The sequence below is a fragment of the Ictidomys tridecemlineatus genome, chromosome 11 (genome assembly GCF_052094955.1).
Source record: "Ictidomys tridecemlineatus isolate mIctTri1 chromosome 11, mIctTri1.hap1, whole genome shotgun sequence".
Classification (NCBI taxonomy): Eukaryota; Metazoa; Chordata; class Mammalia; order Rodentia; family Sciuridae; genus Ictidomys; species Ictidomys tridecemlineatus.
Window position 1 is genome coordinate 82,499,357 of NC_135487.1, and position 72,089 is coordinate 82,571,445.

Sequence of the window (72,089 nt, forward strand, 5' to 3'; positions counted from 1 at the left end):
TTGGAAGCACTCTTCTAAGCCTTAGAAGTTAGGAAAATGTGTGGGTGTTTTTCAAAAATGTACTAGATCAACAGGAAGTTGCCATAGTTATTAGGAATATAGAAATCACTTCAACTCATGTAATTGATTCTTTATAATATTTACAAGAGTTTCCTTTAAGGTATATCTGAACCCACTTGCTGCTTCTAGGATCATAATAAAATGTAGAAAAGTGTAAAGTTACTTGTGATACAGAGAAGAAGGAGAGGAGGATCTGCATTAATTTTGGTTGTTGACCTACAGTTAATGTTAATGATTAATAAAATCAAATGCACATTGAACCAAAGCTGTCTTGTGTGCCTGTGTGTTTTTCATTCTACTGCAATTTATTATACCATGTTTAGTTATGTTTTTGACAAAGTGGAAACAGCTAGGCAGGCATGGAGTAACACAAACCTCTATTTTATTGCCCTCATAGTTTAGGCAGAATTTAAAAAGGAGAGACTCTAGACTCCTTGGCTATACATAATTTATTAATTATCAATACAACAAAGAAAAGAGCATGTGAATTTAAGCTATTCCTGGTAATTCACTACTCCAGAACTTCCCATCTAGCATGCTGAGGCACTGGTTGTGGCACAGATGACTGGAAATACAGACATCTTTAGCTTTCAGGACAACTGGGTGGGTCAGGCACTCATTGAAGCAGCTGGATTTGGCATAAACAGCAAAATCCAAGAACAGTGTCTTTAACAAATATAATTTTCTAAGTGTATTCAGGATGTGAAAAATACATCAGGAAAACACTTCATTGATCATCTTCCATTGTTTTCTATTTTTTGATACTGATTGGTAAATGTCAAAGGTGATAAGCAGACCTTTTTAATTATAAAAGACTATCTAAAACTAGCTAGTAAGCAATATCCTTCTCTGCAGTTCAATGAAAACAGTAAAAAATAAAAATTAAAAAATAATTAAGTAAATTATATTACAATTTGGACAGTAACAAACACTTCACTTACCACGACCATTGCTATGGTAAAATTAGGCCTGAGCTTGTAGTCACACCAAGGAATTGAAGCTCCATAACTGTCTTTGTATATGCCACGTTTGTGAACTAGATTTGGATGCTTCTCATTAGAATCAGAAGGATCTTCTGAAACATGAAACAGTTTTTCAAAGTTGTCTTGTATTTTTCTGTTCCATTCTTCATATGAGACTGTTACATCTTTCCCTGGAAAATTATGAAAAGACATGGCAGTTTCAGACATTTAAAGCAATTCAAACCTCTAATAAGAGCCAAAAAGTCGTATTTAGTACACTTATTACTTTTTATCTACTAGGAAGAAATAAATTGTCTACTTTTTGAAAATGTAGCTAGCCTAAATTGAGAGTGATATAAAACATTTACTGGATTTCAAAAACTTAGTACCTCCCCAAATATAAAATAGCTCAGGAATAATTTTATATTGACTACATATTGAATAATATTTCACAAACATTATCTTAAATGAAACATAATTAATTTCATCTGTTTCTTTTTACTTTTATCAAATGAATTAGAAAATTTTAAATTGTTTATGTGGCTCAAATAATATTTCAGTTGGACAGAAATTTCTCAAAAAAGATGTAAAGATTTCAAAATTGTTCATGAAAATAGAACCTGTTCACAGTCACACTAAGATAAAAGAAAAGCACAATAAGGCAGTAACTATGTTGTTTTTCTTACCTCCGTTTAAACTACTATCAAAAATATTGTTAGTAACTAACGTTGCTACAATTTCCATAGAGTAGATTAATGATTTTTCTTTCTTCTTGAAATTTATGGTTTTCTAATATTAGCTAACTGCATCAAATGATGAGTACATAGTTAAAAATATAGACAGTATTGGAAGTTTGTTTTTTTTTTTGTAAATAAAAGGAACAACTTACCATGTCTTTTAACTCTAACTTCATGATAAGGAAAAATATTTTTTGGGGATAATTCCAGCAACCAACGAACGGCAGATTTACACAAGCCCACAATTTCCACAGCAGACCCATCTCTAAAATTAAAAGTAAATTTTATTCTCTAATTAGGATTCATTTAGGCTCTATTTTAAGAAGGTATTCAATAAACAATTCTGATGAATAGTATAACCATTTCATTATAAAAGCAACTATCTACTAAGAAATCCTGACTTTATAAGAAATATATATTTTTTTTTGCTGGGGATTGAAACAAGGCCTCACCCAAGTTAGGGAAGTATTCTACCAGGGAGCTACACCCCTCCATCCAGTAGCAACTATTTAAAAATTACTTTTTGGATATTTCTGACTGAAGATAAAATTTGAAGAAAAGAGGTTCTCAGCTTAATACAGTAAACGAAGCTATTTGTTGGTAGCTTCTGAAATAAAAAAAGAAAAACTCTTAAAAGACAAATTCTGGGGTAAAAGTTTAAAGAACTAGGAAGAAAAAAGATTCCCTTTTTATGAAGTGAAAATAAATGACAGAATAACTGATGGTTGCTCATATTTTAAAAATATGCACAATGAAATATTAACCATTGGGATAATAGACCATAAGATGTGATTTTGAAGTACTTGCAGAGGCTAAAACCTTGATAGTTTCTAAAAAAAAATAACAGACAGCTTTGCTATATAACGTATATCAAAAGGAACATATCTGCATAAGAAGGAGAAAGAAAGGATGAGTCAGAAAATAGAAGAGAGGAAGAGAGGCAAATTTTTATTGATTTAATATGAAGAATACATCAATAATAGAGTAAAAGATTATACAAGTATGTGTTTTTAAAAACTAAAATGGTAAATTAAAAGGGCATAATTAGGGACTGGGGTTGTGTCTCAAGTGGTAGACCGCTCACCTAGCATGCCTTAGGCACTGGGTTCGATCCTCAGCACCACATAAATATAAAATAAAGGTACTATGTTCACCTACAACTAAAAGATATATATTTGAAAATAAATTTTTTTAAAAAGGCATAATTACAAAAGCATTTTAAAATAAACACTACCTTGGAGTGGCTGGGATTCCTCTGTTTCTAGCTCTGTCACTTTCTCCCATTTTATCCATTCCTGTGCCACAATTTAAGCAATTTCCTCCATAAGTAAATCCTGTTTCGTCATCAACCCCTGCAGTTATATTAAAACTTAAAAAACTCAAAACATGTATTCAACAAATGTTCTATAACTGACACATATTATATATAGCAAATGAGCATTAATATTTTATTTAAATATTTATATAATTTATAGGAATATAATAAACCAGGACAACTATTCTGAAGATCAACTTGGTAATACCTTAAAAATTAGAGATTTGAAATTGCACAGTAATTACATTTCTTTCTAAATATACTCTAGGGAAATCCTTAAATGTTATTTATACATGGGGAAACACCCTACATCATATAAAATTAAAGAAGTAGATTTATGTGAACAAAAATAAATACCCAAGACATATGATTGAGTAAACAAGTCATAAAAGGAGATGTATAATAAAAATCTTTTCTGTAAAAGCTTAAAACATAGATAATACTAATATATAAAGCTATGCATGTTTATCTGGTGTATATGGCTATGTCTAATATATTTGTGTATAATTTTAAATACATCAAATATTTATACAGTGTATATGTTATAGTACACTGAATATATACAACACATTAGATATATATATAATTTGCATATACTTGAATACACACAAAAGTCTAAAGCATTAAAAATATACATGGAAATAGTGAACCCTGATTATAGGATAGTCATTAATTCTACAGTGGAAAGAAAGAAAAAAGAGAGATGAATCTTTGGAAATACCTAATAGGTTTTATTTCTTTTGAAACAAAACCAGAAAGATCTGAAGAAAATATAACCAAATGTTAATATCTGCTTAATTTGAGTACTAAGTTTGAGGTAAAATTTATACCCCTAACTGTAAGTTGAAATGTTTTGTATTCATGAAAAACTAAATTAATTCAAAGATATCACAAAATATGTTCTTTAAATATATAATCTATTTCTATTGATTTACTGAAGGATAAAAGAAAGATTAAAGAACTATAAGTGATTTTTAGCAGATTACTTTGGTTAGCAGGGTTAGTATTTGGATGTTACTGCTAGAAATAATAAATTAATGATTTTAAATTAATATATAAAATGTAATTTTGAACATTTTGCCAATGAGTTTGGTGAGTTACTTAGAAAACTCAAAGGTTCATTACCTTATGCTAAAAATGATGCCATTATATTAATATTAACATATTAATATTATATTTTAAATGTAGTATTATATTTTAAAATAATAAGTTATAAAACCATAATCATATTTTAAAATAAAATTACATATATTTCCTTCTAATAATTTTTTTTATTGGTTGTTCACAACATTACAAAGCTCTTGACATATCATATTTCATACATTAGATTGAAATGGGTTATGAACTCCCAATTTTACCCCAAATGCAGATTGCAGAATCACATCGGTTACACATCCACAATTTTACATAATTCCCTATTAGTAATTGTTGTATTCTGCTACCTTTCCTATCCCCTACTATCCCCCCTCCCCTTCCCTCCCATCTTCTCTCTCTACACCATCTACTGTAATTCATTTCTCTCCTTGTTTATTTTCCCATTCCCCTCACAACCTCTTATATGTAATTTTGTATAGCAATGAGGGTCTCCCTTCATTTCCATGCAATTTCCCTTTTCTCTTCCTTTCCCTCCCATCTCATGTCTCTGTTTAATGTTAATCTTTTCTTCTTGCTCTTCCTCCCTGCTCTGTTCATAGTTGCTCTCATTATATCAAAGAAGACATTTGGTATTTGTTTTATAGGGATTGGCTAGCTTCACTAAGCATAATCTGCTTTAGTGCCATCCATTTCCCTGCAAATTCCATGATTTTATCATTTTTTAGTGCTGTGTAATATTCCATGGTGTAAAGATGCCACATTTTTTTTTATCCATTCATCTATTGAAGGGCATCTGGGTTGGTTCCACAGTATAGCTATTGTGAATTGTGCTGCTATGAACATCGATGTGGCAGTATGCCTGTAGCATGCTCTTTTAAGGTCTTCAGGGAATAGTCCGAGAAGGGCAATAGCAGGATCAAATGGTGGTTCCATTCCCAGATTTCCCAGAAATCTCCATACTGCTTTCCAAATTGGCCGCACCAATTTGCAGTCCCACCAGCAATGTACAAGTGTACCCTTTTCTCCACATCCTCACCAGCACTTGTTGTTGTTTGACTTCATAGTGGCTGCCATTCTTACTGGAGTGAGATGGTATCTTAGGGTGGTTTTGATTTGCATTTCTCTGACTACTAGAGATGGTGAGCATTTTTTCATGTACTTGTTGATTGATTGTATATCCTCCTCTGAGAAGTGTCTGTTCAGGTCCTTGGCCCATTTGTTGATTGGGTTATTTGTTATCTTATTGTCTAATTTTTTGAGTTCTTTGTATACTCTGGATATTAGGGCTCTATCTGAAGTGTGAGGAGTAAAAATTTGTTCCCAGGATGTAGGCTCCCTATTTACCTCTCTTATTGTTTCTCTTGCTGAGAAAAAGCTTTTTAGTTTAAGTAAGTCCCATTTGTTGATTCTTGTTATTAACTCTTGTGCTATGGGTGTCCTATTAAGGAATTTGGAGCCCGACCCCACAATATGTAGATCGGAGCCAACTTTTTCTTCTATCAGACGCAGAGTCTCTGATTTGATATCAAGCTCCTTGATCCATTTTGAGTTAACTTTTGTGCATGGCGAGAGAAAGGGATTCAGTTTCATTTTGTTGCATATGGATTTCCAGTTTTCCCAACACCATTTGTTGAAGATGCTATCCTTCCTTCATTGCATGCTTTTAGCCCCTTTATCACATATAAGAAAGTTGTAATTTTGTGAATTGGTTTTTGTGTCCTCTATTCTGTACCATTGGTCCACTTGCCTGTTTTGGTACCAGTACCATGCTGTTTTTTTCACTATTGCTCTTTAATATAGTTTGAAATCTGGTATCACTATACCTCCTGATTCACACTTCCTGCTTAGAATTGCTTTTGCTATTCTGGGTCTTTTATTTTTTCATATGAATTTCATGATTGCTTTATCTATTTCTCCAAGAAATGCCGTTGGGTTTTGCTTGGCATTGCATTAAACCTATAGAGAACGTTTGGTAAGATCGCCATTTTGATAATATTAGTTCTGCCCTTCCATAACAGGGTATTTTTCCATCTTCTGAGATCTTCTTCTACTTCTCTCATTAGGGTTCTGTAGTTTTCATTGTATAAATCTTTTACCTCTTTTGTTAGATTGATTCCCAAGTATTTTTTTTTTTTGAGGATATTATGAATGGAGTGTTTTTCCTCATTTCCGTTTCAGAAGTTTTGTCCCTGATATACAGAAATGCCTTTAATTTATGCGTGTTGATTTTATATCCTGCCACTTTGCTGAATTCATTTATTAGTTCTAGTAGTTTCTTTGTAGACACTATTGGGTCTTCTAGGTATACAATCATGTCTTCCGCAAATAGTGACAATTTAAGTTCTTCTTTTCCTACTTTATGCCTTTAATTTCTTTTGTCTGTCTAATTTCTCTGGCTAGTATTTCAAGGACTAAATTAAATAGAATTGGTGAGAGAGGGCGTCCCTGTCTTGTTCCAGATTTTAGAGGGAATGCCTTCAACTTTTCTCCATTCAGAATGATGCTCGCCTGAGGCTTAGCATAGAAAGCTTTTACAATGTCAAGGTAAGTTCCTGTTTTCCCTAGTTTTTCTAATGTTTTGAACATAAAGGGATGCTGTACTTTGTCGAATGCTTTCTCTGCATCTATCGAGATGATTATATGGTTCTTATCTTTAAGTCTATTGATGTGGTGAATAACATTTATTGATTTCCGTATATTGAACCATCCTTGCATCCCAGGAATGAATCCTACTTGATCATGGTGCACAATTTTTTTGATGTGTTTTTGTATCCGATTCGCCAGAATTTTATTGAGGATTTTTGCATCTAGGTTGATTAGAGATATTGGTCTGTAGTTTTCTTTCTTTGAGGTGTGTTTGTCTGGTTTCAGAATCAGGGTGATGTTGGCCTCATAGAATAAATTAAAACTCTGCTGTATACACATCCGGTCCTGGGCTTTTCTTGGTTGGTAGTCTTTTGATTGCTTCTTCAATTTCATCCATTGATATTGGTCTGTTAAAATTGTGTGTATCCTCCTGACTTAGTCTGGGCAAATCATATGACTTAAGAAATTTATCAATGTCTTCACTCTCTTCTATTTTATTGGAATATAGGTTTTCAAAATAATTTCTAATTGTCTTCTGTATTTCTGTAGCATCTGTTTTGATATTGCCTTTTTCATCCCGTATGTTAGTAATTTGAGTTCTCTCTCTTCTTCTCTTCGTTAGCATGGCTAAAGGTCTGTCGACCTTATTTATTTTTTCAAAGAACCAACATTTAGTTTTGTTAATTTTTTCAATAGTTTCTTTTGTTTCAATTTCATTGATTTCTGCTCTGATTTTAATTATTTCTTGCCTTCTGCCACATTTGCTGTTGTTTTGCTCTTCCTTTTCTAGGGCTTTGAGATGAAATGTGAGCTCATTTATTTGTTGGTTTTTTGGTTTTTTGAGGAATGACCTCCAGGCGATGAATTTCTCTCTTAAAACTGCTTTCATTGTGTCCCATAGATTCTGATATGTTGTGTGTGTATTTTCATTTATCTCTAATAATCTTTTTATTTCCTCCTTTATGCCTTCTGTAACCCATTGATCATTCAGTAACATATTGTTCATTTTCCATGTGATGTAGGATTTTTCCTTCCTTCTTTTATCATTGATTTCCAGTTTCATTCCATTATGATCAGATAAAATGCATGGTATTATCTTCACCCCTTTATATTTACTGAGGGTTGCCCTATGGCATAATATATGGTCTATTTTTGAGAAGGAACCATGTGCTGCTGAGAAAAAAGTATATCCATTTGATGATGGTTGATATATTCTATATATGTAAGTTATGTCTAGGTTATTGATTGTGGTATTGAGTTCTATAGTTTCTTTATTCAACTTTTGTTTGGAGGATCTGTCCAATGGTGAGAGAGGTGTGTTGAAGTCACCCATAATTATTGTGTTGTGGTTTATTTGATTCTTGAACTTGAGGAGAATTTGTTTTATGAATGTCGCAGCACCATTATTTGGTGCATAAATATTGATTATTGTTATGTCTTGTTGGTGAATGGTTCCTTTTAACAGTATATAATGTCCTTCCTTATCCCTTTTGATTAACTTAGTCTTGAAGTCGATTTTATTCGATATGAGGATGGCCACCCCTGCTTGCTTTCGAGGACCGTGTGCGTGGTATATTTTTTCTATCCTTTCACCTTCAGCCTGTGTATGTCTTTTACAATCAGATGTGTCTCCTGGAGGGAGCATATTGTTGGATTTGTTTTTTTAATCCATGATACCAGCCTATGTCGTTTTATTGGTGAGTTTAAGCCATTAACATTTAGAGTTACTATTGATATATGGTTTGTACTTCCAGCCATGTTTGATTATTTATTCTTTTTTTAAAAAATTTAGTTTGTTTCTCCATGATTATCTTTCCCCTCGCCCTCTGTCTTTACTAAGGGACTTCCCACTGATGGTTTTGGTTATTGTTTTTCATTTCTTCCTCGTGTAGTGTTTTGCTCAAAATGCTTCGCAATGCTGGTTTTCTGGCTGCAAATTTTTTTAACTTTTGTTTATCATGAAAGATTTTTATTTTGTTGTCATACCTGAAGCTTAATTTTGCTGGATACAGAATTCTTGGTTGGCATCCATTGTCTTTCAGTGTTTGAAATACATTGTTCCATGACCTTCTTGCTTTCAGCATCTCTGATGAAAAATCCGTTGTTAACCTTATTGGTTTACCCCTGAATGTAATCTGCCTCCTTTCTCTTGTAGCTTTTAATAATTTCTCTTTGTTTTATATATTGGATATCTTCATAACAATGTGTCTTGGCATTGGTCTACTGTGATTTTGTGTGCTCGGTGTCCTTTATGCTTCTTCAATTTGTATATCTGTTTCCTTTTTTTATTTCTGGAAAGTTTTCTGTAATTATTTCATTTAGAAGGTTACTCATTAACTTGGTTTTAATCTCTGTACCTTCTTCTATCCTGATGACTCATAAGTTTGTTTTTTTTATGTTATCCCATAACTCTTGGATGTTTTTCTCGTGACTTTTTACCAGCCTTTCTGAGTTGGCTAGACTCTTTTTAAGATGATATATTTTGTCTTTATTATCTGACTTTCTGGCTTCTACTTGCTCCACTCTGTTAGTGATATTCTCAATTGAGTTTTTAATTTGGTTTATTGTTTCCTTCATTTCTAGAATCATTGTTTGATAATTTTTTATAATCTCTATCTCCTGATAAAGATGCTTAACTTCTTCTTTTATCTGTTTATGTAATTCATTCTCAATGTCTTCTTTCGCTGCTTGAATTTGCTGTTTGTATCCTCTTTAAGGTTCCATTCTATCTGTCTAAGATGTTCCTTGAGTTCTTTATATGATTATTTTTCTGATGACTCTAGGTCCTTCTGAATATTTAGGCTGTCCTGCATTGTTTGTACTCCTTTTCTTCCTTGATTTTTCAAGCTGCTCATGTTACTTCTTGTTCTATTTGGCTGCTGAGTTACTGTTTACTCCTATATATTTATTTGATACTGTAGCCGCAGGTTTCAGTAAAGTTATCTCCTCTGCCGCAGTCTGGTGATGTCAGTTCTCTGCCATGGTGCTATCTCTTTCAAATGGCGACAGTTCGTTTCCCTTTGCCGGGTGACCAATGCAACGGGTGGGTCCTTACTGTCTCTCCCAAGCCCCATTTCAAACCTGTGGCAAGTACCTTTGAAGGCTCGGTTGGCATTTACCTCCATAGGATCAGAAGTGCTGACCAGTTGTTTCAGCCAGATGGATTAGTGCTGAGTCACAGCTGTTTGTCTGTCTGCCATTCACAGGCATTCAAACATCCTGACACCACCAGTAAGAATGTTTCCTGCTCACTATTGATTAGTGAAAGAAACATTTGCAAGAAAAGTGGAGCAGGAGGTGCTGCAGTCTGGCTGGGCACAAATCTCTAATAATTTTTATAGAGTAATATTTTTATAAATGGCTTATATTCAAATATTTTTATTTACTAGATTTCACATTTGTATACTATATTGTCATAGGTATAATTTTGTAATTTTTTTATTCTGGTCAATGTAAATATTTTCTGTTAATTATAAAGTCTGTTTCTTCCTTTTATTTAATTATAAATGATGGTATGATCAATATCATCATATAATATGACTTTTCTGTATGTTTTAGATAATTTCATAAGCTAGATACCTAGGAGAAGATTAAATTCATAAAAAATATATAAATATTTTATCTCTTTTTTATTCATATATGACAGTGGAATGCATTACAATTCTTATTACATATATACAAAACAATTGTTCATATCTCTGTATACACAGTATATTCACATCCATTCATGTCTGCAAACATGTACTTTGTATAAAAATGATCATCACATTCCACCATCACTAATAACCCATGCCCCCTCCCTTCCTTTCCAACCTCTCTGCCCTATCTAGAGTGGGATAGGGAATGGGAGTATGAGAGAAATATTTTATATCTCAATAAATACATTTGTAAACTTTCTTTCTTTCTTTCATTTCTTTTTTTTTTTTTTGAGAAAGGGTTTCACTAATTTGTTTTGAGCCTCACTAATTTGCTGCTGCTGGCTTTCAACTGGCAATCCTCTTGCCTCAGCCTCTGGAACCATGGGATTACAGGCATGCATTACCATGTCTGACTGTAAATTGTTTTAAAAAAGAATGCCATCACAAATTGGTGTGAATATACATTGTATACAACCAAAGATATGAAAAATTGTGCTCTATATGTGTAATAAGAATTGTAATGCATTCCACTGTCACATATAAATAAAAAAAATAAAAAAGGAATGCCATCAGTAGCATATAAATACTTCTCAAAACTAAACATTTTCATTTTGTTTGAATGGATCCCTCCCCAGAAATTTATAATTGTAATCCTGGCCTCCAGTGTATCTGAATGTGACTTTATTTGGAAATTGAACTTCACAAATGTCATTAAATTAAAATGGTCATTAGGGTGGACCCTAATCTAATCTGACTGGTATTTTTATAAGAGGAAATTTGGGCACAGACATACCCAAAAAGAAGATGATATGAACTACAGGAAGAATGCCATGTGAACATAAAGATCCCATTCTAAATAAAGAGAGAGGCTTGGAACAGATTTTCCCTTACAGCCCTTAGGAGAAGCCAACCTTGCTAACACCCTGATTTTGAACTACTTGCTTCCAAACTGTGAGACTACATTTTTGTCACTTATGTCACTCAGTTTGTGGTACTGTGCATGGCCATTCCTGCAAACTAATATCCACTTTAGTGATGTTGCTACTAGAAGACTTATAGCACTTTTTATTCATAAAGATAGTAAAAGATAATTTGAGAGCTTTTCTTTGTGACATGCAGTGGGGTAGGATTTTGAAACAAAAAAAAACTATAGATAAAGTCAGGTGGGTGTCAAGCTGAGGAAAGACGTGAAATATCAAAAACTGACAATAGACAATATCTAGAATATACAAAGAACCTTATAAATCAACAAGGGAAATGAAGAACTATCAATAGAAAGAAAAATAAAGGCAAATGAATACTTTATAGAAAAGAAAACTTTCCAAAAAGGACAAATAAACATCAATAAATATTCAAATTCATCAGTAATAGAACTACAATTAGAATTAGATGCTGCTTTACATCCATGATATTAGTGGATAATGTGTTAATAGGCCTGAGGGCACATCATAAGCCACTTTGATGGTCAGTAGGAACATAGATTGAAATTCCTTCCAGTAATTATGGAAATAAATTTGTTAGTATTTAAAGAACATAAGAATATGGCATATGTAGCAGATATGCAATCTCTGCCAGGAAAATGATCATATATATCTATAAAGATACCTCTAGGTTCATCAAAATCTTGTCTGTGATAGCTGAGAGCTGAAGGCAATCTAGGCATCTATCCATGAATATATAAAATGTATAGATGCACATTATGTAGAATTCTATGAGTCAGATTAAAAGACTGGCTATAAACAATGGAATGAACAGATTTAAGAAACCATGTTAAAAAAGATTAAAAATGGATTTATCATATTATAACATTTCTAGTGTGTGTGTATGGGTGTGTGTGTGTGTGTGTGTGTGTGTGTGTGTGTGTGTGTGTGTTTTACTGGAAAATGAACCCAGGACCTTTCAAGTTGAAAAGACAACTTACAATATGAGAGAAACTATTTACAAACCATATCTGATAAGAGTATAATATACAGAATATACAATGACCCCTACAACCAAATAAAAGAAGCCCAAACAACCACATTCAAACATGGGCAAAGGATATGACTAGATACTTCTCTAAAGAACATATACTATGACTAAGAAGCACATGAAACAATTCTCAACATCACTAATCTTTTGGGAGATGGAAATCATCCATTCAGAAGGCCAGTATTAAAAAAATAAAAGAACATTAGTGTTGTGGAGGATGCAGAGAAAATAGAACACTGTGCACTGTTGGTGGAAATGTAAATAGTATGGTCACTGTGGAAAACTTTAAGCTCCTTGAAAAATTAGAAATAGAATTAGTGTATGATCTTCCAACTCCACTTTGGAGTATATATCCAAAGAATAAAAAAAAAAAGATCTTGAAGAGTTATATGCATACCCATGTATATTGCAGCATTATTCACAAAAGCCTTTGTTTCATACAAAGGCCTACTAAAAGAAAAATGAATAAAGAAAATGGGGGGCATTTTCACATACACAAGTGTACACAAATACACAACAAAATATGCAGCCTTTGAAAAGAAATTCTGTCATAACTTATAATATGGATAAACTTACCTTGACTTCCTAAGTGAAATAAGTCATAAAAGGACAAATACTATTTGATTTCATTTATATAAAATATTTAAAGTGGTCAAAAATCATAGAAACAGCTAGATGTATGTCCCTATCTGGCAGGCTAGAAGACCCTTTACAGTGCTGTCAATGGCCCAGTGGAGGAGCTGAGGGCAACATCAAATTTGAAATATTTAAAGTAAACACAAAACTATTTCTGCAACACAGATGATTAAGTGTGATGTTGTGGGCTATGGTGCCACTGGTAAAACATGCCTCCTGATATTCTACACAACAAACAAATTTCCACCTGAATATGTACCAACTATTTTTCACAACTATGCAGTCAGTTAGGATTGGCAGAGAAATACATATTCTTTGACTTTTTGACAGGTCAGGGCAATAAAGTTATGACAGATTACAACTGCTGAATTATCCATGAACAGATATATTTCTTGTCTGTTTTTCAGTGGTCTCTCCACTACTGAAAATGTAAAATTTAAGTGGTTGCCTGAGATAATCACCATTGTCAAAACACCCACTTTTTGCTTACAAAGATGACCCTTCTATTTTTGAGAAACTTGCCAAGAACAAATAAGCCTCTCTCTCCAGAGACTGCTGAAAACTGGCCAGTGATCTGAAGGCTGTCAAGTATGTGGAGTATTCTGCACTCACACAGGAAGGCCTACAGAGTATGTTTGATGATACAATACTGACTACCCTGGAGCCTCCAGAACTGAAGAAGAGCCACAGGTGGTACTGCTATGACATCCCTCTAGAGCCTTTTCTGCACAGCTGATGTCACCATCATACTAAAAGCAATGTTTAAATAAAAGTAAAGATTAAACTTAAAATTTGTTTCTGCTTTAATACAAATGCCCTATACCTACCCACATGCACTTGTGTGAGACAAGGCCCACAGGTAAGCCTGCCTTCCCCAATACTAGTTAATTTTGAGTAATTGTGTATTGTCAGAAAAGTGATAAGTACTGGTTTTTATTCTATTGTTTTTTTAAAAACTCTATTTTTGTTGTTGTTCAAAAGCAAAACATGCCAGGCGAATTGGTGCATGCCTGTAATCCCAGCAGCTCAGGAGGCTGAGGAAGGAAGATTGCCAGTTCAATGCCAGCCTCAGCAAAAATAAGGTACTAAGGAACTCAGTGAGACCCTGTCTCTATATAAAATACAAAATAGGGCTGGAGAAGTGAGTTAGTAGTCAAGTTTCCTGAGTTCAGTCCTGGGTAAGCACCCCCCACCAAATACAAAAAAGCAAACATGCTTGTAATGACTTTGTAACATACCAGTATGTTGAAGCCATTCCCTGGTTCTAACCAGGAGAATAATTTGGGACATGTTAATTTTTTGTTTGTTTCTTTCTCTTCTTTTGTTGGAGTAAGGGGAATGTGTATGGAATTTTTTATATATATATTTTTAAATTCATTAATCAGTGGGAAGTTTTAGGTGAGAAGGATAGATTGATTCCATATTCTACTTCCTCAATCTAGTTTAGAAAATGTTTTTCCAACCTGATGTTCTTAGGAAGGATTACAGTAAATGACCCATTTAATATAATGCTCCTTATTCAAAGTTACCTTTTCTCTTCACCTTGAATAGATCCAGTATTTGATGAAACTCATGAAAGTGTGTGCCAACTGTTTTGCCCCTTCTCTTTCTTAGGGTGACCTCTACATGTGACTGTGATTTCCAAGGAAATTTGTTTGCTATTTGCTGGGTTTTTTTTGGGGGGGATGGAGTTAATTTCTAACTTCTTCCACTGAAAAATAAACCACGTGGATTGAGTCTGTAATTAAAAAAAAGTTTCCTGTCAGTCATTGTCTTATATACTTAGCACATATTTGGAACTCAAAATTGTATGGCCTTCTTGGAACTCAACTGTAGACTTGGCACATAGCGGTGTGGTGCCAGAATAGAGATGCCTACAAAATGACTGGCATCCTTTCAGGTTTGATAATGTTGGCCTTCTTCATTAAGAAGCCAGGGATTTGGAGAGAATACTTACCAACAAGGGGAACAGCCAGGGGAAGTCCTTTATTTCTGTTTGGCACATAAAGACCCTCTATCCCATTGAGATTCTCTAATGATTCTCTAATGAAAATCATGGAAACAGTCTGGAATAGAATCTATGTAAGGTTTAAGAGGGTTTTTCTTTTCTTCCAGCTTATTTTGGTTGTAATTTCTAGTTTTTAAAATGTTAGATGAAAAATTTAATTTTAAAAATTTTTATCACAAAAGAAACCCTCAAAAAACTAACAAAAAAAAGAGGAATGGAATTCTGATACACATACAACATGGTTGAAACATAAAAAATTATGCTCAATGAAATAAGCCAGAAACAAAGGGCAAGTATATTATTATTTAAATTATATGAGGTACACAGACTATGATTTAGATGTTCTGGAAGCTTTAAGAGGTGTGGCCTGATGAAGGTGGTTGAGTCATTGGAGACATTACCATTGGAAAAGATCAATGATGCCTTTCAGAGGGGGTTAGCTTCCAAAGAATAAGAGTGTCCTGACCTCTATATCTCTGGCTTTCTTTCTTGTCATGGGATCTCCCCCACACATAATCTCTCCCACTATGGGGTTATCTGGCATGATGTGATATAACCAAGAGGGTCCTCACAAGAGGACAAACTCAACAGAGATGCTTCAGCTTATACTTTCAGCCTCCAAAACTTTGAGCTAAACAAATATTTTTCTTTATAAAGTGGCCTGCCTTGGGTAGTTTGTTATAGCAACAAACACTGGACAAATACATTCAAATAGTTAAATTCATAGACACAGAAAGTAGAATAGCAATTTTTAGGAGCTGGGGGAAAAGGCTAATGAGTACTTATTATGTACTGGGTAGTTTCTGTTTGGGATGACAAAAAAGTTCTGGAGATGGATAATTATGATGGATACACAACAATGTGAATGTAGTTAAAGCCACTGAACTGCACACTTTCAAATAGCTAAACTGGGACATTTTATAATAAAATTTTTAAAACAATATTTTAAAAATGCTTAATAGTCAAAAATCAGCAATCCAATTAGAAAATAAGCAAACAACACAATTAGGGAAGATGAATGGAAAATAGTATATGAAAAGATGTTTAACATTAGAGAAATGCAAATATTGTATAGCAGTCTACACAACCATTAGCACTTCTTTGAAAACAAAACAAAACAAAACTCCATAACAATAAATGATGATTCAGCATGGATGAAAATCGAAACTTGTCCTCTCCAGATTGCTGTAGAAGAATGTAAAATAATACAACCATTTTGGAACATTGTTTGGCAATTTCTTATAAAATAAAACAGGCACTCATTATATGACTGACTCATATTCTTGGGCGTTCCCTGAGAAATGAAACATATGTGTCATGTAAAAATCTACATGTGAAATATTCATATTAGTTGTATTAGTAAAAAAATGGAAGTACCTAAATGTCCTTCAGTGGATGAAAGGTTAAATAAAATCTGACATCACTAAGAGGGAATACTATTCAGCAAAAAAAAAAAAAAAAAAAAAAAGGAATAAACTACCAATGCATGCATCCACTTGGATGGATCTTGAGGGCACTATGATTAGTGAATAAAACCACTCAAAAGGTTAATTGAAGCATAATTCAATTTACATAACATTCAACATAATAAAATCATATATAGAGAGAACTGATTAGCAGTTGTTAGAGTTCAAGTGTGGCAGTAGAGTGCGTAGGTGTTAACTATAAAGGCAGACACAAAGACCTTTGTGGTGATGGATTAGTTCAGTACCTTGATTGTGGTAATGGTTACATGAAGTTATACATGGAGTCACATTTCACAGAGCTACATGCACACATACATGCAAGTGTGAGCATGTATGCACAAACACACAGACACACAGATAAGATAATGTAAAAACTAGAAACCAAATCAAGTCTCTAGGCTAGTTAACAGTATCACACTAATGTCAATTTCCTAAAGATACCATACTTCAGTTATATAAGACACCCCATTGGGAGAAGCTGAGGGAAAGGGGGTGAACATTTTATGGTTCTCCATGTATTACTTCTTTGCAAACTTTTATTAATCTCAAATTCTTTCTAAACTATAAAGTTAAAAAAATGATATGCTTGGCATTTGCTATTGGAGAACAGCATCTAAGTGAAATAAGACAGATCCAGAAAGTCAAGGGTATACTGTTTTCTTTCATATCCAGAAGCCAGAAACAAGGGAAAAAGAAAGTGGTACAAATCCCATGAAAATAAGTGGAGCAGAGGGGGAAGGAGACAGGATGGGAAAAGAGAGGAATGATTGAATGCAATTGACCAAATTATACTATGTATACAGATGAATATACCACGGTGATTTTCACCTTTATGTTCATCTATTAAACAACAATTAAAAATGGTGTATAAAATTAAAAATGTATAAGTAAATAAAAGACAAGTAGAGTAGAGGAAAGGGAATATGGTGAGGTGAACATGGGTGGGGAAAGAAGTACTAGGGACTGAAGTGGAGCAAATGCTGGTGTGATTATCTCAAAATGAACCCCAAATTATATATAACTATAATGCACTAATAAAACATTAAAATGACATATAAATAAAATAATACATGTTTTATGAAAAATAAATGTACAATAAATGCATTAGAATGATTCTCTAAGAGAAATAGGGGGAAAATAAAACAATTAGCCTTGCATTGGCTGGTAATGATTGTGTGCCATAAAATAAGGAAGAAGAAGTTAAAAGTTTATCAATTTTAACTTGATATACACATATCTTTTTTGTAAAAACTGTTTTACAGGAGTCTAAGCCAAAGAGAGAGACCTGGGAAAAAATCCTAGTTTGCCACTTAGTAGCTCTTTAGCTCTGGGAAGGCTACTCTTAAGAATTTTCTCGTTTAGTAAAAATGAAAACAAAATAACTTGTTCCAAATGTTCTTTGGAGTATTAAATTGGAACAACATAGGTTAAGTAGTTAGCACAATGCCTACCAGGTAATGATTAAATTCATTGCAGTTAATATTGATGTTATCATTATAAATTGTAACCATCAATATTATCGTTAATACTGGCTGACTAGAATGATATGAAATTTCATATTTCCTCTAGAAACTAAAAACTTGATGAGATCAGAAACAGTGTTATCTTTCTCATTGTTATATCTTAAGGTTTTGCATCCATTACTTCAAAGTGAAAGAATGATAACAAGGTTTAATTTCTCTGAATCAGTGAATATTCACTATGGAGTTAAAGTTCCATACCTTCATCCTTCATATTTCGATCTATCTGTTGTCCAGCATTCCTTTATTGGAACTGTATGCCCTGCATGTGTCTTTGCATGGCTTCCTGTATTACTTCACACAATGGTTGATCCTGTTTGAGACAGAATGGATGTGACCTCTATTAGAAACTACATACTAATCTTCTCCTAAATACCACAGCTTAAGTAATGTGAACACACATACTTTTCTTTGGAGGGAGAAATAAGGATTGGAGTAGGCCCAGGGAAAAGAAGCAGCTCCTACTTCAAAAAATAATACAATCTGTCATATGAATATTTAACATTAGTAGTTTTAACTATTCAGGCCTGTGACAAAATAATTTGTAATTTTGCAGGTAGTTGAAATGATGAGCTTGAATAGTTTCTATCAGAACAATAAACAATAAATGAGTTTAGCTTGTCATTTAGCACCTATATATTCTTACTCCTCTACACACATAAGTAATAGTGATTAAATTTTGTGCAAAAGTGGTACTCTCAAACATGGGAATCTATGATGACTTCAGAAATTTATCCCCAGTGAATGTAAAGAGTCCACAGATAATTTTCTTTGTCCATATTAATAATAAAGTAATACTTAGGATGACACATAGGTAGATATATAATTGTATTTTTTAAAAAGGAGGTGAAGCATGTAAACTAAAAATGAAATTTAGAGTCTTTATATATTTGATTATACTTTATTTTTTAAAAAACCTGTGAATAAATCTGAATCTATCATATAAAAATTCTTGATATAGTTATAAAATGTATGAAGCACATAAAAATAGTGTGCAACTTTTACCAAATTGTGAGATAATAAATAGGCCTAAAGTAAATATCTACTTGATAACATTAACCCATGTAGGACAATGGAACATAGATAAATAATTATTTTTGACATATGTTTTTTGAGTTTTTCATGATAAATATAAACATCATGGGGACACAAAAATACAAGCCCTGAAGCAGTGTTTACCACCCCTGAAGTCTTATACTGAACACATGAAAACAAAAGCAGATCAGAAGTGACAAAAACGTAATATTATTTTACATTCCCTATTGAGGAAAAACACTCAAAAATGTTTATCAGTTCAACATTATTCATAAGATGAACTCTGAACTACCAGGATTGGTTGCCAAGTCCCTCTACACCTGGTTCACCCTTCCGATATTCTCTCATTACCCTCAGGTGTTTTACACAGAAATTAAAACTAGGCTGAGCAGTATGTCCTAAACTGTGCTTCAACTCAATATGCTTCACTGTACCTTTCATCTTTCAAGTCTTCCCATATTCCCCCACAAACTCCCCTAAAATCCTACTCACATTTTCAGAGTGCATTTAGGTGAAATTTTAGTTACTTTATAAGTCTTCCTCCCTGAGTCCCACCTACTACTCCTCTCTCCCTTGTATGAGACTGCATAGTACTACTTTCACATCTTTGCAATGACCAGGTTTATGTGGACACACCATCTCTTCTACCATGTTACAAGCTCTTTAAGCAAGGAGCAGTTTTATGTTGACTGTGTATTAGTAAATAAGTTTTAATAAATTCTGTTTACCAGTGTGCCAGCAGGCAAAGGAGCAGAATCAAGTGTTGGATATATTCTGGAAATGGGGCACTTGAGAATGTCTACACTATTTGGAACCATTTTACAGTAATCAGAATACACTGCAGCCACCACCACACAGCATCCCAGCAATTGTATCTGTCATAAATTCCTTCACCGAGGAGATTAGGAATGAGACCATGCCTCAGGGTACCAGCAAATGCTAAAATAATATTCCTAAACAACAGAATTGAGTGGATCATTTAAAGTGAAAACATACTCTTAAAAACTGAAGACAAACATGGTTACTTTTGGTGACTGTGTCATGGAAGAATTTTCTCACCTGTCCTTATTTATTTTTGTATGCTGCAGTCTGGCTGGGCACAAATCACGAGCCACTCAAGCAAGAACAAACTTTATTTCCGAACTCCATCAGCACACTTCACACATGCTCCCCAGGAACTCTCCTGAATGCCACCCACGCAGCTCCTCAATGAACACACCACACACCAACCGGAACTCCTCCTGGGAACTCTCCTGGAACACCACCTGGCTGCACAGGCACTCACTGTCAGAACCCAGCTAGAACTCAAAGGGAACTCCAAAGTAGAGGGTGCCCAAGGTGGACAGTAAAGGTCTACTATACAATTGAATACACAGCCTGTTTCAATCCAGCATCATCCAGTCACAGCAATTATAAACAGCTTAACTAAATATCATCATCTTAATGGCTCGCCTCTCAAACATTACTTCTGGTTGTTATAATATTTAAAGTCAATTGGCATTTTTAATTTTGCCTTAAGGCATAAAGGAGAAAAAATTGATAATCCTGTATCTTTCCATGTTAAAAAGTGGTAGATTTGTTATTATTAATGCAAGATTTAAGAAAATCACAAAACTGGTCTCAGAGAAAGCAAGAATACCTATGGTGATAAGAAGAATACAGCTTGCTTTAGAGGGTCTCTGGGGAGGCACTTCAAATTAAGCAAATTATCAAAGTGAGATATTAGGCAAATTCTCAATTAGGCAAAATTATTTGTTATTAGGCAAAATTCTCAATAATTGTATTTTTTAAAAAGAAGGTGAAGCATGTAAACTAAAAATGAAATTTAGAGTCCTTATATATTTGATTATACTTTATTTTTTAAAAACCTGTGAATAAATCTGAATGTATCATATAAAAATTCTTGATATAGTTATAAAATGTATGAAGCACATAAAAGTACTGTGCAACTTTTACCAAATTGTGAGAAAATAAATAGATCTAAAGTAAATACCTATTTGCATTAGAATGTCTATGTGTACATAGCAGAGTCTGTTATTTCAATGAAATAACAATTGCATTTCTTTTATCATTCAACAAGATAATCATAGCTTAGCTACTGTGAATCTGTAAAGCAAGACAGTATAAAATAACATTCTACATATGTCCTAAAACTTTTGTGAAAGGTGAATGTTGCTCAGTAAATATTGGTACCACTGTTGAATAATAAAATATGATGGGAACAATGTTTCAGGAAACAGATCTGACAGTGTCCAAAGGGATGGAATTAAGTGAGGAGGAAGGAACAACAGCTCAGAGTGAAAATGGAGTAGAATAACTGCTTACAACAAGTAACAGATACATTTACTTACTACTCATAGAAGAAAATACTTTGTTTTGCCAATAAATACAACAGGTCTTGGAAAAATTTACTAGAACATATGTGATTGCTTTAGTAGGAAGAACATTTGAGTTCAAGACCAGCCTGAGCAGCATAGCAAAAACCCCTCTCAATTTAATGAAGAAGAAGAAGAAGAAGAAGAAGAAGAAGAAGAAGAAGAAGAAGAAGAAGAAGAAGAAGAAGAAGAAGAAGAAGAAGAAGAAAAGATAGTATAACCAAAAAAGCCAGGTATGGTGGCACACACCTTAATCCCAGAAGATCATGAGGCTAAAGCAGGAGCAATGCAAGTTCAAAAATTCAACACCCTCAGCAACTTAGTGAGATCCTAAGAAACTCAGTGAGACCTTACTCACTTATTGAGATGCTGTCTCAAAAATTTAAAAATTGAATAAAAATAGCTAGGGATGTTGTTCAGTGGTTAAGAGCACTTGAGTTGAATGGCAAGTACCAAAAAAACAAAAACAAAATAGGAACCATCAAAGTATTCATTGCTAAAATAATAAGTTTGACAGAAGAGTAAAATATGATTTAGGAAAGTTCCAAAAATATTGAGTAAAATGACATTTTAATAAAAAATATTTAAGAAAAAATAAAATGCATAGAGGGTGTGATGTTTAATTTTAGGTGCCAACTTGACTGGGCTAAGTAATTTCCTGTAGTTGGTTTCACATGTGTCTCTATGAGGGTATTTCTAGAATAGATTAGCTTTAAATGCATAGATCTACTCTCGCCACCATCAGTGGGCATCATCTAACCATTTGACTGTCATTATAGAAAATTAAGGTAAAGAAAAGCAAATTCATTCTAATTTCTTGAGCTGAGACATCTTTATCTCTATGCTCTCAGACTCAAAGTCTTATACCAGTAGATTCACCCTTCACCCAGTTCTCAAGTCTTTTTTTTTTTTTTGCCCCTTTCAATTCTTTATTCACTCAAATTTTACTCTATAGGTTCTTAATGAAGAAAACAACAATCCTTAATGATAGGCACTGCAATAGAGATAATCAATTAACAGCAAGCAATTCTAGATTAATTCACAGAAAACAATTTTAGATTAATTCTGAGCATTGCAAAACACATTTAATCATGACAGACTAGTGATAGACATGTCCTCTGAATGCTAAGTTCAAAAGTCTCAAGCCTTAAGCTTTATGTCCTGCAGATGCACACTCACTCAGACAGCAGTGATCAAGTCTTTGATCTTGGACTGAGAGTTAAACCATAGTCCTAAGGCCTGTGGATTTGAATACTAACAGGTCTCCTGGTTCTTCAGTTTGCAGAAAGTACATCTCAGAACTTCTTACACTCTATAATCACAGGATCCAATTCCCATTATAAATCAATTACCCCCTTCTTTCATTCAATGAGGTACAGGACTGAACACAGGTGAAAAAATATGCACACTGAAAAAAATAAGACTTGTGCCCCTTTCCCTTTCTTTGAATTCAGAATATCTGCAACCAAGCACACTTGCTTCATCTCTATTTCTGTAAAAATTAGAAATAAATGTGTTCTTCCATGGCTAAAAAAGGTAAAAGTAGATAGTGATTGTTGCAGGAGACCCATAATTTCTGCCTTAAGTACAACATGGAAAGAGTGAAAACCCTTCCTCTCTGCTTGTCACAGTTATACCACCAGTCCAATAGAAACTTGGTCCCAAGGCAAAGGCAAACAATTTAAAGTATGGCCTACTTCAGAGGCACCACAACCAATTACAGGTTCTTTCATATGGTAGGGAATAATGAGTGAGTGTAACTCCTGGACCAGTCTCTGTCTCTTCATGACACAATTTTGATTCTCTCCATGAATCAAAGTATACTGTATGTTTATCACCCATCTCCAGGAGAAATGAGAGACTTCTCTAATTTTGCCCCACCCTAGAACACTAGTGGTAGATTATTAGACTGTGTTTAATAATTTGTCAACATATCAATCTCCATCCATAAAAATTGTGCATGGATTTTTAAAAAACAGTATATCATTAAGTTTTTGTAACCTCATCATGAGTTCCACACCTGGAAGCTACTGAATAAATGAATTCAGATCACTGGCAATAAAGTAGTTTGCACATGAGAGTATAAAAAATAGTTTTCACCTGTCTAAAATCTTCTCTTTTAAAACTATCACATATTATTCATGTTACGCAAAAACATACACATGAGCCATGCAACACACTTGCATTAAGAGTTTTAGACGTTACAATAGTGCTGTGCATGTTCAAGCACAGGTACTAGCTATGCCCCAGGCCAGCAGGTATTTCCACAATTGGCCAGGTCTTCTTTCTTCGTCAATGATATCCTGAAAAGTCCATCTTTTTTCTAAATCAATTCCCCTTTAAAACAAATTAAATAGCAACTAGATGATCTCAAATGATAGTTCTATCTCCTCATAAGATCTAAGGAATGTTGTACATATCTTAACTCCATAGTAAATCAGCATCAGACTTTCCTCAAATATTGTGCTCTACCAAACAATACAATTTCAAATATCTCACAATATTGTCAATTATAAATTAAAAATAACTAGATTATCATGTTTATGACAATCTTTACACTACCAATTTTTAAATCTATCATATTTTCAATTGAAAATTATTTATCTAAGATTGAACACAAGAAGAATAATCTTTCAAATTCTAATATTATATTGGCTATGGCAAAACTCAAATCAAACAAACTACTGGTGAGCTAGTAGCTTTTTAATTGGCCATAATGTCAGAGTCTCATTAGAGTTCAAGATCTAGTGGATGGCTAAGTTATCTTCAGTCAGACTACACTTTAACACAAAAAATATAAAATATATAAAACATATTTAAAAGAGTTTTGTTTTACATCTTGACCTATAGTGGAAGTGATGAAAGTCTGATCATTTCCATATAATACCTAAAGCAGAAAATAAGTTCTGTTATACATGTATCATTACTTGGAATTTTTGAGGGGAAAGAACCTGGGCCCAGGAATCAGATGGAATCAAATCCTGACCTCCCTAATCCTAACTGAACAACTCCTCTGGGCCTCAGTTTCCTCAAATGTGAAGTAGAAAAAATACTAATACCTTCTTTGTATGATTATAAATGAAAATCCAGGTGCAGTGATGCACACCTGTAATCCCAGGCTGTACTAGAACTTGTGCTTCCCCTGCTTCAGTCTCCCAAGTACAGGTAGACCACAGCATCCAGCCATAATACAGAATGTTAAGAGAAAATTAAGTGTTGAAAAAAAAGGTAGATTTCACAAAGAAACAACAGACATCACAGCTTCAGTTCAAAGTCCTTTACTTTCTACTGGTAATCATAATAGCTAAAAAAGTATGGTGCTTAACATGTCAATAGTTATTCTAAATGCTTTTCTTTTATTAATTACTTTAATCAATACAAGTACCTAAGCATAGGTCACATTGACACATACTTTTACAGACTGTGTTACATTTTTATGCCCATGACATAAAATAAACAAATAGTAAAAAGAGACTACATACAGTAAAATGATTCCAGTAATGAACAATTTCCTCAACATTTCTGACAAGTTTTAATAGGAAATGCTTTTTACATTCATCCCAGTCCATTGTAATTGACCCATAAAGTTTTGTGCTGTACATTTTTTAGGAAAGAATGTGCTCAAATAGAAACTGTGATTCATAAATTTCAAAAACATCAAAATGACATCAAGTTAGAAAATCTGGATTATAGTGGAGCTCTGTCCATTGTTATTTTTGTGATGTGGAGGCCACCTAACTGCCCTGAACTCCAATTTATGTGGAAATAATTCCTACAATAAGTAACTATTCACAGTATTAAATGAGATGATATATACATTGTCACCATAAATTATAAAGAACTGCAGAAATTTAAGTCAGTATTATTACATCCCAATCTTCTAGTGCTTCTTCTTCAACATTTCTCCTTCTTTTTGCTTATAACCTCATCTTATATCTTCTTTTCATTGCTAATCACTATAGCAATAGAGTCATTCTGACAAATAACCTTTGTGGTTGCAAAACTTAAAAGACAATTTACATTTTTATAGATCTAAAATATCTAATATCCAAAATGTCAAAAAAAATCTGAATAGCCAGGGAATTATAATTCCCATTGAGATGATACTGTTCAAGCCAATTTCATAAATTTTTTAAATTGCCATCAGAGCCAGCACAATGGCACAAGCCCATAATCCCAGTGGATTGGAAGGCTGAGGCAGAGGAATCGCTAGTTCAAAGCCAGACTCAGAGAGACCTTGTCTCTAAATAAAACATAAAAATGGCTGGAAATATAGTTCAATTGTTAAGCACCCTTAGGTTCAATCATCAGTACCTCAGTAGAAAAAAAAATTGCATCAAAGAATTTCTCAAATAACTAAATGAAATTAAGAATTTGAAGAAAGAAAGCAAGATACATTGCTTTACTAATTTTGGTTTCAAATTCTTGCCTCAGCCATCTTCTGTCCTCATTTTTTTTCAGGGATTATTGCTAATCCTAAATCATCTCCTCAAGCCACCAGTTCAATTCCTAACACTAATTCTTAGGCCCCAAGTCATCCAAATTCTTCCCAAAACATGAGTGCTCAAGCAGTTTCATCATAAATAAATAAAAACAAAAAGACTCTTGTTCCCACCTTTCCCACTATCACTCTGTTTCTGTCTCTGTCCTTGCAACAACACTTAATCAGCAGTTGCTTCCCTTGTCTACAATCTCTCCTTGTCATTTTTGAACCCACTAAGATCTTACCACCATTACTCCACCAATGGCTTCCACAGGGCTAAATTCAGTGGTCTATCTCCTGTCCTTGTCTTAGCTTATCAGAGTCATTTGGCAGAGAGAACTATCTCCTCCCAAACTGTCATCTGTATTTGGCTTCCAGAACAGAGTATTCTACTGGTTTCCACTTTTCTCTCTAGTTGCTCCTTCTGGGTCACTTTGTCTGATTCTGCCCATCTCTCCTGTGCTGCAGTCCACCTGCAGCAAAATAACTGGGGGGGGGTGTGACTTGTGTACATTAATACAGCAGGAATGGGAGCTGTTTATTGTAGCACAGGAGGGGTATATATACATTAAACACAGCTTATCTTAATTAACATAAACTAGATACAGCAGTCAACCAATAAGGAATATCCACACTTAATGGCTCGCTGGTGTTACTTCACAAACCACTCCCTCTGGCAAAATGACAGGCGCCGTCCTTATTTGTTTACAGACTCTAACATTTCCCCCTTTTGTTTAATTTAAATAATGACCATAGTGGTTTTTACACAAACACCATAAATAATCTGCTACAAGCAGAAGGGGAGGATACCAAATGCCACAATATCAAGCCAATTGATGGCTCCATGCAAGAAGCCCTTGGAAAAATTATACCAGCAATGACACCGTTAGCAAAGATACCAAGTTACAATTTGTTGTAGATTACAGTTTGTTGTCTCAGTCCAGGTAATGCAGTGTCTCAATAGATTAACTCACAGTTCAGGTAAATCACAGTTCAGGTAAGTTCTGCAGGCAGCTAGCCTAAGCTGTAGTAGCAGAAACAGCAACAGCTCAGAAGTCTCGTCTGTTTCTCAGCTGAAGTTTTGTCTGGTTTTCAGCAACACTGGAAATTTTTCCACCCTCGTCTTAACCAGGACTGGGATGAAGGCAGGAACTCTAGCAATGATGCTAATGAAAATCCTGTAGTAGTCCACTAAGAAAACAACATTCTGAACAATTTAGTACATTATCTCAAGGTTATTTACATTTGAAATAAGCCTTAATAGTGCTCATTACTCATTAGCTTCCAGGTATGGGAGAACCATTGTAGTTACTGGCCTTGGAAATGATCAAACTTCAGTAACTTGGGCTGTCTTCTGCCTGCAGCATCCTGGGCAGCCCCAGATGGCCCTGGGGAGAGTCCAGGAGTGTTCTGGACTCAAATTGTCACTGGGCACAGGGAGCAAGAGCCTGCGAGACTGTGCCTCCGGGTCAGGTTTTGATTTGGGCTCTCACAGTGGTGTCCCCTCCCCAGGAAGGGGAAAGAAAAGAGCCACTGCCACCACTTGGAAAGTCCTTGCTGTGCCATGACCAGCTCTCGCATGTGGCATCCGCCGCACCAATTCACGCACCCTCTGGTAATGAAAAGTATTCAGTAATAGCCTTTTGCTGCAACTTTTTTTCTGATAATTCTTCCTCCTCTGAACTTTTTTCTTTCTGACTAGAGTTCCTGGGCTTCCATCAACACATGCCCTAACTATTCTTGGTTCCACTGGGGTGCCTTCTTTCCTTAGTAATTTACTTAACACCCCTTCCATATTTTCGTCAAAAAGATAATACAATACACTTAGACAACACCAGACACAAACATACTGCATCAATCTTCTCCATTTTCTAAAAATGACCATTATTCCTCTCGCCCTATCTGCCTAGGGATGAGCAGATTTGCTCCCATCCTGTCTATGCATGGGCAGCTTTTGTTTTCATCACTTACCCTGGAGTGTCCCGGGGCTCCCCGTATGGGACACCATCTGCCACAGCCCAGCTACAGCAAAATAACCGGGGGGTGACTAGCAACTTGTGTACATTGATGCAGCAGAAGTGGGAGCCATTTATTGTAGCACAGGAGGGGTATATATACATTACACACAGCTTATCTTAATTAACATAAACTAGATACAGCAGTCAACCAATAAGGAATCTCCACATTTAATGGCTCGCTGGCGTTATTTCACAAACCATTTCCTCTGGCAAAGTGCCAGGTGCCATCCTGACTTGTTTACAGACTCTAATACCAGGTGCCACCCTGACTTGTTTACAGACTCTAACATCCCTGTCTCTTAACATTGGAAAATATTAGAACTCAGTATACTGTATTCTCTCCTTCTGATCTTCTCTCCCAGTCTCATGGCTTTAAAGACTTTCTGAAAGCTGTTGGTTCCAACCTCTCCCAGTCAGGTACAAGCCACTTCCTCTCTCTAGCTAGGATATTTCTTTGAACTCCAGATTACTAGTTCAAATTGCCTACTTGACATTACTTAGATGTCAGATTAGCATCTGAAACTTAACAAAAACTTAACAAAAGCAAAACTAGATTCTGATATGCACTCTGTCCTAACCCAGTTTCTCTCACAATCTTGTCCATCCCACTACATGGCAGTCACAGTCTTCTAAGTGCTCATATCAAAACTCCTGACTACTCTCTTTTGTATCATACACATGGCCCAGAAGAAAATCCTGTCACCATTTCAAAATATATCAATAATCCAAACAGTTCTTACTTCTTCCATCCTAGTACAAGCCGCCCTCAAATTTTGTCTGTGCTGTAAAACTATCCTAATTGCTCTCTTTGATTTCATCCTTACCCTAGCTACTCTCAATACACCTGCAAGAGTGAGGGTGTTACAACTTAAGTTATATCATGTCACACACTTGTTTAAAACCATCCAATAATATATCAGTAAAAGTCCAAGTCCTCACAATTTCCTTCAAGACCTCATGTGATCTAGCCTGTTACCTCTTCAGTCACACACCTCCTGGCATCCTCTTTCTCATTCACTCTATTCCAAACTCCCTTTAGACCCTACCTCTTCCTATTTTTTTTTCTGGAAAGCTCTCCCCCAGGATTCATCAAGTCTTCCATGTCCCTTCAGATGTACTCAAATGTCACCTTCAAGGTCTTCTCTATTTACCATGGGTAAACTGTAGTTTCCACCTACACACACACACACACACACACACACACACACACAAACACACACATATATCTTGAGCTGTTGGTTCCAACCCCTCCTATCAGCTATAAGCTACCTCCTCTCTCTACATCATGTGCAACATGTCCTTCTCTGACAGATATTCTTCCTAGAAGCTCACCTATCCTTAAAAAAATAAGTAACATTTAGACTTGCTCACTTGTTCTCTATCTTTATCTCAATATTTCTAAATCAATAAACCACAATAACAGACCTCACTTCCTCACCTCCCTTTCTTTCAAAAAAGCCCTCTGCAGTCTGATGTAGCCCTTTGTCACACTGCTGAAACTGCTTTCACTGAGAAATCTCCCAATGGACATTTTTCAGCATTGATCCCTTCTGTTAAAAAAAAATCTAGGATTTAGCAGAGCTGCTGTCACAGTTGTTGCTGCCGCCGCCACCTCTGCTGCCACCAAGGCTCAGTACAAGGGCACCCCAAGCAAGGCAGGATGCGCCAAAAATCTGATGAAGAAATGGGAAGAGCAGCAGGAGCAGATGGAGCAGAAGAAGCAGCAGATCACAGAAGAGAATGTAATAAAATCCAACATTAACAAGAAGTTCTCTGCACACTATGATGCTGTTATGGAAGAGCTCAAGTTCAGCACCATCTTGTGACCCAGAATGTCATGCAAGCCTAACAGGAAGCACTGGTGAAGGAGCAGAAGAAGCAGCTGGCCAAGAGGTGTAGTCTGCTGAGAGCCACGGCCGAGTCTGTATGGCCCCTGGCATTTTACCAACAGTATTGGTTGACAGGCAAGGCATTTCTATCCACCTTGGCCGCTACTTTTGAGTTCTCCAGCTACTTTGGAGTTCTTGTGGGGATTCCCGGGGATTCCCTGAGAGTTTCCATTGGTTGGGGAAGTGCTGGAAGAGGGATTTCCGGGAGAGATATTTCCAGTTGCGGGTTCCTGGACCAGCTGCGTGGTGTTAGAAAGAATTCCCCGGGAGCGTGTGTGAAGTGTTTTCTTGCAGTTCAAAAATAAAGTTTGTTCCTGCTTCAGTGGCTACTGATTTGTGCCCAGCCAGACTGCGGCATTTGGTGGCCCATATGGGGAACATCTGAAGCTTGGGGGTAAGTAAAATTGCTTGCCCCTAATGGAAGGCGAGAGAATGGATGACCATTTAGAAAAAAATTGTGTTCTTGTTTTGACTTGTTTTGTTTTTGTTTCAAGCTGCCTATCCCTAGAACTTTCTCAGGCAGACTGGGAAAAATGGTTTGCTCAAGGTTTGAAGTTGTTCGCCTCTGAGGAAGAGATAGAAATAGACCCCAAATGCACATGTCAAGAAAATAGGAAAATTGATACAATGATTTTTTGTTCCATTTTTGTTTCATTCTGTTTTGGTTTTGTTTTGTTATCTTATTGGGTTGTGTTATCTTTATAACAGATTAGAAATTAGTAAAAAAACAAACTGAAAGACTGTTAAGTAAATTGTTAGAGGTTCAGACCATGGAGAAAGACATTTTAGATCAAGCTAAAGAGAAGGACTCTCGAGCTAGTCAGACAGAGGAAGAAAATTTAAATGAAGAAAGCTTAGAGGAGAAAAAGCTATTAGGGAAAAAGGTACAACAGGAGGCTGCTACTAACACCACTCTATCACCAGAGGGTATAATTCAACCAACAGCTCCAACTATGGAGATAGCTGAGTGGCCCTCAACCCCTGTAGTTGATAGATGGGATCCTGAGACAGGACTTCAAAGATTAGCATGCCCTGTACTTGAGCAGACAGGAGGGCAGTGAATTCACCATGCTTTAGATTTCAAAAGAGTGAAACAGTTAAAGGAGGCTGTAACAACCTATGTTCCTAAAGCACCCTTCACTGTAAGGATGGTCGAATCCATTACCAACTTGAACATGACACCAGCAGATTGGGCTAGTATGTGTAAATCTGTGCTAAATGGAGTACAATATTTGTTATGGAAGGTTGCCAATGAGGAATTTTGCATGGAGACGGCTAGGCAAAATGCAGCAGCCGGTTACCCTCAAGGAAATCTAGATATGTTGTTAGGAAAAGGACCTTATGATGGTCAATGGCAACAAATTGAATATGATCCTGCTATATATAGACAATTTGCTTCAGATGCAGTTAGGGCATGGAAGACTTTACAAGGACATGGAGATTTGCAAGGTCTATTATCGAAGGTAATACAGGGAGCTAATGAACCTTATGCTGAATTTGTAGATAGGCTTATTCAAACAGCTACCAGAGTTTTGGGGGATACAAAACAAGCAATGCCATTAATAAATCAATGGCCTTATGAGCAAGAAAATCATTGGTGCCAGAGAGGTCATTAGACAATGGAAACATGGAGATTAAAGTACATATATTAAATTATGTAGGGACGTTAATGAACAAGGGCAAGTCTAGGCAGCTGCAGTACAACAGGCTTTAGATACCAGGCCAAAAACATGCTACAATTGTGAACAAACAGGACATTTTAAATGGAATTGCCCCATAGAAGGAGGGTTTAACAAAGCTAAGTATCAAAGGAATAGAATACTTGGTATTTTCCCACGATACCATAGAGGGAGACATTGGGCTAATTAATATCATTCTTAAACCACCATAGAGGGTATTCTGTATCAAAAAATGGAAAAGGACCAGGTGTTTACCCATGATATCATGGAGAAAGGCATTGGGCTCCATTGCCAAAAAATGGACAGGGGGGCCCTAATCTCTGCGGCCCATGACCACAAATATACGGGGCACAGGAGGAACCCAAAAACACCATGGAGGAACCCAGCAACACCATCAGGGTAGTTCTCAGGACACATTATCCATCAGATCTCTTATCAGACGAACAAGAGGGAGTGTAGGGTTGGACATCTGGGCCTCCGCCAGAGCAGTACTAACTCGAGAGATGGGAGTTCAAATTATTCCCACAGGAGTAAAAGGACCTCTTCTCCAAGGAACAGTAGGCTTATTGTTAGGACGCAGATCTTTTACTCTAAAAGGACTTATGATAAGTCCTCGGATAATTGATCCCGATTATGAAGGTGAAATAAAAATTACAGCTAGTTCTCCAAAGGGTATATCAGTAATTTCACCAGGAGATAGAATAGCACAGTTATTAAAAATACCCAGCCTACATTATAAATTTTCCAGTAGTAGTATAGAAAGAGGTTCCAGGGGATTAGGCTCCACAGGTGTAGATTGGGCTATGCTGTCTTTAAATTTAGAGTCTCGCCCAATGCTAAAACTAAATATTCAAGAACATGAATTTAATGGGCTACTGGATACAGGTGAACACCGTAGCATCATATTGTTAACAATGGCCAAAACATTGGCCCTTAAAACAAGCCACTCAAATGCTTTGAGGCCTAGGAGTGGCAACTAAACCCCATAGAAGTGCAATGATATTAGATTGGAAGGATCCTGAAGGATGTGAAGGAACTATACAGTCATATGTATTGGATCATCTTTCTATAAATTTATGGGGATTAGATGTCCTACATCAATTAGGTTTGACATTAACAAATAACATCAATCCAGATGCGTCCACTATTAGGGCTAGACAAGGTTTCAGGAAAGAAAAAAGATTAGGATTACAAGTTATAGCAGCACAAATTCAAATAGATCAAGGAATGAATAGACATGGACTGAGTTTTCAGAAGGGGTCACTGAGGCAATAAAAATTACTTGGAAATTAGATAGACCAGTATGGGTTCCTTAGTGGCCCGTGACTAAAGAAAAGATAAAAACAGCCCATGACCTGGTCAAACAACAATTAGCGGAGGGACACATACAACCTTCCGTATCTCCGTATAATACTCCCATTTTTAACATTAAAAAGAAATCTGGTAAATGGAGATATTGCAAAATTTAAGAGCCATTAATAATGAGATGGTTATTATAGGACCTGCTCAATCAGGGATTTCTCAATTGTCTGCTTTGCCAAAAACCTGGTACGTTTTAGCTATAGATATTAAAGATTGTTTTTTTTTTCAATTCCAATTCATCCTGAGGATAGTCCATGTTTTGCATTTACTATCCCTGCACTGAATCATGAAGGTCCTGATCAGAGATAGAAATGGAATTTACTCCCTCAAGGGATGGCTAACAGCCCAACTATGTGTCAAATTTATGTTAACAAAGCAATCTAGCCACTTAGAAATCAAAATTCTGAACTACAAATATTTCAATATATGGATGATGTATTGTTAGCACACAAAGATAAAAACACATTGCTAGAATGTTATGCCACACTTACAAATTTATTAAAAAATATAATCTAGAGATAGCAATAGATAAAGTACAATTAAATTTTCCAATCAATTATTTAGGAGTTCTATTATCCTCAACCATGGTCCGTCAAAAATTCAATTACGAGTAGATCAACTCAAACCACTTAACGACTTTCAAAAGTTATTATGATACATAAATTGGATAAGGCCTTATGTAGGCATACCAACAGGAGAGTTGGGACCTTTATTTGATATCCTAAAAGGTCCATCATATCCAAATTCACCCCGCATGTTAATGCCTGAAGCAAGAAAGGCATTAAAAATTATTGAAACATATATGGAAAATATGCATCTAGATAGAATTGATATATTTGCCTTTATTATTTATTATAATACCAACAAAAAATATTCCTACAGGAGTATTTTGGCAAGAAGGTCAATTATTTCAGATCCATTTATCTTATTCTCCTAACACTATTCTTACTAGGTATCCTGAGGCTGTAGGACAATTAATACTCAAAGGAATAAAAGCAGCAAATGGATTGTTTGGAATTTCTCCCAATAAAATTATTACTCCATATACTATGGATCAAATTGATGAGTTAGCTAATGAGTTAAATACTTGGGCAATAATCATGTGTAAATCTAATGTTTCATTTGATAATCACTTACCATCTAATCCTTTGTTGTCTTTTTGGTCTTCACATCCTGTAGTTTTTCCAAAAATGACAAGAAAAACTCCTATCATGAATGCTCCAAATGTATTCACTCATGGGTCAAATAATGATACAGCAGCAGTAGTTACCCCTGATCAAACTTTTACATTTTTAGTATCCAAACAATCAGCTCAAAAAGTAGAGCTTAATGCAGTTTTACAAGCTTTTGTGATGTTTAAAGATTCTGCATTTAATTTATTTTCTGATAGTCAGTATATAGTTAATGATATAGTATCCCTTGAAGATGCTGGTAAAGTGTCCCCTTCCTCTACTGTTTTCTCATTGTTTTACACTATACAAAGTCTAATCTTGGACAGAAAAGATCCATTCTTTATAGGACATATCAGAGTACATACAGGATTGCCTGGAGCCGTTAGTTTGGGCAACGATTTAGCAGATAAAACTACACATGACATATATATTTTCTCTACACTAGAAGAAGCTACAGATTTTCATAAAAGGTTCCATATCAATGCTAATACTTTACAAAAGCATTTTAAAATAACTAAAGAACAAGCTAGACAAATAATAAAATGATGTCAAAATTGTGTGACCTTTTTACCACAAGTTAATCTTGGAGTCAATCCTAGAGGACTAATACTTAATCATATTTTGGCAGATGGATGTCACACACTTGCCAGAATTTGGAAAATTAAAATATTTGCATGTTACAGTTGATACTTCTTCTGAATTTTTGATGGGCTCCCTTCATGACAGAGAAGAAACTAAATATGTTATAGCTCATTGCTTACAAAATTTTGCCACTGTGGGCATTCCAAAATAGTTAAAAACAGATAATGGTCCTGGTTATACTTCTACCTCTTTTAAACAATTTTGCTCATCATTTGGCATTACTCATATAACAGGAATCCCATACAATCCTCAGGGACAAGGCATAGTTGAAAGAGCTCATCAAACTATTAAAATGTACTTATTAAAGCAAAAAGAGGGAATTGGAAAGGGGTATATATCCTCCAAGGATAAACTTAAAATTACCCTTTTTACTCTAACCTTTTTAAGTTTTGATTCATGAGGACTTAGTGCTGCGAAAGGCATATGTGTCCAAAAAATGTACATAAGCCAGAGGTACTTTGGAAGGATATTCTAACAGGTCAATGGAAAGGTCCTGACCCAGTGATTTTCTGGAGTCGCGGTTCTGTTTGTGTGTTTCCACAGCGAGAACAACAGCCGATTTGGATTCCAGAGAAACTAACCAAAGCGAATTCTATTTGACTCAAATCCATAACCGCTGATATCCAGAGCTCCAGTTTGGCTATTTTTACATCTGCAACAGTGGTTAACTAGGATGCTTTTTTTCAATATTTATTTTATTTTTGCCTTTTCCCACATCATAAAGTACTATTTTATTTTTGAGCTCATACAGACCTAGGTTAATGTTTTTCTGATCAGTTTTATTTTTTGACTGTGGAGTTTTTAAACATTGCAATGGAGATTTCACCTAGGTGAAGCTACAAGGCCTTTACTATTGTCTTATGTGTTGTATATTATGTGTGCACACTTCTGTTTTGTGTTGTATGTTCGTATGTGCATATGTCCATATATCATATATAAGGAGCACTGATGAATAAATGGATCTGAATTTTTTTATTCACATGATTTTAATGGTTTAATTTAGATTGGGTAAACAGCTGTTGAAAATTGTTTTAATATGTGAACAAATAAGGAGGTTAAGAGATCTGTTTGTTTACTTTCATCTTTCCTTTTCATTATATTTAATAATTCTGTTCAGGATAATGTAAATTGTACAAAAATTTGTTTTCTTAGTGCCTGTTGGAATGTTACATAATTTTTTTAGCATCATTGCCAGAATTGCTACCTTCATCCCAGTGCCAGTGAAGACAAAGATAAAACCAAACTACAGCTTCTTCGATAGTTATCACAACAAACTGTATAAACTGATGCATCAATGAATAATAACTCAACAAGTAATGCTCAATCAAGGAGTCGATTTACTTTGGGAGGAAATGAACATATTGACAGATTCTTCTGCTTTGAACTGCTTGCAGAACTTGCCTGGACTATGTATCACTTGTATGCATTGTGAACTATCTGTTGGTGCAGCGAATTGTGATAGTGTTGGAGTATTTTTGCTGATGGTATTACTGGTTGTACAATTTTTCAAAAGAGCCCTCAATTGGCTTAGTGTCATGGCATTTTGCATCCTCCTCCCTTCTACTAGTGATGGTCTAAAATTTGTGGGCCAACAGAGGTGAGGCAAAGAAACTCACCCCCCCCACACTGGCACCAAGGCCTAATTTGGGGGCCAACAGAGGTGAGGCAAAGAAACTCACCCCCCCCCACTGGTGCAAAGGCCTATCAACAAGTATGGCTGTATGCTGGACCGGTAGTCAGTGACGGGTATGATCCAATTGCAGTGGTACCAACCTAAGACACGAGGCTGACGCCTAGAGGTCAGCTTATCCGATGACGGGTAAGGAATATATGTTGAATTGGACAACCTAAAAGGCAGGATCCCTAAGCCACATTGCTTATTGTTTAATTATACAGAAGGGAGGAGATGCTGAGAGCCATGGCTGAGTCTGTATGGCCCCTGCCATTTTACCAACAGTATTGGTTGACAGGCAAGGCATTACTATCTGCCTCAGACGCTACTTTTGAGTTCTCTAGCTACTTTGGAGTTCTTGTGGGGATTCCTGGGGATTCCCTGAGAGTTTCCATTGGTTGGGGAAGTGCAGGAGGAGGGATTTCTGGGAGAGATATTTCTGGCTGTGGATACCTGGACGAGCCACATGGTGTTAGGGAGAATTCCCCAGGAGCGTGTGTGAAGTGTTTTCTTGCAGTTTAAAAATAAAGTTTGTTTCTGCTTCAGTGGCTCATGATTTGTACCCAGCCAGACTGTGGCAGTAGTCAAAGAAGCTGCAGGTAAAGCTGGAAAAGCTGTGAGAAAAGAGCTCAAGAAGGAGGCCAAGCAGAAGATCTCTACCCTGCCCTTCACCTTGGAGGAAGAACCAGAGGGAGGCGAAAAGGAGGAGGAGGTGGCCATGCATGAGGAGGAGCTGGAAAGGGAAGAGATCACCACAAAGAGAAGGAAATTTGGGAAGAACCCAGATGTGGACACCAGCTTCTTGCCTGACCAAAACAGGGAGGAGGAGGAAAATTGTCTCTGGGAAAAGCTGTAGTAGGAGTGAGAAGCCAAGCAGGAGAAGATTAAGAGTGAAGAGATTGAAATCATCTTCACTTACTGGGTTGTCTCGGGACACCAGAAGAGAGTCAAAATGAAAAATTGCAATACAATGCAGCAGTTCCTCCAGAAGGCACTTGAGATCCTGCGTGAAGACTTCAGTGAGCTCAGGTCAGCAAGGATGGAGCAGCTCATGTACATCAAGGAGGACTAATCATTCCCCATCAACACAGTTTCTGTGACTTCATCATTACCAAGGCATGTGGGAAGCATTGGCCACTCTTTAACTTTGATCTTCATGATAATGGGCGGCTACTCAGTAATGCCACTGTGGAGAAGTATGAGTCTCATGCAGGAAAAGTGGTGCTGAGGATCTGGTATGAGAAGAACAAGCACATCTTCCCTGCCATCCACTGGGAGCCCTATGACCCTGAAAAGAAGTGGGACAAGTATACGATCTGGTGAACATCTAGAAAGTGTTTTGGTCTTGGCTGTCTCTGGTGCATTCCTATGTCTCCAGACTCAAAGGTCTGATTCCCCTGCAACTGTGCATTGTGTGCTAGGAGGACGGTAGCCACTCATCTCCTGGAACTGTTATTGCTTTTTTCTTTTACAATAAATAAGTGCTCATGTTAAAAAAAAGATCTAAATAAATGAAGATGTAATGTTTATGAGAGAAAATTTAATATTATAAATTTGCCAATTTACCAATAAATCATTCTACACATTTAATAAATTATAATCAAAATCCAAAAAGGGAGTATATGTGTGTGTATGCTTATGTGTATGTAACTAAACAGGCTGGTTCTAAAACATATAGAATTTATGAAAGTATATAAGATAATAAGAGCAAAGGACCAAGGATAGGATTGATGCTATTGAAGATTAAGAAAGTAAGACAGGACCTTAATTCTAAAGTGATTATAAAGATATTGTGTTAATTAGCTTCCTTTCAAAGTGACAAAATACCAGAAATAATTAACTTAAAGAAAAAAGGACAGTCCCTTGCCTGCGGGTTTGGGCAGCGGAGGGTGTTTGGTAGTGGCTGGAGGCTTTGCTATGGGAAGTTGTCCCTTAGCTCTCTCTGGGCCAGCCCTCCTCACTGGTTCTCCTCAGCCGCTGTCTGAGGAGTGCACCTGGAGGCACAGGCTGCAGCCTAGGCTGTTTCTCCCAGCCTGGGCAGCCGCACCACTTGGCAGGTGCTGAGTACTTCCCTTTCCACCTTTCTTTTCTGCCTCGCTGCCTGGCTGCCGCAGTGAACAAGAGGTGTTGGAGGTAGAGGGCTCCAGACCCAGTAGGCAGTGGTGGATATGGCGCTAGGCAATAGCAGCCACAGATTCCAGCTACCATGGAGCCACAAGCCCTGCCCCGGGCATCCCTGCGAGCGCCCACCCCCTACCCCCAGCCTTAGAAACCTCTGCAAGCAGCAGCACCACCCTTGCTTATTGCAGCTGCATCACCTGTGGAATTGGAGCCACTATAATCACTGGCTCCTTTCTCCTGCTTAGATTCCTTAGCACTATCATCATGGCTCAGCCATAACCAAAGGCCCCAAGTCTCACTGGCACATACCGCCATGTTGACCATGCCACTGGCCAGGTACTAACCTGTGACAAGTGTCCAGTAGGAACTTATGTCTCTGAGCATTGTACCAACACAAGCCTGCGAGTTTGCAGCAGTTGTCCTCCAGGGACCTTTACCAGGCATGAAAATGGCATAGAGAGATGCTATGACTGTAGTCAGCCATGCCCAAGGCCAATAGTTGAGAAATTACTTTGTGCTGCCTTGACTGATGGAGAATGCACTTGCCCACCTGGCACGTTCTAGTCTAATGGTACCTGTGCCCCCCCCCATACAGTGTGTCCTGTGGGCTGGGGTGTGCACAATAGAGGGACAGAGAACGAAGATGAGCAGTGTGCTCAGGATACCTTCTCTGATGTGCTTCTAGTGTGATGAAATGCAAAGTGTACACAGATTGAGTCAGAACCTGGTGGTGATCAAGCATGGGATCAAGGAAACAGACAAATGGAGTAAGGAAAATAAGACAGAAAGTGTACACCTTGCTCTGTCAAACACCTTGACTGAAAGTGGAGCAGAGAGTAGGAAAAGGGAAAGATGGGAGAGCCAGGGTCAAGGGAGGATCATTGTTATGAGACAGGAAGAATTTGAAAATATAGGATAAAAAAAAGAAAGTTGGCTAGGGACCATGGAACATTCTTATAATCTCAGCAACTTAGGAGACTGACACATGAAAATCAGAAGTTTGAGGCCAGCCTGGTAAACCTAACAAGACCCTCTCTCAAAAAAAGAAAAGAAAGAAAGAAAGAAAGAAATGAAAAGAATTGGGAATGTATTTCAGAGGTAGAGAGACTCTGGGTATAATACTCAGCACTGTTTAAAAAAAAATAAAAACACACCAAAAGCATTGAAAAACAAAAGAAAGTTTTACTTTTCCTCTTTTAAAGGAGAGGACATGAGGCGAAGAAGTACCAAACTTGAAAAGGAGAAGAAACACTTCACTCCCTGAGACTAAAGGAAAGAAAGTAAGCACAGGCATAAATAAAGGTAAACTAATACTTGACATATTTAATATATAGGATAATTATCTGCTTAAATCTCAGCAAGCAATTTTAAGCATTTTCCATATGTTTGCTCATTAACCATCAAAATAATCCTAAGAGGTAAGCACAATTATTGTCCCCATTGTACAACTGAGTGAACTATGAGAGTACCAAAAGACTGAAGAGGTTTGTTCAGGCCATTTCCAAGTAGTCAGTGAAGTAATTGGTATGTTCATCTATTGGAAGGGAGGAAAAAGGAACACTAGGAATTTGCAGTTGAAATAAGTCAGGGTACCTCAATGTCAATACTATTGACATTCGGATTCAGGTAATTCTTTGTTGTCCTGTGCAATATGACATGTTTAGCAATATTCCTGGCCCTTTGCACACATATGTGCATACACACACACACAGTCAGAATCTTCAAAAATGTCCAAAAACAATGCCAATGTCCCTGTGGAACCAAGTCATCCCTGAGGTGGAGGTACAAAAGACAGTGCTAACTCTAGACAGCCTGATTAAGAAGAGGAGAGGACCAAGCTCTTGCTTAAAAGACAAATGTTATTGTAAGATTCTAGGGCTAAATTCAGTCGGGAAGAATGATATAACCACTGGGGAGGGTGTTGCTATTGTTATTTGTTTGTTTTGATTTATATAATGAAAGCTGAATGCAGAAAAAGTAGAAAGAAAACATAGCCTCCCAGAATCCAGTGTAACCAATGCATACTGACTATTATTAACACTGCCATCTGTGGTTTGATAGGCCTCAGGGAACAAACCATCAATTTCCATAAGTAAAATGTGATATAGCATCATTCATACTACATAGTTGCCTCATTTTCTCTGGCATGTACTTTGTAAATCTTAAAAATGATACAGTTAATGTTGACTGTTACTATGCTAACATGTTTTTTCTGGACTCAGAGACCCTTGCCTTCACATCCATCTTCCAGAGAGAAATTTATTAGATTTCTTATTTCTTTTCTCTTTCTGAATTTAATTATGTTTCTTATCTTGAAAAAAGATTTCTACAAAATGTGGGGTCACAGTCCTTTTTAAACATATTTGCACCCCACAACCTCTCTCACACTGCCCATTGGGCCATATAGTCTATTAGAGAAGCTTAAAGTAAAACAAAGTCTGGTTTTTTTTTAACTTTATTGGGTCAATTGGTTAAATACACAGCTATAGAAATGAAGAGACTGAAAATACAATAGTAATTATACTGTCATTTTTTTATGACAATTCTATACTATATTGTAAAGTATTATAGTATAGATATGCCTTTAGTATAGGGTTGAACTGAAAATCTGTGGTTGTAATTACTGGCCCCTCCCTCAATCAGCCAAAAGGTGAGGGCACACGGGAAAGCCCCAACATATGCTCCTGCTCCCTGATGAGCACTTGCCCAGGGATGGAGCCTTGGGAGAAACTCCTCTGCAGGTGGGCAGGCCCCAGTGTCCAAGCTGGGATGTCCTTGAAGAGAGCACTTGGATGAACCATCATCAGCCACCAAGAGAGACCCTCCTCTGGCTTAGTTGGTTCATGTTTTCTTCTATGTATTTGGGTGGTGCTGGCCCCTCAGGCAGAACAGTAAGGTTCCCTGTGCATTTCACAAAGCAGCTCACTAATAGAACATGAACTTGCACCAAGTGTTCCCAGAGCCCCATCATTTGCAGGAAGCTGCTCACTGGGAAAGAACGTCCGAGTCCCTGAGGAGAGCTGGGAAGGATGGAGAGGCCTCGAGTGGCCTACCCCAGCCCACTGCCGTCCAGACGCCACCGCGCCCCACTTGCTGTCCTCCAACAGAGGGATGCCCATGGCTTCCAGGACTCTTGGCAGTTCCTCGATGTCCACCATTCCACACTCGTGACGGTCCAGCTTCCGGAAGAGCTCTTCAAAAACGCGGTAGGTTTCATCGTAATCAAGCCCGGCCACCGTGGGCATCAGAAAGCCCCACACCCCGCGCAGCATGGTGACAGAGTGCCAAAGAGCCCGAAAAGGAAGGAGAGGCCTAGCCGTGTAGCTGGGTAGTGGGCACCAGGGTGGTTCCGCAGCGCTGCAACCACCAACAGAACGCAGGTGTCAGGAGGCTGTGGCCTTGCCCATCCTGAGGCCACTCAGGTCTCAGCTGAGGACCACATTGTTCCCCCTAGTTGTGTTTGGCTGGAGAGTCCCACACAATTTTGATTCAACCTCTAAACTGGCTGAGTGGTTGTGTTTATGACGTGGTTGTTTTATTCAGTTGTGCTCAAAATCAAGGTTGCTGTAGATAACTCCCATTTGGTCCTCCTGGGCCAAGGGAGAAATACATATGCACATATAATACCAAACAAGTCCTAATGTTGTTTTCTCCTTGGCTGTGTGTCTGTGTGTGTGGGGTGTGTATTACATATATATGAATATATATGCATGTGTATGTATCTAAAACAAAATCCTAATGTGTGTGTGTGCGTGTGTGTGTGTGTGTGTGTGTCTGTGAGCATGTGTGTGTGTGCATCTAAGAGAAAAAATTAACTTTCTGATATGTAACATGAATTGACAATTGCAAATATATACAATATATAAATATATGTTCACACATTCAGAGTAGCTGAACAAGGAAATTTGAAGCCCGTTCCTCAATTGTGTCTTCTGAATTTGGAAAAAAAAAGCATCTGCATTTTTTAAGCATCTTTGATGAACTGATGGGACAGAAATCAGTTAATGAGCATTAAGGACCAAAAATAAAAATACATTTTAGGTCAAGATATAAATGTAAAAAGGTGAAACTTTAAATTCTAGAATTTTAATCTCCTAGATTTAAATTAAACCTTTAAAAGCTCAGTAAAAAAAAGGAGTTCCAAATTCAAACATAAAAAATAATCATAAAACATAGATTCGGTAAAGTTTAAAACATCTGTGCATCAAAATATATCATAAAAATTTTTGGGGAAACCCCCAGATAGAATGAAAATGCAATCCTTAAAACCAACAAAAGATGGTGCTCAGAACACACAGGAATTCTATAAATCAATAAGAAGACAAATAACCTAATAGTCAAAGAAAAAGGACCTCACAGGACCTACAATTTATTAATGTTTCCATATTGTCACAGTCCTCACTTCATCATGTCCTCATTTCTCTTTTTAGTCCCACTTAGATTCCATGATCCATCATCTTAATCCGTATCTTACACATCCCTTTATTCCCTGCTCTATATTCCATTTCTCTTACTCATTTTCAAAACCCTGTTCTTGAGAAAATCCAATTCTCTGTATTCACACCTGTAGCTGATTTCGGCTATAGATACTCCTCCTTCAATGAAAAAAAAAAAAAAGAAAAAGAAAAAAGAAAAAAAATAAGTTCAAATTCTGTTGAGAGTTTGGAGATTTGACAGTAGAAAAAAAGATATGACCTTGTGGAGAAAGGGCCCATTCAGTAGCTTCCATTTCTTAAATAAAAAATGAAGAACTATGACAAAAATGAGGATGTAAGAATGTAAAGCAGAAAGTATCAGAAGGACAGGGTGTGAGGACCAGAAATTTGAGAAAATAAGAGATTCAAGATCATTACTGTGAAGAATGAGAAGGCTATGTTACAAAAGAAACAAGATATTTGGGCCTTATGAGTACTAATTTAGGGCTATGAATTCATAGGATATCAATTTCTGAAATTTATTGGGCATCATGTAGCTCAGAATTGAGCACATCAGCCCTGACAATTGCTTATAATCCCAGCAGCTTGGGAGGCTGAAGCAGAAGAATCCCAAGTTCAAAGCTAGCCTGAGCATAGTGAGGTCCTAAAGCAAACTATAAAGAATCTGTCTATAAATTAAAAAAAAGCATTGAGCACACCAATCTTATAGAGTTGTAATGGAGCATTACATCACATCTTCTGTCAGAATACCCATATGCCAACCTCCACTCTGATGTGACATACATACATCCTAATGCACTCTCACAGAGGCTCTGTGTCTCTTCATAACACTTAGTACACAAGGCTGATACATGATAGAGCTATAAGACAGAAGGAGTCAGGATCCTGTGGACAATGGAAACTTCATGTCAGACCTTATATACATAGATTTGTGTGTCACAGAAACAAACTCAGATCTTAAGTCACTAGTATTTTCACATTTTCTGCCTCCTACAGTTGATCCTAACTAACCAGCAAAAAAATCTCCAATTAACTAAAAAGAATAACATATTTACAAAAGTACTCATGTTAAACCACAGTCAAAATGTCTACAAATAAAGGGTTTGAAATGGTGAGTAATATCGATGTTAAAATAACTTTAATTCTTTATGGAATTCATATATTAGGGTTTTTTTTTTACTAATTTTATAAATATAGGGTAATGATATTTATAATAAGAAATTTCTTAAAAATGATAAATGAAGACATAAATAATTGCACAGATTGCCTCAGCATTTTCTTTGCCTAACATTTATTGAGTACACAACCATGCTAAACAGTATATTGGCTGCCAGGGATATGAAGATAAAACAAGGAGTCCCTATCATTGAGGAGTTCACAGAGACATAAACAGATGATTTTATGTATTTTATGTATTCTAATTTCCAGTATTATTTATTTATTTCTGAACATAAGTAGTTGATTAAGCAAATGGACAATTTTTTTTCTTTTTTTTTAACCTGTAGAAAAGAAATCAACTTTGGTAGAGAAAAGGGCTAACTGTAATTTGTCTCTCTGAGCAGTAGAGGGCAACAGAACATCAAAATGACAGCTTGAGTAAGCCTCTGTGGACCATGTTGTAGGCCTTTTTCTATAAAAGCAATTTATTCAACCAAGTAAAGAAAGGCATTGAGCTCCATTGCCAAAAAACGGACATAGGGGTCCACTGCTCCAGGGCCCATGACCACAAATGTACAGGGCACTGAAGGAACCCAGAAACACCATGGAGGAACCCAGCAACATCATCAGGGTAGTGCCCAGGACACATTATCCATCAGATCTCTCATCAGACGAACCAGAGGGAGTGCAGGTTTGTACATCTGCGCCTCCGCCAGAGCAGTACTAACTTGAGAGATGGGAGTTCAAATCATTCCCACAGGAGTAAAAGGACCTCTTCTCCAAGGAACAGTAGGCTTATTGTTAGGATGCAGATCTTCTACTCTAAAAGGACTTATGATAAGTCCTCGAATAATTGATCCCGATTATGAAGGTGAAATAAAAATTACAGCTAGTTCTCCAAAGGGTATATCAGTAATTTCACCAGGAGATAGAATAGCACAGTTATTAAAAATACCCAGCCTACATTATAAATTTTCCAGTAGTAGTATAGAAAGAGGTTTCAGGGGATTAGGCTCCACAGGTGTAGATTGGGCTATGCTGTCTTTAAATTTAGAGTCTCGCCCAATGCTAAAACTAAATATTCAAGAACATGAATTTAATGGGCTACTGGATACAGGTGAACACCATAGCATCATATCTCATTAACAATGGCCAAAACATTGGCCCTTAAAACAAGCCACTCAAATGCTTTGAGGCCTAGGAGTGGCAACTAAACCCCATAGAAGTGCAATGGTATAAGATTGGAAGGATCCTGAAGGATGTGAAGGAACTATACAGTCATATGTATTGGATCATCTTTCTATAAATTTATGGGGATTAGATGTCCTACATCAACTAGGTTTGACATTAACAAATAACATCAATCCAGATGCGTCCACTATTAGGGCTAGACAAGGTTTCAGGAAAAAAAAAGATTAAGAGAACAAGAACAAGGTATATCAGTACCAATTCAAATAGATCAAGGAATAAATAGACATGGATTGGGTTTTCAGAAGGGGTCACTGAGGCAATAAAAATTACTTGGAAATAAGAAAGACTAGCATGGGTTCCTAAGTGGCCCCGAACTAAAGAAAAGATACAAGCAGCCCATGACCTGGTCAAACAACAATTAGCGGAAGGACATATACAACCTTCTGTATCTCCCCAGAATACTCCCATTTTGTCATTAAAAAGAAATCTGGTAAATGGAGATTATTGCAAGATTTAAGAGCCATTAATAATGAGATGGTTATTGTGGGACCTGCTCAGTCAGGGATTTCTCAATTGTCTGCTTTGCCAAAAACCTGGTATGTTTTAGCTATAGATATTAAAGATTGGTTTTTTTTTCAATTCCAATTCATCCTGAGGATAGTCCATGTTTTGCATTTACTATCCCTGCACTGAATCATGAAGGTTCTGATCAGAGATATGAATGGAAAGTACTCCCTCAAGTGATGGCTAACAGCCCAACTATGTGTCAAATTTATGTTAACAAAGCAATCCAGCCACTTAGAAATCAAAATCTTGAACTAAAAATATTTCACTATATGGATGATGTATTATTAGCACATAAAGATGAAAACACATTGCTAGAATGTTATGCCACACTTACAAATTTGTTAAAAAATATAATCTAGAGATAGCAATAGATAAAGTACAATTAAATTTTCCAATTAATTATTTAGGAGTTCTATTATCCTCAACCATAGTCCATCCACCAAAAATTCAAATATGAGTAGATCAACTCAAATCACTTAACGACTTTCAAAAGTTATTAGGAGACATAAATTGGATAAGGCCTTATCTAGGCATACCAACAGGAGAGTTGGGACCTTTATTTGATGTCCTAAAAGGTTCATCATATCCAAATTCACCCCGCGTGTTAATGCCTGAGGCAAGAAAGGCATTAAAAATTATTGAAACATATATGGAAAATATGCATTTGGATAGAATTGATATAAGTTTGCCTTTATTATTTATTGTAATACCAACAAAAAATATTCCTATAGGAGTATTTTGGCAAGAAGGTCAATTATTTCAGATCCATTTATCTTATTCTCCTAACACTATTCTTACTAGGTATCCTGAGGCTGTAGGACAATTAATACTCAAAGGAATAAAAGCAGCAAAGGGAGTGTTTGGAATTTCTCCCAATAAAATTATTACTCCATATACTATGAATCAAATTGATGAGCTAGCTAATGAGTTAAATACTTGGGCAATAATCATGTGTAAATCTAACATTTCATTTGATAATCACTTACCATCTAACCCTTTGTTCTTTTTGGTCTTCACATCCTGTAGTTTTTCCAAAAATGACAAGAAAAACACCTATCATGAATGCTCCAAATATATTCACTGATGTGTCAAATAATGATACAGCAGCAGTAGTTACCCCTGATCAAACTTTTACATTTTAATATCCAAACAATCAGCTCAAAAGGTAGAGCTTAGTGCAGTATTACAAGCTTTTGTGATGTTTAAAGATTCTGTATTTAATTTATTTTCCAATAGTCAGTGTATAGTTAATGCTATAGTATCTCTTGAAGATGCTGGTACGATTTTCCATTTCTCTACTGTTTTCTCGTTGTTTTCCACTATACAAAGTCTAATCTGGGACAGAAAAGATCCATTCTTTATAGGACATATCAGGGCACATACAGGATTGCCTGGAGACCTTAGTTTGGGCAAGGATTTATCAGATAAATCTACACATGACACACATATTTTCTCCACAATAGAAGAAGCTATAAATTTTCATAAAAGGTTCCATGTCAATGCTAATACTTTACAAAAGCATTTAAAAATAACTAAGGAACAAGCCAGAATATAATAAAACTATGTCAAAATTGTGTGACCTTTTTACCACAAGTTAATCTTGGAGACAATCCTAGAGGATTGATACCTAACCATATTTGGCAGATGGACATCACACACTTGCCAGAATTTGGAAAATTAAAATATTTGCATGTTACAGTTGATACTTCTTCTCGATTTTTGATGGGCTCCCTTTATGCTGGAGAAAAAACTAAAGATATTATAGCTCATTGCTTACAAAATTTTGCCACTGTAGGCATTCCAAAATAGTTAAAAACAGATAATGGTCCTGGTTATACTTCTACCTCTTTTAAACAATTTTGCTCATCATTTGGCATTACTCATATAACAAAAATTCCATAAAATCCACAGGAACAAGGCATAGTTTAAAGAGCTCATAAAACTATTAAAATGTACTTATTAAAACGAAGAGGGAATTGGAAAGGGGTGTATATATCTCCCAAATATAAACTTAAAATAACATTTTTTATTCTAAACTTTTTAAATTTGGATTCATCAGGGCTTAGTGCTACAGAAAGTCATATGTGTCCAAAAAATGTACATAAGCCTTAGGTACTTTGGAAGGATATTCTAACAGGACAATGGAAAGTCCTGAACCAGTGATTGTCTGGAGTCAGGGTTCTGTTTGTGTGTTTCCACAGGGAGAACAACAGCTGATTTGAATTCCAGAGAGACTAACCAAAGAGATTTCTACACACCAAAAAGAAGATGATTTGACTCAAATCCATAACAGCTGATATCCAGAGCTCCAGCTTGGTTATTCTTAAATCTGTGATAGTGACTAACCAGGATGCTTTTTTCAATATCTATTTTATTATTGCCTTTTCCCACATCATAAAGTTTTATTTTATTTTTTGAGCTCATACAGACCTAGGTTAATATTTTTCTGATCAGTTTTATTTTTTGACTGTGGAGTTTTTAAACATTGCAATGGAGATTTCACCTGTGTAAAGCTTCAAGGCTTTTACCATTGTCTTATGTGTTGTATGTTTGTGTGCACACTTGTGTTTTGTGTTGTATGTCTGTATGTGTGTATGTCCATATATCATATATGAGGAGTGCTTATGAAAAAATGGATCCAAATTTTTTTTATTCACGTGATTTTAATGGTTTAATTTATATTGGGTAAACAGCTGTTGAGGATTGTTTTAATATGTGTACAAATAAGGAGGTTAATAGATCTGTTTGTTTACTTTCACCTTTCCTTTTCATTATATTTAATACTTCTGTTCAGGATAATGTAAATTGTTTAGAAAATTGTTTTCTTAGTACCTATTGGAATGTTACATATTTTTTTTTTATCCATAATTGCCAGAATTCCGATCTTCATCCCAGTGCTGGTGAAGACAAAGATAAAACCAAACTACACCTTCTTCAATAGCTATAAACTGATGCATCAATGAATAATAACTCAACAAGTAATGCTCAATCAAGGAGTCGATTTACTTTGGGAGGTAATGGACATATTGATAGATTCCTCTTCTTTGAACTACTTGCAGAACTTGCCTGGACTATGTATCACTTGTATACATTGTGAACTATCTGTTGGTACAGCGAATTGTGATAGTACTGATGATACAATTTTTCCAAAGTAGCCATCAATTGGCTTGGTGTCATGACATTTCTGTATCTTCCTCCCTTCTACTAGTGATGGTCTAAAATTTGGGGGCCAACAGAGGTGAGGCAAAGAATCTCACCTTCCCCCCACTGGCACCAAGGCCAAATTTTGGGGCCAACAGAGGTGAGACATAGAATCTCACCCCCCACACACAGTGGTACAAAGGCCTATCAACAAGTATGGCTGTATGCTGGATTGGTAGTCAGTGATGGGTATGATCCAATTGCAGTGGTACCAACCTAAGATAGGAGGCTGAAGCCTAGATGTAAGCTCATTCGATGATGGGTAAGGACCATATGTAGTATTGGACAGCCTAACAGGCACAGTCCCTAAGCCACATGCTTGGTGCTTAATTAAACAGAAGGGGGAGATCCTGAGGGCCATAGCCAAGTAGGAATGATGCATGACATTTTTGGTTGAAAAGTGACACCAGCAAGCCATTGAGATGATAATGATTATGTTAAGATGTGCATTCAGTTGGAGATGAGACCCCTTCTGTCTGCCTCAGCCTGCTACTTTGGAGCTTTCACAGGACTCCTGGAGAGTTCCCATTGGTTGGGGTAGTGCGGTAGGAGGGAATTCCGGAGGAGGGATTTCCTGTTGGTGTAGTGTGTCCCAAAGAAGGCCAGGTGCATGGCATTTGCCGGAGTTTTGGAAATAAAGTTTGTTCCTGCTTCAGTGGCTCATGATTTTGAGCCCAGCCAGACTACAGCAACCAAGGATTTAGATAACTGAGTCAAATGGTGGTTCCATTCCAGGTTTCCTGAGGAATATCCATACTGTTTTTCAGAGTGGTTGCACCAATTTGCAGTCCCACTGGCAATGCATGAGTGTCCCTTTCCCCTCACATCCTTGTCAATATTTACTTGTATACTTGATAGTTGTCATTCAGACTGGAATGACATAGAATCTCAGTGTAGTTCTAATTTTCATTTTTCTTATTCTTAGAAGTATTGAACCATTTTTCACATATTTGTTGACCTATTATATTTCTTCGTCTGTGAAGTTTGTGTTCGATTCCATTCCCCATTTATTCCCCCCCCCGACACACACAGTGGTAAGTTTTTTGAGATCTTTGTATATCCTGTAGATTGATGATCTATCTTAGGTGCAGTGGCAAGATTTTCTACCATTCTGTAGGCTTTCTATGAAGATGATCTTATTTCCTCTGCTGGGAAGCAGCTTTTTAGTTAGATACTATCTCATTTATGATTCTTTTACCCCTTGCATGTTATATTTTGTTGGTAACAGCTATTCTAAGTGGCGTGAAATGGTATCTATACTTTAATATGCATTTCCTTCATGATTAATGGTATGGAGCATTTTTTTCATATATTTGTTGGTCATATGTTTTCTTCTTTTGAGAAGTGTTGGTTAAGAGCACTGTGTCTGGCCTGTTACAGTTGGAACACCTGCAATCTCAGCTACTTTTATTCTGAGAAAGGAGGAATCACAAATTCTAGACCAGTCTGAGCAAGTTATCAAGACTCTTGAAATAAAAAATAAACAGTGCTGGTGGTGTAACTCGATTTTAGAGTGATCCTGGGTTACATTCACCTACAGAAAAAAAAATAACTCCCACATGTTTTTAGTCATTTTCTGTTTTTCTCTGGAACTCATAAACCATGAGAAAAAACTTCAAAACATTGGTATGGGCAATGATTTTCTGGATAGGATCCTACAAGTGCATGGAACTAAAGCAAAAATCAGCACATGGAACTTCAGCAAAGAGCCAGTATTCTCCACAGCCAGTGCTTTGTTTCACAGGGTTAATATCCAGAATTACAATAAATTCAATATTCTACCTCATAGTTCTTCACCGAGGACCAGAAATAGAGAGATTTTCAGGAGAAGATCAACCAAGTAGATTCCTTTTGTGAGGGGAGAAAGCAATCCTAGGTGACTCTCTCCTCTCCCTCTGTGTTGGAAGCAGGATAAGATAACATGCTCAGCCTGTTTCCCATCTGCATGGGAGATCCCCCAATGTCTCAAAGTCCCCTGGGTGCTGGGAGAGGGTCTTTAGGGAGCTTGAACAGATGCTTGCAGAGTGATCAAAGCAGGAGAGACTCAGGCTGATTCTGTGAGGTCACAATAGAGAAGGGACCTGCCCTGGTGAAGCAGCTAACCTTGGGTCCAGGATTGGTATTCTCTGTGTCTGATCAGCTAACACTGGGGTAAGAGAAAGGACAAGAATACTGTCTTGCAGGAGCACAGTTTCAAGGTAGGTATACATGTCGACTGGCTGTGAATATCTGTGGAATCTGAACCCCTGGCGACCCCTCTTCTCCCCTTCTGACATTACCAAACAAATGTGAGTTTCTCTGTCAGCACTGAGTTTGCCAATGCTCATTTTGCTGTTTTCACTTACAGATCCCTCCTGGCCAAACAGACCTCAAAGAGCTAGAGCAGGTCACTGTACAAGAGAACTCTGAGAGGGCCTCTGACCACAGAGTCCATGTTGATCTGACACAGAAAAAAAATATTTTCCCTTGGATAGCTGTACATACTTAGTCTGAAGTCTGACCTGTCAGCCTAAGGCCAGACTCATTGTACAGAGTCTAGGGGGATTATGCTGGCCTGGATCCCCATTTACAGAAAAGGGAGGGAAGCTAGAGGAGAGATCCCTTCAAGCAGGGTCCTGATAAAACCCCAGATCTTGGGATGCAGCTCAGTGATAGAACACTTTTGCAGTCTATTTAAGGCCTAGAGTTCAATACCTGGTACAAAAAATAATTAAGATAGTAACCACAGGCTCTGTACTCAGAATGGGTAGCTGCATATTTATGTCCCTGGAGAGGAAAGGAGGCTGCAGGCCACGGATGCACATTCCTGTACATTTGCCAACACAGAAGGAGGCAGAAGATGGTCAAGATTTTCAGGCCAACTCAGTGCACTCTTGCATATCCAGCTGGGCATCTGGACTCCACACTCTCAGTAAACAATTTCACATTTCCAAGTGCATCAAAAGCCAAGGCTGGAATTGCCAGTTGCTTCCTTGTGAGGCTCCTTTGCCAGAAACCCGGACTAACTGTCCTTAGGAAGGTACTGTAGATCCCAGACAGGAAGAAAACATCCTGTGTATGGATTCTGAAGCCAGTGAGCTCTCTCTTCTGAAGAATCCAGAAGCTTGGGTAGGCATCTGGGCAGCCTCTGCCAATTGCTCCACTAGAGCAAAGCCTGGTGAGGGCTCCCCCTATTTGTATCAGACATGATTCTGGACAGTGGTCAGGAAATAGACTTTAAAACAAGTCACCACCAATCCTGAAAAACTTTCCCCACAATGAGAAAAGGACAAATATTTTATTATTCAATTAAATCAGGATGTGATATGAATTATAACCCATCTACTAAGGGATTAGAACACAGAAAGAAATGTCACCCTTTAATAAAATCAACCAGATACCACCCACCACACCCATGTTCCCAAGTTGAATAAGCAAGAAAGAAGAATTGAAAATAGGGAGTCTGAGGTTGGCACAGCCACCCTGGGCCTTGAGGGAATAAGGTGAGCAGGCGGCCTGCATGCAGACATAGAGAGGGGACATGGCAGCCAACTTGGACTTCCCACAGTCACTGGACTCTTTCACCCCTCCTGGGCTTCTAGTTGCTCAGTGTGTGTATATAAGACAGAAGACACGTCTTCTCTGTACTGATGATTTACCATTCCTTGTTTAATCTGAACACAAACTGACAGAGCTACTTTATTACAACTTACATCAATATTTAATGTGTGAACATAACCCACTGAACAAGCGCCCCATATTAAATTCCACAGCTGATAGACCTTTTCCACTGTAGTCAGGCACAGTGAAAACATCACAGTCTCTGAAAGAACTTGGGGCCTTTGACCTACAACTGCATGGAGTCCCTGGGCCAAAATGCTCAGTGTCTGCCACGCCAGCTGCCTATGGAGACCATTTCAGGCTTTTGCCTTCCAGTCGAGTGCTGTCTCCCCAACTCTACACCCAGTTCATTGAAGACCATCCCACTTGCTATTCATGTTAATGGAACTAACCTTCCGATCTCTTGGCACTTACCTGTGGGGAAGTCTTCAATTGAAAATTACACATTCTATCTCTGCTTTATTTAAGAGAACTTATTTTATAATTATTGATGGGCCAATGAACTTTTGTACTCATTCATAAAATTAAATTATATGTGAACTTAAATAATACTAAAAACCTACTCAATTTACTGCTGCTCATGATTAGCATTTATTATGGGAGCAAGATCACATACACAATCCTCTCTGCAATAAGAGTTTATCAAAGTATAATTGAGATTTCTTCCATCAAATTCCAAAAGCACACACAACAAACCCCAAAATGAATGAGTGGAATTATATCAAACTAAAATTTTCTATACAACAAAGAAGTGAAAAGGGGACCCACAGAAAAGGAGAAAAATATTTCCAAATCATATCTCTTATTAGGGGTTAACATCCAAAATATATTAGAAACTTTGCAATAGAAGAGAAAAAAAATCAATGAAATAAACATATAATCTAATAGCCAAATAAGCAAATGGACAAAGCGCCAAAGGACAGTTCACTTGAGAAGACATAGAAATTAACCATATGTGTGAAAAGAAGCATGACATCACTAATATTGGGAGAAAGATGAGACCCTCACTATCAGGGAAGGGAGGAGGAAACAGATGTTCACAGGCAGGGGTGTGGGACTGACAATGTTGGAAGCAACATTCTGGAAAACCCACTTCATATACTTGTAATTTATAAGATATTTATTTTAAATAAAATGTAAGGCAAATTAAACACATACCTTATAGGAACTATTGCTTTCCTAAAATAATAAGACTTCTGCTGGACATGGTAGAACATGCCTGCAATCCCAGTGACTCCAAAGGTTGAGGCAGGAGGATCACAAGTTGGAGGCCAGCCTCAGCAACTTAGCAAAACCCTGTCTCAGACAAAGGGCTGGGGATGTGACTCAGTGAGAAAACATCCCTAGGAAGACAGACCACCATTCCATGCTTTTGCTTCTCAGGTACATGGCTAAATTTTGCTCTCAAACACAAATAAGGACAAGAATTACAGGCAGTTTCAGGACTGAAGATGTAATTCAGAGCAAAAGTGCTTGCCTAGCAAAGGAGAGACCCTGAGTTCAAACCCCACTACAACACACACACACACACACACACACACACACACACACACACAGCCTCAGGTTTGAATGGCATTGATTTTTGAAATTTAGTTTAGTTTTGCTTTAGTTATATCTAATGTTAGTGTACATTTTGACATAATAACAACAGTGTGGAATATGATTTGTTCTAATTCAGTCCCCAGGACTCCCCGACTTTTCCTTTCCTCTGGACCCCTCCCTCTACTGATTTTTTTTTCTTTTGTATTTTGATAAAGGCTGTCAGTTATAAGCATAGGAGTTCTGATATTTAGCAGCATGTGTAGGACCCAGCAGAGGAAATTAAACAAGCCAATAGACTTCTGGGCTTTCACTCTATGGTCTGCCCACCTGGAGTTCCTGGGGCTGACGGTGATGTACTGAAAGATACTCAGCAGGCAGGTGGTGGTAACAGACACACCTCTGGCCACTCTGTGAACAGAGAAAACAAGCTTGCATCCAATATCACCCAGGAAATGTCGCAACCCAAAAGCTGCCATGATCTCTGGGATTCCTCTTCAGAGAAGGACCAAGGAGTAGGCCACAGTCAGGTGCTTGAGAATCAAGTCTGTGGGACTTGATCTGAATCTGATGAAGGGAAGGAAGGCATGATAAAACAAGAGTGAGAAATTCCCCAGAGTTCCAATGAAAATCTGCAAAAGGAAGACTATTCCAAATCTCAAAACCTTGGAGGTCATCCTACTATTATCCAGGACTTCATTTAAACATTGAAAATAGGACTCTGTACCAAAAGAAAAGTTGTAGGATTAATATGTCATAGAAAATAAAATTCAAATTTTTTTTTACCTACCATCATTCTCCTGATGAATTTACTTATAACATAGATTTTCATTGTTACGAGTTTTCCAAAGTCTCTGTGTTTGTGTTGAATTTACATTGTATGGTCCTCTGTGACTAATTGTTTACCTATTATAACATTTAACATGATAATTTAATGATCAAAAACTTCTGCCTCAATACCTAATATTATTTTTCTTTTACACATAAAGAAAATTTGGCTCCAGGCATAGTCACACATTCCTTTGATCCCAATGACTCGGGAGGCTGAGACTGGAGGTTCACAAGTTCAAGGTCAACCTCAACCACTAAGGGAGGCCCTGTCTCCAAATTAAAAATGCAAATGGCTGAGGGCATAACTCAGTGGTAACTACTCTTCAGGATCATCCCCAGTATCCCAAAATAAAAAATGATAATTCAGTAAAAATATTTTCTGTGTCTCATCCAAATATTAATGAAAAGGTTTTGTACTTAGTGGCCAGGTTACATTGATGGTGCTCATTTTGGTACTATATCATCATACCTAAATGGTGTTTATTCAGTAATACAAACAGACATATATTTTGTGAATCTTGAAATCTGCTGATTGAATGTGATAATTTCCTATTTTCTATGAATAATTTATTTTATACCCAGTATCACTTATAAATGAAGATGCAAAGACTTGATAAAATATTTGTGCACCCCATAATTTTCTGTGGTCAAATTTGATTTACTGAATAGAAATACATATTAGAATATCAACAGAAATAATCACATAACTTTTTGCCAATGGTATCTACCACAGACACTGTCTTGGTGTAAACTAAGGTCTATGAAATTTAGAGAAGCAGCAAACAATTTTATGGCAGAATTAAATTTGTCATCATTAGGTAGCATATAATGGTGAACTTCTCATTGTACAAAAACAAGTAAAAGGTAAGATAATTTTGGAATGATGCTAAAACACAAGACAAGTATGTAGAATGAAATGTGGAGGTGTCAGATCTTGTGAAAACAAAAAAAGAAAAAAGAAAAGTAGAGACTGAAAATAACATTAGAATCTTTACAGCCTGACAAGTATCAAGAGACATATTTAAATCTGAAAGATGTGAAATCCCTAATGCTGTGTGAATCTCATGCATATAATATTAGCTTTTCTTAGAAACCCCCTTCCCTCATTTCAGGAAGAAATACTGTCCCACATTGGTCAATAAAGTACAAATATTTTCAGAGAGAATAAATTATCACCTCTATTAAATACATCAAGCCCAAGTGGAAGAAATCTCATTACACTCCAGAAATTGCCATTTGATCCCATTGTTGAGATAGAAAACTGGGTGGCTCCATTGACACCCTCGAACTCATCATTGCAGACATGGAACATTTACTGAAGCAACACTGGGCACCTTCATGTCCTGGCCATGTCTGCAGAGTAGGCTGAAGAGTCCACTGGCTCCTGAGTCACAGTCTCAGTGCTCATACAGAGCAGCCCTCAGTACTTCTTGGAACAAATTCCCATGACCATCATTAGCACTGCTGTGTTAAAGGATATTAGGAGCAGAGAGAGGCTGGGGTAGGGTCTCAGACTGCAGTCACTCTGCAAGCTCAGCCCTTGTCCCTTTTCCTCCTTGTAGGTGGCTGTGTCACCCCACATGGACCACATTTCCAGACGTGTTGCCTAAGCAGACACAGACTCATTTATAGCTGATCCCCTTACACACTGTTTCACAGGCTGAAATTGAGAATACTCACCAACTCTTTCCTGCTTCCAGAAAGCCAGGCTCACCTGACAGTCATGACACCCTGTGTCATATGGGAGGGAGGCAGCCAGACCTTGAGACTGGGTCCCCCACCCTGGGACCTCAACTACCCAACAAAACACAATTATCACTTCACTTATGGTTTCAGCAATAGCATATGATTGTGATGTTGACATTAATAAGACTTTCTTCCAGGTCCCAATTACCACAGGCACTTAGAAGTTTCTATAAAGTTTCTATAATCAGGTCTAAAGAGAGAGGATATGAGTGTTTTGGAAAAACACTTCCTTTGCCTTAATACCTAGGGACAGACACAGCCTCACATATTGATGCAGAAAATGTTGAAACCTGACAGATGAAGGATTCAGAGTGAAGAAGGTGTACTATTTTTCCATTCTAAGTGATACATAAGAATTATATATGTGCCAGATGCAGTGGTGCACACCTACCTGTAATTCCAACAACTCAAGCAATTGAGGCAAATGGAAAAAAGTTTGAGGCAGCCTCTGCAACTTAATGAAACCCTTTTTCAAAATATGAACATAAAGGACTGGAATTTAGCTCAGTGATAAAGTGCCCCTGGATTCAATTCCTGATACAGAAATGCATTACTATACATACAGAATGATTATATTGAGCTAATTAATACATACAATACATCACAACTTTTTGTAATAACATAAAAAGTACTCTTGTAGCAACTTCCAAGAATACAATACACTGCAATTGACTGAAACCACCATCTTGTACAATAGAGCTTCTAAATGTAATCCTCCTGTGATTTTTATCCCTTGACATGGGGTGACAACTCATCCCATGTTCCCACCACTGATGATCATCTTTCTATTCTTCTGAGTTCAACAGTTTCCATTCCACATGTTTGTGGGATCAGGCAGTATTTGTGTTTATGTGCCTGGCTTATTTCACTTAACATAGTGTCTTCAAAGTTCATCCATGTGAAAATTACAGGTCTGTATTTTTCAGACCACATTTTATCCTGTTGTGCATATAATCCACATTTCCTTTACCATTCATCCATTGATGGAGTCTTAGGTTGACCCCTTGTGTTGGCTATTGTGTAAAATCCTGTAATGAGCATGAGAGTGTAGACATCTGTTCAACATACCAACTACATTTCCCTGAAATTTGCACCCCCGAGTGGTGAGATGGATAGATTTCATGTAGTTCTGTTTTGGATTTCTTGAGGAAGTTCTGTACTTTTCTCCACAATGTCTATACTGACTTACTTTTCCCACAAGGATATGTAAGGGTCCCATTTTTATCACATCCTCTTCAACATTTTTAGCTTTTGTCTGTTTCCTTGGTAGCCATTCTAACAGCATGTGGTGATACCCCATGGTGGTTTCAATGTGCGCTTCCCTGATGACAGGGGAATTGTAAATTTTTCATACACTCATTTACCATTTGTTTTCTCTGAGAAATGACTATTCAGGTTCTTTTGCCAACTGTTTGTGATATTCTTTGGTTACAGTGGTCAACTGGATCACACTGACCAGTGAAAATAGAAGCACAGGCCTGCAAAGAGCTGTCCGGCAGACAGCGCAGTGAGAAATGGAGCACAGCCTGCTCTCCGGGGCCCTCGGGGGACCCGGCCCCAGGCTAGCGGTGAGCTGGGGGACCCGCGACAGGGCTCCCCTGCAGCTCCCTGGAGCTCCTGCTGCGACTGCCCCCTGGCTGGCCTGGCTGTGAAGGACTGGTGAGCCTACCACCCAGGCTAGATGACCTGCTGGCAGCCCACGACCTTCAGACCCCCACCCCACTGTGGGGTCTCCTGACCCAATCCCTTCAGTCCCAGCTGAAGCCACTGCCAAGGTCATTGTGCCTTTGGGTGAGGGCGGGGGTGGGGAGAAGAATGGCGGCCACCCCAGCGCCGCGGAGGCCAGCGGGGGCTGTGAGGTCCTAAGGAGTGTCGTCACGGGAAAGCTCCGCCCTGTGTGGACAGCTGGACAGCGGAGCGGCACAGACCAGGGCCCTCGTGAGCGCTCCGGGCGGCTCCTCAAGAGCGCGCCTGGTCTCACCAAGGCAAACCTGGAACCGTCCTGGAAGGTGAGCGAAGTCCCCGAAGACGACCACCGCTGGACAGTTAGCGGCCTCACCTGTTGGCGTTGGTTCTACCAAAGAGAGAAACGTAGAGTCACTTGCCATATCTGACCAGTCAGAACCCACCACCACCCTTCGAAGGTTTGCTGGCGGTTCCTAGCAGACCTGTGTATGTAAGGGAAAAGCTGCTCTCCACCTGTCCCCACCCTTCAAAACCTGTGTGACATCTGGACATTCTAGATGTGAAGAGGAGCCTGACAAGGTGTGATAGAGTTAGAAAATAACGTCTTGTAAATGTCCATTTGTTTGAAAAAATCAGAAATGCCTTCTGGAAGTGATTTTGAAATGGATTTGTTAGGCCACCTCCAGGAGCAACACTTGTCCACGTTGGTTCAGTGGGTTGTTGGACATGGAGAAGAGTGGCCATGAGAAGGAGGTCCTGCGCCACACTGGTTTTACGTGAAGACATTTTTCAAATAATGACCATTGTTTTGTGTGTGCATTTTATTCCTCATTAGTGTATATATAGTTGAAAATTTTAAGAAATTTTTTTAATACCTAGGCTTTCTAGATATTCTAAACTGCCTGCCTGATATATATTAAAAGTAGAAGTGATAAAATTAATAACACATTTTGTAAATTTCTTTTTGTTAAAATTATTACAAAAATATTGGGGGGGGGTGCAATAGCCAACCCCTGTTGAGTAGTCCAGAGTTGTGTGCTGGTCCTGGGGAGCACTGAGCCAGTGTGCTTACCGAGAGCCAAGAGTTGTCTGTGGCTTTTATTTTACTTTGCTGTGTACATACTGTGTATGAAGGACAAATGAGTCCTCCTAATCTATATCTAGTCTTTCTAGATGTTAAAGAGGTTGCCAGTGTATGACAAAAGTAGCATTAGTAAACCAATTTTGTATGTTTTGTGTTAAAATTCCAAGGAAGGACTGTCTTCTGAAAATTTGAGCATTATAGCCCAGTGGGTCAATGAAGGGTCAGAATGCTCATATTTTGAAGTCACTTTCAAATGAAAACTATTGATTCATGTGTGCAGTGCATTGAAGACTGTTACAGAGTGGACAAATTGTGTCCTCTAGACTTGTCTAGATGTTTAGAGGTGCCCAATGTATGTTAAATGTAGAGGTAGTAAAATATCATTTTGTAAATATCTTTCTGCTAAAATTCATATGAAATAGTCTTTTAGGAATGGAAGTATTAAACCACCTCTGTGAGCAGTGTAGTACTGTCAGTACTTGCTCGGTGATGTGGAGGAGGTGGGAAAGAAGCAATTGCAAAAGGTAATATATTAGTGTGTTCATACTTGGACATTCTCAGACATCAGTTTTCTGTGTTTTGTGCATTTAGTTTTGCTGTATATATAGTGTATATAATTGACAAAAAAAATGAGTCCCAATTTTGCTATATCTAGTCTCTAGAGGTTGCCAGTATATGACCAAGTAGTTAGTAAAATTAGAACATTTTGAACATTTTTTGTTGAAATTCATAGGGAAAGTTTGTCCTCTGTAATGACTTTTGGATATGGATTTGTTCAGCCATCTCAAGTGTTACATATGCCTGGATTGGTCCCACTCAATCTAGCTAAACGAGAATGCCCCCTCGTTAGGCACCAAATTCCACCATGAGACCAGGTAACTGGTTTCATTAAAGAGGTTCATGGCATAAAAGTTAACTAGTGAGAAAAAACACACAGACTCAATTACCTTTTTCTATGACCAGGTTCGGGACAGCTCTCACCTCTCTGGCTCAACCTCAAACCACCCGGTAGGGCAGCAAGGCTTACTCAGAGCTAGCAGGAGAGAGACAGAGAGAGCACGCCAGGGAGTGGCCTTTTATTGGGGAACAAGAAATTCAGGGGAAAATTCCATCCAATGAAGGTCGAGGGGGGGCAGCACTGCAAGGTCAGGGGCAGTGATTGGCCTCAGGGTCAGTGGTCAGTCACACCCCCACACGAACAGGCTCTCACACCTGGAGAGGGTAGGGAAAGCTCCAACACAGTTTAGCCAGAGCACCTCACACCCAATCCGAGAAGTGCCCAATCACGTGTGAGAATGGCTTCCCACAAGTTTAGTTACAAATAAACCTTTTGCAACTTAAATGTATTTATCATTTACTCAGACTTTATATCTTTTTCCCTTGAGAAACCTTGTATTTATCTCCCTTGACAAACTTTATCTTTTTTTCTCCACAAATATTATATCCCTTCATAAACCTTATATCTCTTTACTAGCTGTTGATTCTTTTTAAACTTTACATTCTGAAACAATCATTATTTCCAATTACTGCTTTTGGTAAGATAAATATTTTATGTTATTCACAGTATTTTAATTGAAATACAGCTGAAACATTTTCCATCTTTTGCATATAGAATTACACCTGTTCCAATATCAGAGGCAGAGTGTGTGAGGGAAAGAGGTACATCAGGATCCAGGTAATGACCATACCAGGAAATCAATTCTTCTGGATCTAAATTTGTCCAGGGACAAAGACACATGGAGAGTAAGAATACTTCCTGGAGGGTGAGCCAAACTCAGAAACTGAGGCAGGGTCTCTTCCCCTACCCTCACCAATCCCTGGTGGTTCCTAATGCACAGTGACCTGATTGCTGGTGTTCAGTGCAAGTGACAATGAAACCCAGACTTTGAGTGTTAAGGACACAGCTTTGTAGTCCATGTGTTACCCAGTCTATATTAGATAAATCATTGCTAACATGTAGGATCAGTGGACCTCCTCAGTACACCTCCATGCTTAGACTAAGACTGGAATAATCTCCAGGAATCACCACATAAAGAGTTTGGATATGGTTCAGCTGTTCATCATCAAAACCCAGAGAAGTCCTGCAGGCAACATTGTTGTCTCTCCCTGACGGGTGGGTGGGGGGCTCCTTCTGTAGGCCAGAAGCTCCGTAGGGCTCACCCTTGCAGGCATGAGCAGAAACATGTGGTATGTTCATAACACCAGCTCCCCCAGGTCCTCCCCTGAGTTCAGAGCCACCAAACCATCCTCCTTCTGGTGAGCACCATTGTCTCTTTTTACACCCTCTCTTCTAGATACATAACTCTTTTAGTTTTTTATAATTCCCTTACTTGACCCTGGTGAACACAGGGCCAATAGTCTCAGGGTGTTTTCCAGCTGCAGGCCCCTTTTATGCATCCATGCTCTGCTCTTCCTGGATAGAAATAGAAAAACCCTGAATCAGATGTGAAAAGTGTACCTTGCATGTTTCTACACAAGTTTTAGGTGTTTATTGAGTCACTTCCATAGAACATCCTGAGCTCAGTTATGCACAGCCCCATTCAAGGGTGGTGGACAGTGAGACTGCATCTGCTACCACAATGAACTCTATCAACACCCACGAGAAATGAACTTTATGTCCTGATTGTGAAAGGAGCCTCGTGTTTAATGTGACATTCCTAATTTCAACACACCCTACTATCTTTTCCCTCTTTACATAAATGGTTTATTTCTGTTTTTAAAAAAATTTTCTATTGTAAAACCACAAAGATGTTCTAAGTTTCTTGAAGAACTTCATTTTTTAATCTTCAAGATATTTAGTAGCAATTGTCAAGTTTATGGTCCAGTTGTGCCAAAGCTTATACAGAGTCTGGGATGTCACAGGATGTGAAAGGAAACCAAAACCAGCCCCCACCCCAAAACAAAACACAGCAAACAAATTCACCAATACTTGAGAGCTATCAAAGCTAAATGGTGAAGGAATGAGGTTCTTTATATTTCTTTTATGATTTGTAGGATTTCCAGATTTTTTATTAGAAGACTAAAATCAAGTAAAAATTTAATTGTGAAAAAAAACCTAAAATCAAGTTGTTGCTGTGTTTCAGAAAAATGTTTTGATTTGTTATGTGGTATGGTTTAGGATTGGCATATCTTTTCTACAACACAGATAAAACAGTTTACTCTGAAAATGTTTGTACATCTTTTCTTTTTCTTTTTTTCCATCTCTCATTGTTGTGCCCTCTTCCTCTCTCCTAGTGTTTAGCACAGTACACCCAGGGTCCTATCTTGTTTTGAAACTCTAATGGGAATTGCATTCCTTATTAGAGTGTTTCTCTGACATTGTCCAAGTCACTGTGGTTATTCCATGACCCAGGATTACTTTCTGTTTTTGAATCATAAGGTAAGTTTTTATTAATGCTCAGCAGCAAACTACTAGTTGAACCTTCCTGTCAATCACCCTGCAGCATTCAGAAAACTTTTTGGCCTGCAATCTCAGAAGTGCCCACGAGGTGGCACTCATAAGGTTTGACAGTGAGCTCCAATTTACAGCCCCAAGCCAATCAAGCACTTGCAAACTCATGTCTTAATGTGGATTATAGGGGTTCAGAGGTATTAAGAAAGAGGCTGCCTTTTTCATTCTAGACATGACCTGCATTTGTCTGTGCCCTTGTTCCAATGTGATCTTCTTTGGGGGCAGTTTTATGGGGAACAGCTAGCAACATTCCCAGATGTGGAATATGCTCCCTGCTTATTTCCAGTGGTAGGGAAAGACAGCAGTTTATTTCCAGGTACTTGTGGGATGCACAGCAAGTTCCCAGTGCTTTACCCATTGGTCCTCTTGAACATGGCAGGATTTATTCACCAGCCTCCTCTGCCGTGGCATGCCTATTATCTTTAGTCAGTCCTACCTGGATTGTGCTTTATTTTCTGATATGATGTTTTCAACATAGTATATAATTACACTGAGGACCTGAATCAAACTCAAAGGCCTTTCCAACCAAATTGTGGTGACAAAAGGCTGAATTCAAGCCTCTATGACAATGTGGTCAATATAAACTGCGATCCTTCTTACCTGAAGCTGAATGATAGCCGGCTTCTGAGATCAAGGCTTTTAGAATTACAGTGTTTTCAAGGTCTGCCCCTGAGGACCAGAATCCTTTAGCCTTCTGGTGGCTTTGCCTGCCAAGCCTCTTGGGGCACAGCACCTGCTCTGGGTGGTGTGGCTTTGTTGCAGCCCCAGCACCTTGCATTTGCATGGGCCATCCATATTTTGTACATATTCTGTAGAGAATGTGTTGCCACAGGACCCTAGCTATTAAGAAGCTACACATTGTTGGCCTCTTTGTCAAGAACCTGATGGCTACATCAGTGTGGGTGTGTCTCTGTGTCTTCTAATCCACTCATTTTCATGCCTTCTTTTATGCCTATACTACCATATCTTTTTAAAGTATACCTCAGTAGTATACTATTAAGTCAAGTATTGCAATGTGCTATCCTTTCTCTTATTGATTTTTTTATTATTTGTATTTTATTCTTCCATTAATTTTAAGATTATTTTGCTAGATCTGTGGAGAAAATCATTGGCATCAAAGGTATTTTAATGGAAAACGCATTAAAGTAATGAAGGGGTTTTTCACCTTCTTCAACAGATTTATTCCCAGGGTTTTTCTTTGTGGTTATTGTGAATGGAATTTTTTTCAAAACCAGTAGAACACAGAAAATAATTAAGACCAGAGCCAACATTAATGAGTGTTGAAAAAAATGAAGATCAATGCAACAAAATGTTGCTTCTTTGAAAATATAACACAGATTCATAAATCAGTAACCAAACTAACCAAAAGAAAGAGAAAGATCCATATCAACAGAACTGGAAGTAAAATAGAGATATCCCCACAGATATCCCACAGATATCGCCAGATATCACACAGATATCACCACCAGCAGTGCTGCATCTCAGACAGGGCAGTTTCCCTTGTGATGAACAGCCAGTGGTCAGTTCTCTGCCAGTAGATGTCAGAGCTGAGGCCTCCACACTCCTGCACCTGGACCTACCTGTCTTCTGGGTTTCCAGGGCTTGGAAGAGCTCTTCCAGGGTTAGGAAGCCTTGGCTGTCTTTCTTTGCATCTGGGGCCCTACAGACTGCACCCAGCTGTCTTAATTCTGTTGTGGTCCCACAGATATTTTTCCATTCTGCTTTTAATGTGCTGCTCAGATGGTAGAACAGGCCTAGGATACAGACTCACGGTGGGAAAATTAGGCAAGAAGGAGAACGTGGGATCCCAAGCAAATTCAAAGAGTAGCAAGCAGACTCCATGAAAACTTAACTTAAGAGTAATTCTCTTGGGCTTTACGCTCTGTCATCCAGGCCAACTGGGCTGCCAGTCCTGCTCTGGAGACTCAGTAGGTTAGAGTCCCCATCTCCACTCTTCTGCTCTTAGGTATATTGAAAAGAAAATACCAAAGGTGTGTCTGACCAAACATTTGATAAGAAGATTAGCATAAATGTGAGTACTGGACTTGATCACTGTCCCATCAAGAGGCAAAAATAGAGACAGGGTACTACTGTGAGCAGAAACCTGTGAGCAGAGCTCAGAAAATGGGCAAAATGAAGGAAACTTTTTTTTCTTTTTTTTTAATTGGTTGTTCACAACATTACAAAGCTCTTGACATATCATATTTCATACATTAGATTGAAGTGGGTTATGAACTCCCAATTTTACCCCAAATGCAGATTGCAGAATCACGTTGGTTACACATCCACAATTTTACATAATGCCCAATTAGTAATTGTTGTATTCTGCTACCTTTCCTATCCCCTACTATCCCCCCTCCCCTCCCCACCCATCTTCTCTCTCTACCCCATCTACTGTAATTCATTACTCTCCTTGTTTATTTTCCCATTCCCCTCACAACCTCTTATATGTAATTTTATAAAGCAATGAGAGTCTCCCTTCATTTTTATGCAATTTCCCTTTACTCTTCCTTTCCCCCCCCATCTCATGACTCTGTTTAATGTTAGTCTTTTCTTCCTGCTCTTCCTCCTTGCTGTGTTCATACTTGCTCTCATTATATCAAAGAAGACATTTGGTATTTGTTTTTTAGGGACTGACTAGCTTCACTAGGCATAATCTGCTCTAGTACCATCCATTTCCCTGCAAATTCTATGATTTTGTCATTTTTTATTGCTGCATAGTACTCCATTGTGTATAGATGCCACATATTTTTTATCCATTCATCTATTGAAGGGCATCTGGGTTGGTTCCACAGTATAGCTATTGTGAATTGTGCTGCTATGAACATCGATATGGCAGCATCCCTGTAGCATGCTCTTTTAAGGTCTTCAGGGAATAGTCCCAGAAGGGCAATAGCAGGGTCAAATGGTGGTTCCATTCCCAGCTTTCCCAGGAATCTCCAAACTGCTTTCCAAATTGGCCGCACCAATTTGTAGTCCCACCAGCAATGTACAAGAGTACCCTTTTCTCCACATCCTCACCAGCACTTGTTGTTGTTTGACTTCATAGTGGCTGCCAATCTTACTGGAGTGAGATGGTATCTTAGGGTGGTTTTGATTTGCATTTCTCTGACTGCTAGAGATGGTGAGCATTTTTTCATGTACTTGTTGATTGATTGTATGTCCTCCTCTGAGAAGTGTCTGTTCAGATCCTTGGCCCATTTGTTGATTGGGTTATTTGTTATCTTATTGTCTAATTTTTTTGAGTTCTTTGTATACTCTAGATATTAGGGCTCTATCTAAAGTGTGAGGAGTAAAAATTTGTTCCCAGGATGTAGGCTCCCTATTTACCTCTCTTATTGTTTCTCTTGCTGAGAAAAAACTTTTTAGTTTAAGGAAGTCCCATTTGTTGATTCTTGTTATTAACTCTTGTGCTATGGGTGTCCTATTAAGGAATTTGGAGTCCGACCCCACAATATGTAGATCGGAGCCAACTTTTTCTTCTATCAGACGCAGAGTCTCTGATTTGATATCAAGCTCCTTGATCCATTTAGAGTTAACTTTTGTGCATGGCGAGAGGAAGGGATTCAGTTTCATTTTGTTGCATATGGATTTCCAGTTTTCCCAACACCATTTGTTGAAGATGCTATCCTTCCTCCATTGCATGCTTTTAGCCCCTTTATCAAATATAAGATAGTTGTAACTTTGTGGATTAGTCTCTGTGTCCTCTATTCTATACCATTGGTCCACTCGCCTGTTTTGGTACCAGTACCATGCTGTTTTTTTCACTATTGCTCTGTAATATAGTTTGAAATCTGGTATCGCTATACCGCCTGATTCACACTTCCTGCTTAAAATTGCTTTTGCTATTCTGGGTCTTTTATTTTTCCATATGAATTTCATGATTGCTTTATCTATTTCTACAAGAAATGCCATTGGGATTTTGATTGGCATTGCATTAAACCTATAGAGAACTTTTGGTAATATCGCCATTTTGATAATGTTAGTTCTGCCTATCCATGAACAGGGTATATTTTTCCATCTTCTAAGATCTTCTTCTACTTCTCTTTTTAGGGTTCTGTAGTTTTCATTGTATAAATCTTTCACCTCTTTTGTTAGGTTGATTCCCAAGTATTTTATTTTTTTGGAGGATATTATGAATGGAGTGTTTTTCCTCATTTCCGTTTCAGAAGTTTTGTCGCTGATATACAGAAATGCCTTTGATTTATGCGTGTTGATTTTATATCCTGCCACTTTGCTGAATTCATTTATTAGTTCTAGTAGTTTCTTTGTAGATCCTTTTGGGTCTTCTAAGTATAGAATCATGTCATCTGCAAATAGTGATAATTTAAGTTCTTCTTTTCCTATTTTTATGCCTTTAATTTCTTTCGTCTGTCTAATTGCTCTGGCCAGTGTTTCGAGAACTATATTGAATAGAAGTGGTGATAGAGGGCATCCCTGTCTTGTTCCAGATTTTAGAGGGAATGCCTTCAACTTTTGTCCATTCAGAATGATGCTAGCCTGAGGCTTAGCATAGATAGCTTTTACAATGTCAAGGTACATTCCTGTTATCCCTAGTTTTTCAAGTGTTTTGAACATAAAGGGATGCTGTACTTTGTCGAATGCTTTCTCTGCGTCTATTGAGATGATCATATGGTTCTTATCTTTAAGTCTATTGATGTGGTGAATAACATTTATTGATTTCCGTATATTGAACCAGCCTTGCATACCAGGGATGAATCCTACTTGATCATGGTGCACAATTTTTTTGATGTGTTTTTGTATTCGATTCGCCAGAATTTTATTAAGGATTTTTGCATCTAGGTTCATTAGAGATATTGGTCTGTAGTTTTCTTTCTTTGAGGTGTCTTTGTCTGGTTTTGGAATCAGGGTGATGTTGGCCTCATAGAATGAATTTGGAAGAGCTCCCTCTTTTTCTATTTCCTGAAATAACTTGAAAAGTATTGGTATTAATTCTTCTTTAAAGGTTTTGTAAAACTCTGCTGTATACCCATCCGGTCCTGGGCTTTTCTTGGTTGGTAGTCTTTTGATGGCTTCTTCAATTTCATCCATTGATATTGGTCTGTTCAAATTGTGTGTATCCTCCTGACTCAGTCTGGGCAAATCATATGACTTAAGAAATTTATCGATGTCTTCACTATCTTCTATTTTATTGGAATATAGGTTTTCAAAATAATTTCTAATTGTCTTCTGTATTTCTGTAGCATCTGTTGTGATATTGCCTTTTTCATCCCGTATGTTAGTAATTTGAGTTCTCTCTCTTCTTCTCTTTGTTAGCATGGCTAAAGGTCTGTCGATCTTATTTATTTTTTCAAAGAACCAACTTTTAGTTTTGTTAATTTTTTCAATAGTTTCTTTTGTTACAATTTTATTAATTTCCGCTCTGATTTTAATTATTTCTTGCCTTCTGCTACATTTGCTGTTGTTTTGCTCTTCCTTTTCTAGGGCTTTGAGATGAAGTGTGAGCTCATTTATTTGTTGGTTTTTTGTTTTTTTGAGGAATGACCACCAGGCGATGAATTTTCCTCTTAAAACTGCTTTCATTGTGTCCCATAGATTCCGATATGTTGTGTCTGTATTTTCATTTATCTCTAAGAATTTTTTGATTTCCTCCTTTATGTCTTCTGTAACCCATTGATCATTCAGTAACATATTGTTCATTTTTCATGTGATGTAGGATTTTTCCTTCCTTCTTTTATCATTGATTTCCAGTTTCATTCCATTATGATCAGATAAAATGCATGGTATTATCTCCACCCCTTTATATTTACTGAGGGTTGCCCTGTGGCATAATATATGGTCTATTTTTGAGAAGGATCCATGTGCTGCTGAGAAAAAAGTATATCCATTTGATGATGGTTGATATATTCTATATATGTCAGTTAAGTCTAAGTTATTGATTATGGTATTGAGTTCTATAGTTTCCTTATTCAACTTTTGTTTGGAGGATCTGTCCAATGGTGAGAGAGGTGTGTTGAAGTCACCCATAATTATTGTGTTGTGGTCTATTTGATTCTTGAACTTGAGGAAAATTTGTTTTATGAATGTCGCAGCGCCATTATTTGGTGCATAAATATTGATAATTGTTATGTCTTGTTGGTGAATGGTTCCTTTTAACAGTATATAATGTCCTTCTTTATCCCTTTTGATTAACTTAGTCTTGATGTCGATTTTATTCGATATGAGGATGGCCACCCCTGCTTGCTTACGAGGACCGTGTGCGTGGTATATTTTTTCCCATCCTTTCACCTTCACCCTGTGTATGTCTTTTCCAATCAGATGTGTCTCCTGGATGCAGCATATTGTTGGATTTGTTTTTTTAATCCATGATATCAACCTATGTCGCTTAATTTGAGAGTTTAAGCCATTAACATTCAGAGTTACTATTGATATATGGTTTGTACTTCCATCCATGTTTGATTATTTATCCTTTTTTTAAAAAAAATTTAGTTTGTTTCTCCATGATTATTTTTCTCCTCGCCCGCTGTCTTTACCGAGGCACTTCCCTCTGATGGTTTTGGTTATTGTTTTTCATTTCTTCCTCGTGTAGTGTTTTGCTCAAAATGCTTCGCAATGCTGGTTTTCTGGCTGCAAATTCTTTTAACTTTTGTTTATCATGAAAGATTTTTATTTCATTGTCATACCTGAAGCTTAATTTTGCTGGATACAGAATTCTTGGTTGGCATCCATTGTCTTTCAGTGTTTGAAATACATTGTTCCATGACCTTCTTGCTTTCAGTGTCTGTGATGAAAAATCCGTTGTTAACCTTATTGGTTTACCCCTGAATGTAATCTGTCTCCTTTCTCTTGTAGCTTTTAATATTTTCTCTTTGTTCTGTCTATTGGATATCTTCATAACAATGTGTCTTGGCGTTGGTCTACTGTGATTTTGTGTGCTCGGTGTCCTGTACGCATCTTCAATTAGTATATCTTTTTTTTTTTTATTTCTGGAAAGTTTTCTGTAATTATTTCATTCAGCAGGTTACTCATTCCCTTGGTTTGAATCTCTGTACCTTCTTCTATCCCGATGACTCGTAAGTTTGGTTTTTTTATGTTATCCCATAACTCTTGGATGTTTTTCTCGTGATTTTTTACCAGCCTTTCTGAGTTGGCTAGACTCTTTTCAAGATGAAATATTTTGTCTTCATTATCAGACGTTCTGGCTTCTACTTGCTCCACTCTGTTAGTGATACTCTCAATTGAGTTTTTAATTTGGTTTATAGTTTCCTTCATTTCTAAGATTATGGTTTGATTTTTTTTATAGTCTCTATCTCCTGATAAAGATGCTTAACTTCTTCTTTTATCTGTTTGTGTAATACATTCTCAATGTGTTCTTTCGCTGCTTGAATTTGCTGTCTCGTATCCTCTTTAAGGTTCCATTCCATCTGTCTAAGGTGTTCCTTGAGTTCTTTATATGACCATTTTTCTGATGACTCTAGGTCCTCCTGAATATTTAGGCTGTCCTGCATTGTTTGTACTCCTTTTCTTCCTTGCTTTTTGAAGCTGCTCATGTTACTTCTTGTTCTGTTTGACTGCTGAGTTACTGTTTACTCCTCTAAATTTATTTGATGCTTGGGAGGAAAGGTATTAGAAGGAAAGAGAAAAAGTCACTAAAGAGAGTGAGAGTAAGCAGGTAGAATTCAAGGAAGGGGGATAAGATAATTGAAAAGAAATGAAAAGACAAAAGAAGAAAAAAAATAGGAAATAAAAAAAAGAAAAATTTTTTTTAAATAATAAAAAAATTAAAATTAAAATTGGAAGAAAAAAAAATTTAAAAAAATTGTAAAAAAAAATTTAAAAAAAACAAGAAAGAAAAATGAAAATGAAAGAAAACCCGAAATCAAAATTAAAAAAAAAACCAAAAAACTAATAAATGCAGTCTTAGAGTTTGATTAACTTCTCTTCCAGTAGGTGGCGCTGTGACCACCAGGCCAATTTTCTCCTATCAATACGCGGGAACCAATCACTGTGCAGCAGCTCCTCCTCCCAGACTGGGCGAGTCTCCAATCCTGGGTGCCTAGGGCGTCCTCTTGTGTCTAGTCACTTCCCCACTTTTCCTCTAGCCAGGCCCCTCTCACAGGTGCCGCTCACCACAATACTGGGTACATGCCAGGTCTGCTGCTCCTGGGAGCCCTGTTGTCATGAATGACTGGGCACACTCTTCCAGTTTGCCAATCCCTCAGACCCTAAGTTTGTAGAGCTTGAGGCTGGGAATCCTCAGCGAATTTTACTGCCCCTCTGGTAGCCACAAGCCCGGTAGCTGGTGCAAGAGACCTCAGCTGTCAGCACTGGTGGGAGCGGTAGTCCCGCACCGTGGGTCCCGTGCCACCTCTAATTCCCTCGGTCTGGCTACCATGCTCACGGGAGAGCTGGGAGAGGCCCTTACAAGAGAGCTGGGATTTGCCCTTAAGGTGTCCCCGATGTGTGGAGAGGGAAGGCTAGCGAATTACACACCTGTAGCCGCAGGTTTCAATGAAGTTATCTCCTCCGCCGCAGTCTGATGACGTCAGTTGTCTGCCATGGTGGTATCTCTTGCAAATGGCGACAGTTCGTTTCCCTTTGCCGGGTGACCAATGCAACGGGTGGGTCCTTACTGTCTCTCCCAAGCCCCGTTTCAAACCTGTGGCCACTACCTATGAAGGCTCGGTTGGCATTTACCTCGGTAGGATCAGAAGGGCTGACCGGTTGTTTCAGCCGGATGGATTAGTGCTGAGTCACAGCTGTTTGTCTGTGGGAAGCAGGTGAATGGGAGCTTGAATTCAGCCGATCCGGGTTCAGTGTGTGTTCTGAGAGGCCCAGACTGCTCATCCCAGATCCACGTCAGCTCAGCATTGCCTAGTGATTCTGAGCAAACAGAATTAGGCTGTTTACGACTCCCTATGCCTGTACAGCTGAAGAGGTCAGAGACTTGATCTCTCCACGCCCGCCACCATGTTGGAATCAGGAGCAAATGAAGGAAACTTATCATTTCTTCTGCCCCACAGAGCTGGACTATAGAACTATATGGATGAAAATGGGGATGTTTTTAAGACAAGGGAAAAGAGACTTTTCCCAAGTGTGGGAATGGGGGATGTGGTGGAGTCTTTAAAAGCATGGCCTAGTGAGACGTCCTTAGGTTACTGGGGAAGCTGCCCTTAGAAGGAGTTCCAGAAGGATA

The 72,089-nt window shown here is 37.6% G+C and overlaps 1 pseudogene; it reads left to right on the forward strand.

Annotated features, from left to right (window-relative positions):
• The first annotated feature begins 29,566 nt into the window (after nucleotides 1-29,566).
• Nucleotides 29,567-37,652, forward strand: LOC144367737 (protein FAM50A-like; annotated as a pseudogene).
• The last annotated feature ends 34,437 nt before the right edge of the window (nucleotides 37,653-72,089 follow it).